The sequence below is a fragment of the Triticum urartu genome, chromosome 7A (genome assembly GCF_056163025.1).
Source record: "Triticum urartu cultivar PI428250 chromosome 7A, HENAU_Tu73, whole genome shotgun sequence".
Classification (NCBI taxonomy): domain Eukaryota; kingdom Viridiplantae; phylum Streptophyta; class Magnoliopsida; order Poales; family Poaceae; genus Triticum; species Triticum urartu.
Genome location: NC_141879.1, coordinates 250554325 through 250626413, shown reverse-complemented (window position 1 = coordinate 250626413; position 72089 = coordinate 250554325). Strand labels below are relative to the sequence as shown.

The window sequence follows — 72089 nt, the reverse complement described above, 5'->3', positions numbered from 1 at the left end:
ATCAGATCGTGTGGGAGAATACTTGAGTCACGAATTTGGCACACACCAAGAAAATGTGGAATAGTTTCACAACTCACGCCGCCTGGAACACCTCAGCGTAATGGTGTGTCCGAACGTCGTAATCGCACTCTATTAGATATGGTGCGATCTATGATGTCTCTTACCGATTTACCGCTGTCATTTTGGGGCTATGCTTTAGAGACTGCCGCATTCACTTTAAATAGGGCTCCGTCAAAATCCATTGAGACGACACCGTATGAATTATGGTTTGGGTAGAAACCTAAGCTGTCGTTTCTAAAAGTTTGGGGATGCGATGCTTATGTCAAGAAACTTCAACCTGAAAAGCTCGAACCCAAGTCGGAAAAATGCGTCTTCATAGGATACCCTAAAGAAACTGTTGGGTATACCTTCTACCTCAGATCCGAAGGCAAGATCTTTGTTGCCAAGAATGGGCCCTTTCTAGAGAAAGAGTTTCTCTCGAAAGAAGTAAGTGGGAGGAAAGTAGAACTTGATGAAGTATTACCTCTTGAACCGGAAAGTGGCGCAACTCAGGAAAATGTTCCCGAGGTGCCTGCACCGACTAGAGAGGAAGTTAATGATGATGATCATGAAACTTCAGATCAAGTTGCTACTGAACTTTGTAGGTCCACAAGGACACGTTCCGCACCAGAGTGGTACGGCAACCCTGTCTTGGAAATCATGTTGTTAGACAACGGTGAACCTTCGAACTATGAAGAAGCGATGGTGGGCCCGGATTCCGACAAATGGCTGGAAGCCATGAAATCCGAGATAGGATCCATGTATGAAAACGAAGTATGGACTTTGACTGACTTGCCCGATGATAGGCGAGCCATAGAAAATAAATGGATCTTTAAGAAGAAGACAGACGTGGATGGTAATGTGACCATCTATAAAGCTCGGCTTGTCGCTAAGGGTTATCGACAAGTTCAAGGGGTTGACTACGATGAGACTTTCTCACCTGTAGCGAAGCTGAAGTCCGTTCGAATCATGTTAGCAATTGCCGCATTCTATGATTATGAGATATGGCAAATGGATGTCAAAACGGCATTCCTTAATGGTTTCCTTAAGGAAGAATTATATATGATGCAGCCGGAAGGTTTTGTCGATCCTAAGAATGCTGACAAGGTGTGCAAACTCCAACGCTCGATTTATGGGCTGGTGCAAGCATCTCGGAGTTGGAACATTCGTTTTGATGAGATGATCAAAGCGTTTGGGTTTATGCAGACTTATGGAGAAGCCTGCATTTACAAGAAAGTGAGTGGGAGCTCTGTAGCATTTCTCATATTGTATGTGGATGACATACTGTTGATGGGAAATGATATAGAATTCTTGGAAAGCATAAAGGCCTACTTGAACAAGTGTTTTTCAATGAAGGACCTTGGAGAAGCTGCTTATATATTAGGCATCAAGATCTATAGAGATAGATCGAGACGCCTCATTGGTCTTTCACAGAGTACGTACCTTGACAAGATATTGAAGAAGTTCAAAATGGATCAGTCAAAGAAGGGGTTCTTGCCTGTATTGCAAGGTACGAGATTGAGCATGGCTCAATGCCCGACCACGGCAGAAGATAGAGAAAAGATGAGTGTCGTCCCCTATGCCTCGGCCATAGGGTCTATCATGTATGCTATGCTGTGTACCAGACCTGATGTAAACCTTGCTGTAAGTTTGGTAGGAAGGTACCAAAGTAATCCCGGCATGGAACACTGGACAGCGGTCAAGAATATCCTGAAGTACCTGAAAAGGACTAAGGAAATGTTTCTCGTTTATGGAGGTGACGAAGAGCTCGTCGTAAAGGGTTACGTCGATGCTAGCTTCGACACAGATCTGGATGACTCTAAGTCACAAACCGGATACGTGTATATTTTGAATGGTGGGGCAGTAAGCTGGTGCAGTTGCAAGCAAAGCGTTGTGGCGGGATATACATGTGAAGCGGAGTACATGGCAGCCTCGGAGGCAGCACAAGAAGTAGTCTGGGTGAAGGAGTTCATTACCGACCTAGGAGTCATACCCAATGCGTCGGGCCCGATGACTCTCTTCTGTGACAACACTGGAGATATTGCCCTTGCCAAGGAGCCCAGGTTTCACAGGAAGACCAGGCATATCAAGCGTCGCTTCAACTCCATTCGTGAAAGTGTTCAAAATGGAGACATAGAGATTTGTAAAGTACATACGGACCTGAATGTGGTAGATCCGTTGACTAAACCTCTCCCGAGAGCAAAACATGATCAACACCAGAACTGCATGGGTGTTATTCATCACAATGTAACTAGAATATTGACTCTAGTGCAAGTGGGAGACTGTTGGAAATATGCCCTAGAGGCAATAATAAAATGGTTATTATTATATTTCTTTGTTCATGATAATTGTCTATTGTTCATGCTATAATTGTGTTATCCGGAAATCGTAATACATGTGTGAATACATAGACCACAACACGTCCCTAGTGAGCCTCTAGTTGACTAGCTCGTTGATCAACAGATAGTCATGGTTTCCTGACTATGGACATTGGATGTCATTGATAACGGGATCACATCATTAGGAGAATGATGTGATGGACAAGACCCAATCCTAAGCATAGCTCAAAGATCGTGTAGTTCATTTGCTGTAGCTTTTCTGAATGTCAAGTATCATTTCCTTAGACCATGAGGTTGTGCAACTCCCGAACACCGTAGGATTGCCTTGGGTGTGCCAAACGTCACAACATAACTGGGTGACTATAAAGGTACATTACAGGTATCTCCAAAAGTGTCTGTTGGGTTGGCACGAATCGAGAATGGGATTTGTCACTCCGTATGACGGAGAGGTATCTCTGGGCCCACTCGGTAATGCATCATCATAATGAGCTCAATGTGATCAAGTGGTTGATCATGGGATCATGCATTACGGTACGAGTAAAGTGACTTGCCGGTAACGAGACTGAACAAGGTATTGGGATACCGACGATCGAGTCTCGGGCAAGTAACGTACCGATTGACAAAGGGAATTGTATACGGATTGATTGAATCCTCGACATCATGGTTCATCCAATGAGATCATCGTGGAGCATGTGGGAGCCAACATGGGTATCCAGATCCCGCTGTTGGTTATTGACCGGAGAGGTTTCTCGGTCATGTCTGCATGTCTCCCGAACCCGTAGGGTCTACACACTTAAGGTTCGGTGACGCTAGGGTTGTAGAGATATTAGCACACGGTAACCCGAAAGTTGTTCGGAGTCCCGGATGAGATCCTGGACGTCACGAGGAGTTCCGGAATGGTCCGGAGGTAAAGATTTATATATAGGAAGTACAGTTTCGGCCATCGGGAAAGTTTTGGGGGTAATCGGTATTGTACCGGGACCACCGGAAGGGTCCCGGGGGTCCACCGGGTGGGGCCACCTATCCCGGAGGGCCCCATGGGCTGAAGTGGGAGGGGAACCAGCCCCTAGTGGGCTGGTGCGCCCCCCTTGGGCCTCCCCCTGCGCCTAGGGTTGGAAACCCTAGGGGTGGGGGGCGCCACCCTTGCCTTGGGGGGCAAGGCACCCCCTTGGCCGCCGCCCCCCCTAGGAGATTGGATCTCCTAGGGTCGGCACCCCCCCTAGGCACCCTATATATAGTGGGGGGAGGGAGGGCAGACGCACCCAAGCCCCTGGCCTCTCCCTCTCCCTCCTGTGACACTCCTCCGTCTCCCTGCGCTTGGCGAAGCCCTGCTGAGATCACCGTTGCTTCCACCACCACGCCGTCGTGCTGCTGGATCTTCATCGACCTCTCCTTCCCCCTTGCTGGATCAAGTTGGAGGAGACGTCTTCCCAACTGTACGTGTGTTGAACGCGGAGGTGTTGTCCGTTCGGCACTTGGTCATCGGTGATTTGAATCACGTCGAGTACGACTCCATCAACCCCGTTCTTTTGAATGCTTCCGCGCGCGATCTACAAGGGTATGTAGATGCACTTCTCTCCCTCGTTGCTAGATGACTCCATAGATTGATCTTGGTGATGCGTAGAAAATTTTAAAATTCTGCTACGTTCCCCAACACTTTTGCCATGCTTGTTTGACCTGCTATTGTGTGATTTAGCCGTAGATCAGTGTTCATCTTTTGTCAAGCATCTTGAGTAGATCACTTCCATGTGCTTTGTTGCTATGTTAGAGTGCAGTAGCTTAGTTTCTTGTTGCATTTTAGATGACATCGTGCTGTTAATCGCAGAATTGTGCCATTCTTGTTTTGCTTGCCATTTGCAAACCGTGCATCCGATTCCGGTGATCTTTATATCGATTTCGACTGAAATCAACTCATCTTTCCAGCGGCGCACTTGGTTTGCCAAGTTGAGGCCTACTTCAATCTTTCCCTTCCGAAGCACGCATATGCATTGCTTATCACATCCCGCATATCATGCCATGTTTTGCATCATGTTGCTTGCGCATTGCACCGTGGTTGATTGTTCTTTCCTTTGCTTGTGTTCTTGCTTTGGTTAGATCCGGGAGACGAGTACGTGATCGAGGAACCCGTTGAGTACGCTTACGAGGATCAAGCTTACGTCAACTCGGAGAACTTTGCAGGCAAGATGACCATGCCCTAGAAATCACTTCTATCTTTGCTTGATAGTTGTTCGCTCGTTTGCTATTCCGCGATACCTACCACATTATTTATCATGCCTCCCATATTGCCATGACAAGCCTCTAACCCACCTTTCCTAGCAAACTGTTGTTTGGCTATGTTACCGTTTTGCTCAGCCCCTCTTATAGCGTTGCTAGTTGCAGGTGATGATGGAGTTTGTTCCTTGTTGGAACATGATTATTGTTAGGATATCATTATTATATCATGTTTACTTTAATGCATCTATATACTTGGTAAAGGGTGGAAGGCTCGGCCTTATGCCTGGTGTTTTGTTCCACTCTTGCCACCCTAGTTTCCGTCATACCGGTGTTATATTCCTTGATTTTGTGTTCCTTACGCGGTTGGGTTATAATGGAACCCCTTGACAGTTCGCCTTGAATAAAACTCCTCCAGCAAGGCCCAACCTTGGTTTTACCATTTGCCACCTAAGCCTTTTTCCCTTGGGTTCCGCAGACTCAAGGGTCATCTTTATTTTAAAACCCCCGGGCCAGTGCTCCTCTGAGTGCTGGTCCGAAATGACTAGATTGCGGGGCCACCTCGGGGCAACTTGAGATTTGGTTTTACTCATAGGATGTCTCATCCAGTGTGCCCTGAGAACGAGATATGTGCAGCTCCTATCGGGATTTGTCGGCACATTCGGGTGGCTTTGCTGGTCTTGTTTTACCATTGTCGAAATGTCTTGTAACCGGGATTCCGAGTCTGATCGGGTCGTCCTGGGAGAAGGAATATCCTTCGTTGACCGTGAGAGCTTGTGATGGGCTAAGTTGGGACACCCCTGCAGGGTTTTGAACTTTTGAAAGCCGTGCCCGCGGTTATGGGCAGATGGGATTTTTTTAATATCTGGTTGTAGAAAACCTGACATTTAACTTAATTAAAATGAATCAACCGCGTGTGTAGCCGTGATGGTCTCTTTTCGGCGGAGTCCGGGAAGAGGACACGGTCTCGTGTTATGCTTGAACGTAAGTAGTTTCAGGATCACTTCTTGATCTTTATAGCTTCTCGACCGAGCTTTGCTTCTCTTCTCGCTCTCATTTGCGTAAGTTAGCCACCATATATGCTAGTGCTTGCTGCAGATCCACCTCACTACCTTTTTCCGACCCATAAGCTTAAATAGTCTTGATCGCGAGGGTGTGAGATTGCTGAGTCCCCGTGACTCACAGTTTACTTCCAAAACCAGATGCAGGTGCCGATGATGCCAGTGCAGGGGACACGACCGAACTCAAGTGGGAGTTCGACGAGGATTTGGGACATTACTATGTTTCCTTTCCGGACGATCAGTAGTGGAGCCCAGTTGGGGCGATCGGGATCTATGCATTGGGGGTTGTCTTTCTTTATTTGGTTCCGTAGTCGGACCTTGATTGTATCTGGATGATGTAATGCTATATTTATGTTTTGTGTGAAGTGGCGATTGTAAGCCAGCTCTTTATCTCTTTCTTATTTAGTACATGGGATGCGTAAAGATTACCCCTCTTGCGATATACCTACTATGCGGTTATGCCTCTAAATCGTGCTCCGACACGTGGGAGATATAGCCGCATTGTGGGTGTTACAGTGAGTCGAAGAGAGACACTCGTGGAGTTTTTGCAATGGCAACGGAGGCCATGGCAACCGACTCACCATCTTCATCATCATCATCATCCTCATGGTACTCTTCTTGAACCACCAACGCCTTGTGAGGTGTCTTCTTGGTGAAGTTGCTCTTGTTGGGGAAAGACTTGGCTTTGTCCTTTCGGATGAGCTTGCCACCATTGTCTTCCCTCTTCTCATACGGGCACTCCGCAACAAAATGGCTCACATTGCCACAATTGTAGCAAGTCCTCACACGTTGCTTGCTCTTCGTGCCACTTGAGTTGTTCTTGTTGAAGTTTGTCCTTGAGTTCTTCTTGCTCCAAAATTGCCTTGAAGCAAGTGCCATGTGTTCATGATAGGCATACTTTGTATCTTCGGGGTTGCTTTCCTCTTCTTCCTCTTCTTCTTCAACACAAACCTTGGCCTTCAATGCAAGGTTGGGCTTCTTTTCCCTTTGAGAGTGAAGCACCGCATTGTCGGTGGTCTTGTCCAAGATGTTCATAGCCACAAACTCATACAACACTTCACTTAAGGTCAAAGTGTGGAAGTCCGGCCTTTGACGAATGACAGAGGACATGGCCTTGTGGTAAGGCATCATTGCCTTGAGGAATTTGTGCTTGATCCAATTGTCATCCGTGTCCTTTGTCCCATGATCTCGGAGTGAGACCGTGAGTTTGGTTACTCTCTGATAAAGCTCACGAAGTTCTTCATCTTCTTTCATTGCAAACTCATCGGCTTCATCTTGCACTACTTCATAGTTGGAGCGTTGAATGCTTGCGCTTCCCCGGTAGAGAGAGACAACACAAAGCCATGCATCTTTGGCCAAGGCGAAGGGCCAAGATGAGGTAGATCTTTGGGTGGAATTGCATCTTGGATGATGAAGAGAGCATTCTCATTGAATTGATTATCCGCGGCTTCTCGAGGAGTGAAGTTGCTTTGGTCATGCGGATAAAAACCTTCTTCAATGATTCTCCAAAGATTAGTATTCACATGATTTAAATGACGCTTAAAGCGATAAACCCAAGAATCAAAGTCCTCATTTTTCACAATCTTAGGGGGAGGACCGGCATGATTCAAATGAGTGGAAGGAATCGGCCCACCATAAACAAGTGGTGGTTCCACATGGGCAAAGATGTCGGTGCCATTTTTACCACTGGAAGAAGGAGCATTTTCACTACTAGCTTCCCCCTTGTCGGAGTTAGCATCCGTCACCTTGTCAGTGGGATCGCCCACTTTCAACGGTGCGGTGTATAGTTTAAGCCCTTCAATGAATTTAGTAAACATGCTTTCAACCTTGGTCGTCATGGATGTTTTCAATGTCTCCAAGGGTACATTGAATTCCTCACGAGAGACCGAGGTTCCCCCATCGCCCGTAGATGAGATCGGATTCACACCGGAGTGCTCCTCCACCCCGTCTACGGTGTCAACCATACTCTTCGGACAACAAAATCCTTAGTGAAGAGACGAGGCTCTGATACCAATTGAAAGGATCGATATGGTTGACTAGAGGGGGGTGAATAGGCAACTAACAATTTTTAGATTTTCTTTATCAAATTAAAGTTTGCATCAAAGTAGGTTGTCTAGATGTGCAACTAGGTGAGAAACCTATATGATGCAACAACAACAAGCACACAAGCAAGCACGGGAAGTAACACTAAAAAGCTTGCACAAGTAAAGGTGCGAGATAACCAAGAGTGGAGCCGGTGAAGACGAGGATGTGTTACCGAAGTTCCTTCCTTTTGAGGGGAAGTACGTCTCCGTTGGAGCGGTGTGGAGGCACAATGCTCCCTAAGAAGCTACTAGGTCCACCGTATTCTCCTCATGCCCTCACACAATGCGAGATGTCATGATTCCACTATTGGTTCCCTTGGAGGCGGCGACCGGACCTTTACAAACAAGGTTGGGGCAATCTCCACAACTTAATCGAAGGCTCCCAACAACACCATGAAGCTTCACCACAATGGACTATGGCTCCATGGTGACCTCAACCATCTAGGGTGCTTAAACACCCAAGAGTAACAAGATCCGCTAGGGATTGGTGGGGGAATCAAATTTCTCTTGGTGGAAGTGTAGATCGGGACCTTCTCAACCAACTCCGAGCAAATCAACAAGTTTGATTGGCTAGGGAGAGAGATCGGGCGAAAATGGAGCTTGGAGCATTAATGGAGCTTTTGGGGGAAGAGGTGAGTCAACGAAGAAGAAGAGGACCCCCTTTTATAGAAGGGGATCCCATCCAACCGTTACCTCCAAAACAGCCCCGCAGAGGGCGGTACTACCGCGCGGTACAGGAGCCGAGCCCAGTGCGGTACTGCCGTGGTGGTAGGGCGGTACTACCGCTTCTACTACCGCTGCAAGTACCGCACAATCCGACACGAGAGGCGACCCCCTCGAGTCGACGCGGAAGGATCCCGGTACCGCAGCGGTACTACGGCTGAGACCCACAAGCGGTACTACCGCTGGGTACCGCGGTACTACCGCTTGGACCCAAAACCACACACTGAAAGGGGAGAGAGCACTCCATTTGAAGCGGAACGGCTCAAAGGGTGAGGAAAGGATGTGTACATGTGATTCCACCCAAGCCTTACCAAAGCGGACCCCCTCTTGATAGTACGGTGACTCCTACGAAACTAGTCCACCAAACAAGAAACGAAAGAGCTACACCGTCTTGAATAACACTCCGAGGGGAAAGAAATCGTCTCGTGCCAAAGGATGAATCTCTGAAATGCTCAACGCACACGATTAGTCCGCAAACATGTTGTCATCAATCACCAAAACTACATTGAGAGAGATATGCCTTAACAGCTGGCTGGTAGGCTACCAAGGCTCCGGTACAGGTTGCTAGAGGGGCAAAGCCAGCTGGATCGGGCCAAGGCAGTGCGTGTGTGCGTACATGGTTGAGATGACACGGGATTTGTTTGGGAAAAAAGGGCTTGCTGAAACGTGTAGAAGGTAAATCATGGAAAGACAAGACGAAGGAATTGTGTAGAGAAGGGATCCAGCTTGATCAAGTCTTGCACGGATATTTTTTCTTTCTATCCAGTATGATGAGGGGCTTCGAGTATCTATGGCAAGGACTGGCGCATAAGGCTTGAAGAGGTATGAAGTGTGTCGTGGCAGGATCATGCATACATAGGGCGTCAAACAATGCACGGAGATGTGCGGCCGGAGACGACGCAGGGTGAAGCATGGTTGCAGACGGATATTTTCGGCTGGATCGGACTGGACAGTCTGATGGATTGACGGCGATGTTGGTCAAAGCCGAAGACGGTGGTGATATCGGCAACGACGACATAGGAGCGTGATGCTGATGGTGACCGACTTTTGGGGCATGGAAACACGTGGTGCAGGTCTGAGGGCTTGTGCAGCTTTGACAAGACTATGCGCAGGGTTGACTCAAGGCAGTGTACACATGAGAGAGCTTGAAGTCGACAGGGCGCAGGGTAGCACGGCCAGCTACATGGAGTCATGTTGAAGGTGGAGCTGGAGTCTGATGGATGACTACACTATGTGTTGATGGAGGGGCTACGGCGTAAATGCATGGAGAGTCGAAGCCTATTTTAGCGGGGAAAGCGAGAGACATGTGGATCAGACTGGGGCCCAGTGGCCTGATGGAGGCGTGATACTCGGCATCGGTCGGTGATATGATGATCGGTGGTTCTCTGCAGTAGGGGTTTGAGTGGTGTGGGTTCGCGACCCAGGAGACTCGACCGGGACAGCAGAGGCTCGACGCGGCTATAGCGGCGAGGCGTGCAGTAAGCACGGGACATAGCGACAGGCCAAGGCACTGATGGTCAGACTGTTGGAAATATGCCCTAGAGGCAATAATAAATTGATTATTATTATATTTCCTTGTTCATGATAATCGTTTATTATCCATGCTATAATTGTATTGATAGGAAACTCAGATACATGTGTGGATACATAGACAACACCATGTCCCTAGTGAGCCTCTAGTTGACTAGCTCGTTGATCAATAGATGGTTATGGTTTCCTAACCATGGACATTGGATGTCGTTGATAACGGGATCACATCATTAGGACAATGATGTGATGGACAAGACCCAATCCTAAGCATAGCACTAGATCGTGTAGTTCGTATGCTAAAGCTTTTCTAATGTCAAGTATCATTTCCTTAGACCATGAGATTGTGCAACTCCCGGATACCGTAGGAGTGCTTTGGGTGTATCAAACGTCACAACGTAACTGGGTGACTATAAAGGTGCACTACAGGTATCTCCGAAAGTGTCTGTTGGGTTGGCACGAATCGAGACTGGGATTTGTCACTCCGTGTGACGGAGAGGTATCTCTGGGCCCACTCGGTAGGACATCATCATAATGTGCACAATGTGATCAAGGAGTTGATCACGGGATGATGTGTTACGGAACGAGTAAAGAGACTTGCCGGTAACGAGATTGAACAAGGTATCGGGATACCGACGATCGAATCTCGGGCAAGTATCGTACCGCTAGACAAAGGGAATTGAATACGGGATTGATTAAGTCCTTGACATCATGGTTCATCCGATGAGATCATCGTGGAACATGTGGGAGCCAACATGGGTATCCAGATCCCGCTGTTGGTTATTGACCGGAGAACGTCTCGGTCATGTCTGCATGCTTCCCGAACCCGTAGGGTCTACATACTTAAGGTTCGGTGACGCTAGGGTTATAGAGATATTAGTATGCGGTAACCCGAAAGTTGTTCGGAGTCCCGGATGAGATCCCGGACGTCACGAGGAGTTCCGGAATGGTCCGGAGGTAAAGAATTATATATAGGAAGTGCTATTTCGGCCATCGGGACAAGTTTCGGGGTCACCGGTATTGTACCGGGACCACCGAAAGGGTCCCGGGGGTCCACCGGGTGGGGCCACCTGCCCCGGGGGGCCACATGGGCTGTAGGGGGTGTGCCTTGGCCTATATGGGCCAAGGGCACCAGCCCCAAGAGGCCCATGCGCCAAGAGAGAGAAAAAAGGGGAGAGTCCTAAAGGGGGAAGGCACCTCCGAGGTGCCTTGGGGAGGATGGACTCCTTCCCCCCCCCTTGGCCGCACCCTTCCTTGGAGGAAGGGGCAAGGGCTGCGCCTCCCCCCTCTCCCTTGGCCCTATATATAGTGGGGAAAAGGAGGAGCAACCATACCTAAGGCCTGGCGCCTCCCTCTCCCTCCCGTGACACATCTCCCTCCTCCCGCAGCGCTTAGCGAAGCCCTGTTGGAATCCCGCTACTTCCACCACGCCTTCGTGCTGCTGGATCTCCATCAACCTCTCCCTCCTCCTTGCTGGATCAAGGCGTGGGAGACGTCTCCGTTCCGTACGTGTGTTGAACGCGGAGGTGCCGTCCGTTCGGCGCTAGGATCATCGGTGATTTGAATCACGACGAGTACGACTCCATCAACCCCGTTCACTTGAACGCTTCCGCTTAGCGATCTACAAGGGTATGTAGATGCACTCTCCTTCCCCTCATTGCTAGTCTCTCCATAGATAGATCTTGGTGACACGTAGGAAAATTTTGAATTTCTGCTACGTTCCCCAACAGTGGCATCATGAGCTAGGTCTATTGCGTAGTTTCTATGCACGAGTAGAACACAAAGTAGTTGTGGGCGTTGATTTTGTTCAATATGCTTGCCGTTGCTAGTCTTATCTTGATTCGGCGGCATCGTGGGATGAAGCAGCCCGGACCGACCTTACACGTACTCTTACGTGAGACAGGTTCCACCGACTGACATGCACTAGTTGCATAAGGGGGCTAGCGGGTGTCTGTCTCTCCCACTTTAGTCGGATCGGATTCGATGAAAAGGGTCCTTATGAAGGGTAAATAGCAATTGGCATATCACGTTGTGGTCTTTGCGTAGGTAAGAAACGTTCTTGCTAGAAACCCATAGCAGCCACGTAAAACATGCAAACAACAATTAGAGGACGTCTAACTTGTTTTTGCAGGGTATGCTATGTGATGTGATATGGCCAAAGGATGTGATGAATGATATATGTGATGTATGAGATTGATCATGTTCTTGTAATAGGAATCACGACTTGCATGTCGATGAGTATGACAACCGGCAGGAGCCATAGGAGTTGTCTTTATTTACTTATGACCTGCGTGTCAACATAAACGTCATGTAATTACTTTACTTTATTGCTAACCGTTAGCTGTAGTAGTAGAAGTAATAGATGACGTGACAACTTCAAGAAGACACAATGATGGAGATCATGATGATGGAGATCATGATGATGGAGATCATGGTGTCATGCCGGTGACGATGATGATCATGGAGCCCCGAAGATGGAGATCAAAAGGAGCAATATGATATTGGCCATATCATGTCACTATTTGATTGCATGTGATGTTTATCATGTTTATACATCTTATTTGCTTAGAACGACGGTAGTAAATAAGATGATCCCTCATTAAAATTTCAAGAAGTGTTCTCCCCTAACTGTGCACCGTTGCTACAGTTCGTCGTTTCTAAGCACGCCATGATGATTGGGTGTGATGGATCCTTACGTTCACATACAACGGGTGTAAGACAGTTTTACACATGCAAAACACTTAGGGTTAACTTGACGAGCCTAGCATGTGTATAGACATGGCCTCGGAACACAGAAGACCGAAAGGTCGAGCATGAGTCGTATAGAAGATACGATCAACATGAAGATGTTCACCGACGTTGACTAGTTCGTCTCACGTGATGATCGGACATGGCCTAGTTGACTCGGATCATGTAATCGCTTAGATGACTAGAGGGATGTCTATCTGAGTGGGAGTTCATAAGATGAACTTAATTATTCTGAACATAGTCAAAAGGATTTTGCAAATTATGTCGTAGCTCACGCTATAGTTCTGCTGTTTAGATATGTTCCTAGAGAAAAATTAGTTGAAAGTTGATAGTAGCAATTATGAGGACTAGGTCCGTAAACTGAGGATTGTCCTCATTGCTTCATAGAAGGCTTATGTCCTTAATGCACCGCTCGGTGTGTTGAACCTCGAACGTCGTCTGTGGATGTTGCGAACATCTGACATACACGTTTTGATAACTACGGGATAGTTCAGTTAGATGGTTTAGAATTGAGGCACCAAAGATGTTTTGAAACGTCGCGAAACATATGAGATGTTTCGAGGGCTGAAATTGGGATTTCAGGCTCGTGCCCACGTCAAGAGGTATAAGACCTCCGACGATTTTCTTAGCCTGCAAACTAAGGGAGAAAAGCTCAATTGTTGAGCTTGTGCTCAGATTGTCTGAGTACAACAATCATTTGAATCGAGTGGGAGTTAATCTCCCAGATAAGATAGTGATGTTTCTCCGAAGTCATTACCACCAAGCTGCTAGAGCTTCGTGATGAACTATAATATATCAGGGACATATATGATGATCCTTGAGATATTCGCGATGTTTAAACACCGCGAAAGTAGAAATCAAGGAGCATCAATTGTTGATGGTTGGTGAAACCACTAGTTTCAAGAAGGGCAAGGGCACGAAGGGATACTTCATGAAACGGCAATTCAGCTGCTGCTCTAGTGAAGAAACCCAAGGTTAAACCCAAACCCGAGACTAAGTGCTTCTGTAATAAGGGGAACAGCCACTAGAGCAGAATTACCCTAGATACTTGGTAGATTAGAAGGCTGGCAAGGTCGATAGAAGTATATTGGATATACATTGTGTTGATGTGTACTTTACTAGTACTCCTAGTAGCACCAGGGTATTAGATACCGGTTCGGTTGCTAAGTGTTAGTAACTCGAAATAAAAGCTACGGAATAAACGGGGACTAGCTAAAGGTGAGCTGACGATATGTGTTGGAAGTGTTTCCAATGTTGATATGATCAAGCATCGCACGCTCCCTCTACCATCGAGATTGGTGTTTGCGTTGAGCATAGACGTGATTGGATTATGTCTACCGCAATACGGTTATTCATTTAAGGAGAATAATGGTTACTCTGTTTATTTGAATAATACCTTCAATGGTCTTGCACCTATAATGAATGGTTTATTGAATCTCGATCGTAGTGATACACATGTTCATGCCAAAAGATAGTAATGATAGTACCACCTACTTGTGGCACAGCCACGTAAGTCATATCGGTATAAAACGCATGAAGAAGCTCCATGTTGATGGATCTTTTGGACTCACTCATTTTTGAAAAGTTTGAGACATGCGAACCATGTCTATTGGTGTGTATGCATGAAGAAACTCCATGCAAATGGACCGTTTGGACACACTTGATTTTGAATCACTTGAGGCATGCAAATCATACCACATGGGCAAGATGACTGAAAGCCTCGGTTTCAGTAAAATGGAACTAGAAAGCAAATTGTTGGAAGTAATACATTTTGATGTGTGCAGTTCAATGAGTGCTGAGGCATGTAGTGGATATCGTTATGTTCTTTCTTCACAGATGATTTGAGTAGATGTTGAGTACATTTACTTGATGAATCACGAGTCTGAATTATTGAAAGGTTCAAATAATTTCAGTGTGAAGTTGAAAGATCGTCGTGACAAGAGGATAAAAGATCTATGATATGATCATAGAGATGAATATCTGAATTACGAGTTTGGCACAAAATTAAGACATTGTGGAAATCGTTTCACAACTAATACAGCCTGGAACACCATAGTGTGATGGTGTGTCCGAACATCATAACTGCACCCTATTGGATATGATGCATACCATGATGTCTCTTATCGAATTACCACGATAGTTTATGGGTTAGGCATTAGAGACAACCACATTCACTTTAATAGGGCACCACGTAATTCCGATGAGATGACACCGTATGAACTATGGTTTAGAGAAACCTAAGCTGTCATTTCTTAGAAGTTTGGGGCTGCGACGCTTATGTGAAAAAGTTTCAGGCTGATAAGCTCGAACCCAAAGCGGATAAATGCATCTTCATAGGACAACCCAAAAACAGTTGGGTATACCTCCCGTCTCAGATCCGAAAGCAATAAAGGATTGTTTCTAGAATCAGGTCCTTTCTCGAGGAAAAGTTTCTCTCGAAAGAATCGAGTGGGAGGATGGTGGAGACTTGATGAGGTTATTGAACCGTCACTTCAACTAGTGTATAGCAGGGCACAAAGAGTTGTTCCTGTGGCACCTACACCAATTGAAGTGGAAGCTTATGATATTGATCATGAGACTTCGGATCAAGTCACTCCCAAACCTCGTGGGATGACAAGGATGCGTACTACTTCAGAGTGGTACGTAATCTTGTCTTGGAAGTCATGTTGCTAGACAACAATGAACCTACGAGCTATGGAGAAGCGATGGTGGGCCTGGATTCCGATAAATGGCTTGAGGCCATATAATCCGAGAGAGGATCCATGTATGAAAACAAAGTGTAGACTTTGGAAGAACTACTTGATGGTCGTAAAGCTGTTGAGTGTAGATGGATTTTAAAAGGAAGACGGACAATGATGGTAAATGTCACCATTAAGAAAGCTCGACTTGTCGTTAAGATGTTTTCTGACAAGTTCAAGGAGTTGACTACGGTGAGATTTTCTCACTCGTAGCGATGCTAAGAGTCTGTTGGAATTATATTAGCAGTCACTGCATTATTTATGAAATCTTGCAGATAGGATGTCAAAACATTGTTTCCTCGACGATTTTCTTGAGGAAAGGTTGTATGTGATACAACCGAAAGGTTTTGTCAATCCTGAAAAGATGCTAATAAGGATGCAAAGCTCCAGCAATCCTTCTGAGGACTGGAGTGAGCATCTCGGAGTTGGAATGTACACTTTGATGAGATGATCAAAGATTTTGGGTTTATACAAAGTTTATGAGAAACTTGTATTTCCAAAGAAGTGAGTGGGAGCACTATAGAATTTCTGATGAGTATATGTTTTAACATATTGTTGATCGGAAATGACGTAGAATTTCTGGAAAGCATATAGGGTTATTTGGAAAGTGTTTTCAATGGAAAACCTGGATTAAGCTACTTGAGCATTGAGCATCAAGATCTATAAGGATAGATCAAAACGCTTAATGGTACTTTCAAATGAGCACATACCTTGACATGATCTTGAAGTTGTTCAAGATGGATCAGTCAAAGAAGGAGTTCTTGCCTGAGTTGTAAGGTATGAAGTTAAGACTTAAAGCTCGACCACGGCAGAATAGAGAGAAAGGACGAAGGTCGTCCCCTATGCTTAAGACATAGGCTCTACAGTATGCTATGCTGTGTACCGCACCTGAAGTGTGCCTTGCCATGAGTCAGTCAAGGGGTACGAGAGTGATCCATGAATGGATCACAGGACAGCGGTCAAAGTTATCCTTAGTAACTAGTGGACTAAGGAATTTTCTCGATTGTGGAGGTGGTTGAAGAGTTCGTCGTAAAGGGTTACGCCGATGCAAACTTTGACACTAATCCAGATTATTCTGAGTAGTAAACTGGATTCGTATAGTAGAACAGTTATTTGGAATAGCTCCAAATAGAACGTGGTAGCTGCATCTAGGAGATGACATAGAGATTTGTGAAGCACACACGGATCTGAAAGGTTCGGACCCGTTGACTAAAACCTCTCTCACAAGCAACATGATCAAACCCAGAACTCTTTGGGTGTTAGTCACATGGCAATGTGACCTGTGAGTGTTAATCACATGGCGATGTGAACTAGATTATTGACTCTAGTGCAAGTGGGAGACTGTTGGAAATATGCCCTAGAGGCAATAATAAATTGATTATTATTATATTTCCTTGTTCATGATAATCGTTTATTATCCATGCTATAATTGTATTGATAGGAAACTCAGATACATGTGTGGATACATAGACAACACCATGTCCCTAGTGAGCCTCTAGTTGACTAGCTCGTTGATCAATAGATGGTTATGGTTTCCTAACCATGGACATTGGATGTCGTTGATAACGGGATCACATCATTAGGACAATGATGTGATGGACAAGACCCAATCCTAAGCATAGCACTAGATCGTGTAGTTCGTATGCTAAAGCTTTTCTAATGTCAAGTATCATTTCCTTAGACCATGAGATTGTGCAACTCCCGGATACCGTAGGAGTGCTTTGGGTGTATCAAATGTCATAACGTAACTGGGTGACCATAAAGGTGCACTACAGGTATCTCCGAAAGTGTCTGTTGGGTTGGCACGAATCGAGACTGGGATTTGTCACTCCGTGTGACGGAGAGGTATCTCTGGGCCCACTCGGTAGGACATCATCATAATGTGCACAATGTGATCAAGGAGTTGATCACGGGATGATGTGTTACGGAATGAGTAAAGAGACTTGCCGGTAACGAGATTGAACAAGGTATCGGGATACCGACGATCGAATCTCGGGCAAGTATCGTACCGCTAGACAAAGAGAATTGATACGGGATTGATTAAGTCCTTGACATCGTGGTTCATCCGATGAGATCATCGTGGAACATGTGGGAGCCAACATGGGTATCCAGATCCCGCTGTTGGTTATTGACCGGAGAACGTCTCGGTCATGTCTGCATGCTTCCCGAACCCGTAGGGTCTACATACTTAAGGTTCGGTGACGCTAGGGTTATAGAGATATTAGTATGCGGTAACCCGAAAGTTGTTCGAAGTCCCGGATGAGATCCCGGACGTCACGAGGAGTTCCGGAATGGTCCGGAGGTAAAGAATTATATATAGGAAGTGCTATTTCGGCCATCGGGACAAGTTTCGGGGTCACCGGTATTGTACCGGGACCACCGAAAGGGTCCCGGGGGTCCACCGGGTGGGGCCACCTGCCCCGGGGGGGCACATGGGCTGTAGGGGGTGTGCCTTGGCCTATATGGGCCAAGGGCACCAGCCCCAAGAGGCCCATGCGCCAAGAGAGAGAAAAAAAGGGAGAGTCCTAAAGGGGGAAGGCACCTCTGAGGTGCCTTGGGGAGGATGGACTCCTCCCCCCCCCCTTGGCCGCACCCTTCCTTGGAGGAAGGGGCAAGGGCTGCGCCTCCCCCCTCTCCCTTGGCCCTATATATAGTGGGGAAAAGGAGGAGCAACCATACCTAAGGCATGGCGCCTCCCTCTCCCTCCCGTGACACATCTCCCTCCTCCCGCAGCGCTTAGCGAAGCCCTGTTGGAATCCCGCTACTTCCACCACGCCGTCGTGCTGCTGGATCTCCATCAACCTCTCCCTCCTCCTTGCTGGATCAAGGCGTGGGAGACGTCTCCGTTCCGTACGTGTGTTGAACGCGGAGGTGCCGTCCGTTCGGCGCTAGGATCATCGGTGATTTGAATCACGACGAGTACGACTCCATCAACCCCGTTCACTTGAACACTTCCGCTTAGCGATCTACAAGGGTATGTAGATGCACTCTCCTTCCCCTCGTTGCTAGTCTCTCCATAGATAGATCTTGGTGACACGTAGGAAAATTTTGAATTTCTGCTACGTTCCCCAACACAGACATGTGGTCAGACAAATTGTGTAGGGGGTGCTGAAGCAACGTTGACGAGTATCGGATTCAAGTTGATGACTGGGTCTATCGGTGCTGATTGATGGACAGGAGTTGACCATGGAGAATCTAAGAAAGTGGTGGAAAGTCTAAAATTGTCAAAACAGAGAGAGTACATGGCCGTATATTCTATGGTGCTCGGTGCACATGGCAAAGTGCGGATGACAAGACAGAAGGGGGCGGAGTGCTATAGCTATGGGACATGCTAGAGACTATCCGAAAAAGGGTGAGACAACTGTGAATTTGACTCAGGGTGACACAGGGCGACGGTGAAATTCCTTCAAGTTTTATACAAGCGGTCAAGAAAGAGCGATGACGTAGAGTTCGGCTAACTCTTATATGTGGCGTCCAATATGTGAGTTGTTGACTTCCATGCAGACAGTGGTCGGTGTGTGATGGCGTTGAACGGATTCTCCGGTAGTTGGAAGCACAAAGTAGGGAAATGAGGAACTTAATTTTGCTCAAGTGTTGACTGTAAAGAAGACGAGAAGGGACTACAGTTGCAGGTGGAGTCACATGAAGTCCGGGAGTAGCAACGATGCTCATGGCATATTTCAAGTCCAATGTACATGGAAATTCAACGCATGGATGAATCCAAGGTGATGAAGAATATTCGCCAAGGTGAAGTTTGTTAGAGTTGTGTCGAATATTATTGTATAAGGTAGGTTACAGTTGGACTTGGTTTTGGACTGTGTATAGACAGGATAGGAGTTGTGTCGTAATAGGATACTTATATCCTAGGCCTCTCATATATATCAGGGGTAGACACACGATGTAATATATGCCAACATAGTAGTACGTGCACGCGGGGGAGCTAGCGGCGTGTGCCGACGCCCGGGCGGCCAGGGTGCAGTATTGTGACGGTATCATGGGGAGGAGCGCCCATCGTCCCCGGGGATATAGCCATATCGGTGAATCTCGTTAACAAATCTCGGTGTCGTGCTCGTGTAATTGCTTGGTCCTTAATAAATCAACGGAGTGCCTCGGATTTATTCTAACAATTTTAACCTCAAATTGATGATTTTCTGTTCGTACATACTTATATTTCGTTGTCACTAAGAACCCATGTTGACCTATTGGTTCCTGCTCGTGTGTAGTGTAGTGTGTTTTCTATTCGTGCAGAAACAGCCAAAAGATGCTTGAGATCTCAATATGAAAAGCTTTGGTTTTACTCTGTTTGTGCAACAGAGGGCCTCCTATTTCTCAGAGAAAAATGTGCCATGTATTAGAAGCCAAGAGCAGAATATGAAGATTTCACTTGCATCCTCGCTGTCACAGCAACTCTTGCGTTTTCAGATTTGTCGTCTCTTTAGCTGTATGCAGAACTGCAATGGTCTCTGCTACACCTGTCTGATTAAATCTGTTTCCTCACACATGTTACTATCTATATTGCTCCTACTATAAGTAGTTAACCAATAATGAGACCTTCACTGGCAGGGTGCGCAATGAAGATGTATGTGCTCCATTCTCCTCTTGCATGCATTGCGTTCTCCCTTCATTCTCTTCAGTAGTCGAACGTAGCGCTTTCCAAGATTTGAGACTCTAGAAATGCCCTTCTCTTCAGGAATGCAGTGCATGCTCCTTCTGTAACCATAACAAACATTGTATCCTACTTTTACTTTGTGGTTATTCAGATTTAAATGCTAGTCAGAAGGTGTCTTCGCAGCAATACCTTACCTCGTGCTCTAGCACATCTCTGTAACTTTGCCCATGTGGCACTTTGAGTGATATATTTAGGCCTCTTTTAATTCATAGGATAGGATTATCGTAGTAATAGGAATTTTATAGAAAATGAGATGACATGTATTTTAAATCCTATGAGTAGAAATAGGAAACGAGATGTCATTTGGTCGACACCAAAGAAATTTTTCCATTGAGTCTAGGCTCATTTTTATTTTTCTATAAAATGTGGAGGATAGGAACCAATCCTATGCAGAAATAGGAATCCATTCCTATGAACCAAAGGGCTCAAAAGGAAAAAAATTCCTATAAAAATCCTATCCTCTAGAATTCCTATAAAATTCATTCAAACCAAAGAAGGCCTAGCTGGGATCCTCTCTCCCCCGATGATAGTTAAAAAAAATCGATCGCTCTTGTGTGCCGATTGACCATTGGTTGGCGTGTTGTCTTTTTAGTATTATGATACTTAGGCCTTCTTTGGTTTATAGGAATTTTGTGGGAATCTCATAAGATAGGATTTGTATAGGAAAAATTCCTTTAAAGACCTTTGGTTTATAGGAATGAAAGCCTATTCCTACGGAGGAATTCTTTCTATCCTTCACATTTCATAGGAAAATAAACATTAGTCTAGACTCAATGAAAAAAATCCTACGATGTGAACCAAAGGACATCTTCTTTCATATTCCTATTCATAGGATTTCAGATACATGTCATCTCATTTTCTATGACTTTCGGGCAGTGATCTGCGCCGGTGTGCCGGCCCAACAGTTGGGCCGGTCGAACCCAGGCCGTCCGATGCACTGCCTCCCAACCGTCAGATTGATCCCTTCCGCATCGTCGTCTACCTTCCGCGCTAGATCGAGCCACAGCAAGCGCCACGGGCCACCCCACACCAAGCCATGGGTGTCTACCTCGTCGTCATCCCCGTCGACGTTCGCCGCTCGCCCTCGCCGTCGCGGTCGCCGCTCGCCGCTCGCCCGCGCCGTCGCCGTCACCGTCGCCGTCGCCGCTCGCCGGTTGGAGCACAAGTGCCCCATGGCCCGCCCCCTCTTATGCAGCAAAAAAATGGACCCAGCAACAAAAATTGACCCTGCCGTTCCCTGGAGTTCGTCGCCGTTGCAACTCCGCCGGGAATCCACCGCAGTAGTTAGTTGCATCAAAAATGGTGAGTAGCCGATTCAAGCTTTTTGCTGCAGTCCTTTTCAGAAATAGGGTTGAAGCTTTTCATGTCAACAATTGCAACTTTTTCGTTGTGTACTCGTGTGGGTGAAGCTTTCTATACAGTTGGTTGAAGCTTTGTATAAAGCGGGTTGAAGCTTTTCAATTCACGGTTGAAGCTTTCCAAAACGACGGTTGTAGCTTTTTTCTTCTTTTGTAGTGTTCGCATGAAACTTATCTATTTGGTCGGTTGAAGCTTTTTCAAATACAATTTGAAGCTTTCACATGAACGATTGTAGCTTTTTCAGTTTGTATGGGTGGTCTGTTGAAACTTTTGCAAACTACAATCGAAGCTTTCGACCGTGCCAAATGAAGCTTTTTTCACGTAAGCTTGAAGCTTTTTTCACAAAAGGTTGCAGCTTTTTACTCTGCGGTTGCAACAAAAACACAAAGAGACGCCATGGTCGTCGTCGAGGAGGATTTCTCAATCTCTGTTTGAAGCTTTTTCATCTGCGGGTTGAAGCTTTTTGTCAAACGGTTGTAACTTTTCCTGTATTTCGTTGTCTGGTTGAAGCTTTTTTATCTACTGGATGTAGCTTTTTGTGTCCATGGTTGTAGCACAGGAAAATGCCGTTTGCAACTCTCCAAGTACCGTTGTTGCAGCTCCTCCCTGTGGCTATGGTTGTAGCACGGGCGCCTTGGTCCTCCCCGCGTTTGGCCTGTCGCCGGTTGCAGCAAAAAGGGAAGAGAGGAGGAGGAAAGGGAACAGAGGGAGAAGGGAGAAGGGTAGCTGTTGTTGCCGCGATCGAGGGAGGGTGGGCGGCAGCGGAGAAGTGGGCAAGGGCACTGAGGTTGGTGGTAGGGACCTGCACGGGATTGGGGCTGGCCGGCGGCGAGATCCGAAGGATGAAGACGAGGGCCAGCAGCGCGCTAGGCTGAGAGGGAAGGAGGGGATTGGGAGGAAGAAGAAAGTGGGAGAAGATAAGGTGGGCCAGGGCGATGCGGGAGGTGTACGATAGGGGGCTGATCGCGTGGCTCGCGAGCGTACCGGCCGAATCGTTCGGCACCGCGCCGGAACGTTCCCCTTTTCTATTCCTATAATTTTCCTATCTTATGAACCAAAGAAGGCCTTATGTGCTCTTGACGTGGTAATTGTGGTGGAGACTTGCATTATCTTCACACAGTAATAGCGTCCATTTCATAAGGAAGACACATGACATTTTTCACTTCCATGAACTCTTCTCAAGTAGCATAAACAAACACACGGCAACAACTGATTTATGCAAAAAAATTTCTCAAATACACGTAAGTGTGCGTATCATTCATTAACAACTTATTTATGCATCGCATCGTCGAATTTGAACACGGATACATGTTCATGCGAGTATGTAATTCAGCTCTGCAGTAGAAGACCTCTGTGGCCATCAAATTAAAGAGACGCAATCACACGTCAGAAGGTGAGACCAGAACCTCTCAGCTTCTCTTCAACGATGCAGTCCAGCTTCTTTGCCATCTCCTCAGTCAAGTGTGTCTTCCAGTCTCCCACCTTCCCAGCCCGGAAGTAGGACGAATTCTCCATGGGCAAGCCACCGATCCGATCGGACACTCCTGAGGAGTTGACCGGCAGGCTCTTCAGATTCTCGAAGCTACACAGGGCCACGACGTCCTCCACGGCCCCGCCGCTGACCTCCTCGTCAGTGAACGGGGCGCGGAGGAACTCGGCGAGCATCTTGAGGTGCTTACCTGCGTCGGCCATCATGTCGTCGTACTTGAGGAAGAGAACCCTGTCGGGCTCCGCCACGCTCTGCTCCCAGTACCCGCGGACGTGATCCCAGAGAGGGCCGTACAGGGAGAACCCCTCGCAGAAGAGCTCGAAGGTGGCGTCCATGTCGGGGGAGAAGTCGGCGCTCACCCTGTTCATGTAGTGCCAGCTGGAGACGAACACGTCCTTGGGCTCCCGGCACAGGTACACGACGCGGCAGCCGAGGGCCGAGATGCCCGGGGGCAGCAGCGACGGCGGCATGTGGGTGGAGAGGAGCCTCGGGGAGGGGAGCTTGTCGAGGCCGGCGACCGGGTGGACGTCGCGGTGGGGCACCTCGAGGGACGGCACGAGGTCCTGCGGGTGGGCGCCGGAGCCGGCGGGGTGTCGGGAGCGGTTGGCGACGGCGAAGGCGAGCGCCTTGAGCCAGGTGGTGCCGCACTTGGGGAAGGTGGCGAGGACGACGTCGTCGGGGCGCGGGGCGAACTGGGACTGCAGGAGCGTGATGCTCGTCACGGTCCGGGGTGTGAGCCAGCAGCCCTCGGTAGAGGAAGAATGGCTTCCACATCCCTTCCTTCTTCGGGAGCGTGGACAGGAGCTGCCCGTCTCCTTCCTCTGCGGCGTCATTGTTGATCTCGGCCATGGCGGATGGCGGATGGGGCACGCAGCTATCTAGAGTGGTCGAGCAGGTGCCACTTTGCTGGTATATATGGCAATGCAGTATGCATGTATGTGCGGAGGGAGAGTAATGATGCAGAGATAATGTATTGTTAGCACCTAATGTAGGTCCGTTAATTTGCATGTCCGGTGAGATGTCTCGTCCTCATGGTCATGGGTTACGTAGCACGTTCTCTTGCAACTAAGGGATTAGCCGAAGTCGAAGGGAACAAATAAGGTAACTCCAGCTGATGATCCCAATTCATCACAATAGAGTATTGTTGAGACTCTACCAATATCACGTTCTGAATTATTAGGAGAGTTGCTTTTGCAGCTATGCAATGTCGCAACGACAGGAGAAGGAATTCCAGCTATGGAACAGCCCTGAGTCATTAATCCTTGCAGCCACCGGAGCAGCCTTGGCCGCGGCGGCCAGGAGAGGCTTTTATGGAACTCAAGCATGAGACCAGCAGAAACCTACATCGGTTTCGTTTCAACTTGGGCTTGGTAGCATGCGTTTCAAATAGACAAGCACTTTTACAAACCCAGCAAAAGAACCCATCAGGTTCTCGCCGGAGCTGATCCACACAACCGGAACAACACCACTCACATTCAGCAGAAACACACAATGGCAAGCTCAGAAATACAGAAGTGGGAAATATAAAGGAAACCAGTACCACCGGACTTCCAATAGACCAAACGGCACTATAAGCTCCATAGGTCAATCATCTGCCGGGGCACCACCGGATGGTGCATGCCGCCCGGGATCGCCCTGGCCTCTGGAAGATCGAACTTCTGCAGTTAAACGACCTTCCTCGGTGGTTGCGGATCCACCATCCCCTCCAGCACAGATTTCTTCACCATCAACATCAAGTCAGGCCAAACAATATTGATTAATGGCCAAGAAATAAGGTTACTAGAAAGCATCACAAGGTTAGTATAAAAAAAGGTATCACAAAGAACAGAGGAAGCAACACGTAAAGGACAATCGTGCCAAAGCAACATTAATTTTGCACTGCATTCGACCATGTCTTCTCTCTCTAAAAGTTAACACCATGAAAGTACCTGCACTGCATTTTATTTCAAAATGGCAGCCAGCAAAAGATTAACAGTTACTTTCACCACTGAGCATTTTATATCAGCAACTCATATTAACCGGGACAAGCATAGCAACCATCGGAAGATCAAAACAGACACGCACTCAGTCTCTACACAAACTGAGCACAGGCATCATATCCCTACGTAGTAGAGGAAGCCATGATCAGATGACCAACCACAAACCAAATCCTAGAAATTGCATCGGCGTGATGGCCATGGGCACACAAAGCAACATAAGGGTGTGGAGGAAAAAAGAAAGCCAGTCAGGTCATACGGACAAAAATGCAATATGAAAGTCATTGTGTTCCAGAGTATTTTATTTTCTTTACCTATGCTCTCCTGTAGTTGTTGTCTCAACATAGCCGGTCCCAAGCCCGGGTAAAGGAGGAGGGTTGTGATAGGCTTGGCGAGCCAACGTAAAAACTCAGCCACTCTTATGGAGATGAAACCCAAAAGATTTTCGTTGGGGCGTAACCCTCTCAGCGACGCGCCACATCGGAACCCGGGTGTGGTGGAAAGTGGGCAAGGGCCGGGCCGTCACCCCCCAAGTGGCGCGCCGTATCTTGATCCGGATACGGTGGCAAGTGAGCGAGGATCGGGTCATCGCATCCTTAGTGGCGCGCTACATCGGCGCCCGGGTGTAGTGGAAAATGAGCAAGGGTCTTCGCATTTGACTCGACGGATGCGAAGGGTAAGGAAGCTAGCCGAGCCTAGGAGGATTCGCTTAGGTAGCTGGAATGTAGGGTCTCTGACAGGGAAGCTTCAGGAGCTAGTTGATGCAGCGGTGAGGAGAGGTGTTGATATCCTTTGCGTCCAAGAAACCAAATGGAGAGGACAGAAGGCGAAGGAGGTGGAGGATACCGGCTTCAAGTTGTGGTACACGGGGACGGCTGCAAACAGAAATGGCGTAGGCATCTTGATCAACAAGAGCCTCAAGTATGGAGTGGTAGACGTCAAGAGACGTGGGGACCGGATTATCTTGGTCAAGCTGGTAGTTGAGGACTTGGTTCTCAATGTTATCAGCGCGTATGCCCCGCAAGTAGGCCACAATGAGAACACCAAGAGGGAGTTCTGGGAAGGCCTGGAAGACATGGTTAGGAGTGTACCGATTGGTGAGAAGCTCTTCATAGGAGGAGACCTCAATGGCCACGTGGGTACATCTAACACAGGTTTTGAAGGGGCGCATGGGGGCTTTGGCCATGGCATCAGGAATCAAGAAGGAGAAGATGTCTTAAGCTTTGCTCTAGCCTACAACATGATTGTAGCTAACACCCTCTTTAGAAAGAGAGAATCACATCTGGTGACTTTTAGTAGTGGCCAACACTCTAGCCAGATTGATTTCATCCTCTCGAGAAGAGAAGATAGGCGTGCGTGCCTAGACTGTAAGGTGATACCTGGAGAGAGTGTTGTACCCCAGCATAAGCTGGTGGTTGCTGACTTCCGCTTTCGGATTCGTGTCCAGCGGGATAAGCGTGCCAAAGTCGCTAGAACGAAGTGGTGGAAGCTCAAGGGGGAGGTAGCTCAGGTGTTCAAGGAGAGGGTCATTAAGGAGGGCCCTTGGGAGGAAGGAGTGGATGCGGACAATGTGTGGATGAAGATGGCGACTTGCATTCGTAAGGTGGCCTCGGAGGAGTTTGGAGTGTCCAGGGGAAGGAGAAGCGAAGATAAGGATACCTGGTGGTGGAATGATGACGTCCAGAAGGCGATTAAAGAGAAGAAAGATTGCTTCAGACGCCTATACCTGGATAGGAGTGCAGACAACATAGAGAAGTACAAGATGGCGAAGAAGGCCGCAAAGCGAGCTGTTGGTGAAGCAAGGGGTCGGCCATATGAGGACCTCTACCAACGGTTAGGCACGAAGGAAGGTGAAAGGGACATCTCTAAGATGGCCAAGATCCGAGAGAGGAAGACGAGGGACATTGGCCAAGTCAAATGCATCAAGGACGGAGCAGGCCAACTCTTGGTGAAGGACGAGGAGATTAAGCATAGATGGCGGGAGTACTTCGACAAGCTGTTCAATGGGGAGAATGAGAGTTCTACCATTGAACTAGACGACTCCTTTGATGAGACCAGCATGCGTTTTGTGCGGCGAATCCAGGAGTCTGAGGTGAAGGAGGCTTTAAAAAGGATGAAAGGAGGCAAGGCGATGGGCCCTGATTGTATCCCCATTGAGGTGTGGAAAGGTCTCGGGGACATAGCAATAGTATGGCTAACCAAGCTTTTCAACCTCATTTTTCGGGCAAACAAGATGCCAGAAGAATGGAGACGGAGTATATTAGTACCAATCTTCAAGAACAAGGGGGATGTTCAGAGTTGTACTAATTACCGTGGAATTAAGCTGATGAGCCATACAATGAAGCTATGGGAGAGAGTCATTGAGCACCGCTTAAGAAGAATGACAAGCGTGACCAAAAATCAGTTTGGTTTCATGCCTGGGAGGTCGACCATGGAAGCCATTTTCTTGGTACGACAACTTATGGAGAGATATAGGGAGCAAAAGAAGGACTTGCATATGGTGTTCATTGACTTGGAGAAGGCCTATGATAAGATACCGCGGAATGTCATGTGGTGGGCCTTGGAGAAACACAAAGTCCCAGCAAAGTACATTACCCTCATCAAGGACATGTACGATAATGTTGTGACAAGTGTTCGAACAAGTGATGTCGACACCGATGACTTCCCGATTAAGATAGGACTGCATCAGGGGTCAGCTTTGAGCCCTTATCTTTTTGCATTGGTGATGGATGAGGTCACAAGGGATATACAAGGAGATATCCCATGGTGTATGCTCTTTGCGGATGATGTGGTGCTAGTTGACGATAGTCGGACGGGGGTAAATAGGAAGTTAGAGTTATGGAGACAAACCTTGGAATCGAAAGGGTTTAGGCTTAGTAGAACTAAAACCGAGTACATGATGTGCGGTTTCAGTACTACTAGGTGTGAGGAGGAGGAGGTTAGCCTTGATGGCCAGGTGGTACCTCGGAAGGACACCTTTCGGTATTTGGGGTCAATGTTGCAGGAGGATGGGGGTATTGATGAAGATGTGAACCATCAAATCAAAGCCGGATGGATGAAGTGGCGCCAAGCTTCTGGCATTCTCTGTGACAAGAGAGTGCCACAAAAGCTAAAAGGCAAGTTCTACAGGACGGCGGTTCGACCCGCAATGTTGTATGGCGCGGAGTGTTGGCCGACTAAAAGGCGACATGTTCAACAGTTAGGTGTGGCGGAGATGCGTATGTTGAGATGGATGTGTGGCCACACGAGGAAGAATCGAGTCCGGAATGATGATATACGAGATAGAGTTGGGGTAGCACCAATTGAGGAGAAGCTTGTCCAACATCGTCTGAGATGGTTTGGGCATATTCAGCGCAGGCCTCCAGAAGCTCCAGTGCATAGCGGACGGCTAAAGCGTGCGGAGAATGTCAAGAGAGGGCGGGGTAGACCGAATTTGACATGGGAGGAGTCCGTTAAGAGAGACCTGAAGGATTGGAGTATCACCAAAGAGCTAGCTATGGACAGGGGTGCGTGGAAGCTTGCTATCCATGTGCCAGAGCCATGAGTTGGTTGCGAGATCTTATGGGTTTCACCTCTAGCCTACCCCAACTTGTTTGGGACTAAAGGCTTTGTTGTTGTTGTTGTTATGCTCTCCTGTAATATTCAAACAGCCGAATCAGATCTCTCTAGTGAACAAAATGCAGAACAAAGGTGCTGACTAAATAAGTGGAAAAAGTCCATGGCTCTTTAGTCTTTAGATTATGTAACAGACTGACAAGGACCCGTGAGTTGCAGCTAACCAAAAATTTAAAAAAAATGTAGATAAATCAAGATTCAGTTGAACCATTGTGAATTTGCTATCAAGTAAACGAGACCTATAAACCATTGCCAGATTACAAACAAATACGGCTTTGCTAACACCAATAGCAGATTGCTCAAAGATAAATAAATGACACTTCATACAAGCAGACCAAGGTAACATAAGATTAATCAAATGGTGTCAATACAGGGTGACCGTCATAGAATGCAGAGTCTGAACACTGCGTGATAACTACATGAGCATCCCCAACAGCAGCCCTAAAAATGCAGCTGTGCCCAAAAAAATGCTTTTTAGGTCACTTGGGGTGGGGGTCAAATAAAACGCCTCCAACAGCAGCGCTACAGGTATATATGGTGCCCAAAAAAATTTAGGCCGTGCCCAAAAAATTGCTACAGGTGATGCAAATTACACATCACCACTAACAGCTGCCCGAAAACCAAAAGGGCTGCGGCGGGAACCCCAACACCCAAAGTGAAACTTCACCCCACAGCTGCCGTCGCGCCCAATTCCGGCCGCCCTACGCCAATGGAGTCATACGAAGCAAGCCTTACCCCTGCACAGTGCAATGCAGAGGGACTGTGTCGAACCCATGACCTCTTGGCACAAGTGGGCAGATCCTCCCCACTGCGCCAGACAGTCAAAAGATCATATAAACTCAATGGTCCCAAAAATATCCTAAATCAAAAGGGAAGCAGCAATATTAGAAATTTAACTAAGTGCACATTGTTCTATTTGACAACAGAGGTCTAATTGATAAAATGAATCAAAGCTATCAAATTATTCTTTCATGCCAAAAAAATTTGAGGCGGAAGAAATTGGCACATACTGCACGATGTTTGAAACTACCAGATATGCAATGAGATGACTGCACAGTATGGCCATAGCACGAAGGCTAGATCCCAGAACAGACAGAGGAGAAAGGAGAGACCAAGGACTCACCTAAGTAGTGGTAGCCGAGGAGGCAGTCGTGGGAGCCGACGCTGAGATTACGAGATTACGGGGTGACAACCCCATTGTCTCATCGGCACTGGAAGCAAGGTGGTGAACCACCGTCATCCGAGACCGTGACAACGACCACCAGGTCATGGAAACGAGAGCTGCAGGTCTGTGTGCACGTGACGCCATGACCAACCTGTTCACACGTCAAGATTAGTTGCTACCAAACATCCCGGACAACGGGAGAGATAAATAAGGAACATGTTCTTGATGGTTAGAACCTGAACCTAAACCATGCCGGGTTAGGGCAACTCCAACGCGGATCAACAAATCGCCACTAAATGTCCGGACTGGACTGTTAGGACTTTTTTTTTGCCATCCAACAAAGGTCACCAAATTTGTCCAGACCGGTCCGGATGTCCGAAATCCCACAAACTGGAACCAAACGTTGGGGAGGTTTACAGGCGTCCGGACGTTCGCCGCGTCAGACTCAGACACGCCCGACCGACCCAAGAACCCCATCCAAAGCACGCACATTTGGACATTCCCACCACTGTTTCCGCGGGAAAGCCCACCCTTTCCCACTGCCTCCAACCCCCCCCCCCCACACACACACACACGCACGCACGCACACCACCACCACCAACACCGTTCAGGCGCCACCGTGATGGAGCCAGAGGACCCCGACCGTGGTGGCCGCCCGCAAGGCCGCGTCTGCGGAGCGCAGCACCCGCCATCACAGGGCGAATAAGAAGGCGGGGGGTTCATCGGCGGCCGGTCAAAGTGCGCCGCCACCCTGGTGTCGCCCAGGCAATCGACGTTGTGGCCATCCCAGCTGAAGCCACTCTACTACTACGCCTCCCAGAACCTCATTCCACAGCAATCGCCGCAACAGTCCACGTCCTCCTCCACCTCCAGCCATCAAGTCTCACCGTCGACCTCAACACCGACTATGCCTTCACGGAGTCGCAGTCACGGGAGCTTGTCCGATCACGGATGGCGGCTGTGGACTGCTCGTCCGTCGATGCCCAATCAATGTTTGCCGGAATGCCCCATCCAAGCGAGACAGCGGTAGCCGACGAGGCGATGATGAACATTATCCACGACGAAAGCAGCTACGAAGACGAATAAGTGGATGACTCCTAGCCGTAGAAACAACCACAGTAGGACACCCAACAAACATGCACCCAGCAGTTGGACACCCAGCAGCCGCACATGGATCCGGATGAGCAGTGGGCGCCGGGCGTCGACCCAAAGAAGAAGCAGAGGGACTAAATTTCTCCCCAAAGGAGGATAAATTGTTGTGAGGCATTGGTTGGCCACTAGTAACAGAGCGTGGCATTTTAGCAAAGCATGCATATTTGGTTTCACGAGCAAAAGCACTACAATCCCTACCACAAGGAAGTGATCCATCAGCGCAATTCAAAGTCGCTCAACCATCAAATGTACAACATTCAAAGAGGGCATCAACAAGTTCTGCAGCTTTTACAATTAAGTGAAAACCTGATGGCCAAGTAGCGCGGCAATCCAAGATCTCATAAGTTGTGTGCCTTGTTGCTCTATGTGTTGGTCATTTCATTGATTTGCTCAATGTTGCAACTTGTTGACCATCCATTGTCTTCCTTTGCTAGGTCGTACGTGCATGCACATTATATCACAAGATGGAGAAGAAGCACTTCATCTATATGCATTGTTAGTTGAAGTTGAATGGGCAAAGCAAGTGGACCGCCTTGATTGCCAATTCCGTCAACGTCATGCTCAATGAAGACGAAGGTGGTGATCCAACCGTTCCAAGACAAGATGGACTTGCTTTGGCCAAGAAGGTGATTAGGAACCAGGGAAGGAAGTGGGAGGAGGGGAAAAAGAAGGGAGAAGGGGCGGCGGCCAAGATGACGAAGAAGTTCAAGGACATCATGACGAAGGAGGAGGCAAGTGTCGCACGCAATGAGGTGAAAGAGGGAAATAAGGGGGAGAGATTTGGCATCTTCATGGAGATGCAAGACAAGAAGCTCAAGCTCCAAGAGAAGAAGCTTGAGATCAAGGCCGCTTCGGAGGACTCCAAAATGTTGTTCGTGAAAACGTCGGACTTGGATTCCGATGCGGCGAAGATTGTCCAAGCCTAGCGTGTGAGCATATTGAAGCGCTTCGCGCAAAGGGAGGAGGCCGGAGAAGCCAAAGAGTGAGGTCTTTGCCACAGACAGCCGGAATGGGAGCCGATGAAGGTCTTTGACATGGACAGCCGGACTAGCAACTTTTGGAATCTGTAAAAACATATTGAAGATCCGGTGCATATGTTTGCAACTATTAAACGTATGCTTAAATTGGTATTGATCTAGATATGCATGTCAAATGGAGGAGGCTGGACCAGGGGCGGACATTTGGTGATTGTGGTTGGATGTCTCCACCCCTATCCCTGTCCATAGACATTTGGTGAGGGCTGTTCTGGTGATCCGCGTTGGAAATGCCCTTAGTGAGCCATTACCATATCTAAAAGCAGGAGTTTGAGTGTCCATCTAAGAGCATCAAATATATATGTAAATACCAAGAGAAGATAAGCTACTATCTAGTATTATATGAATCTATGAACTGCAATAAGGACTGCATAAGGATGTATATAGACATACTGTAGAGTGTAGATTCACTCATTTTGTTATGTATGTGTCCGCATTAGAATCTCTAAAAGACTTATATTTAGGAACGGAGGAAGTACATCTTTGCTAAAACCAATAGCAAGTTGCTCATAGATAAATCGCACTTCATACATGCAGACCAAGGTAAGCATAAAATCCTTCAAATGGCGTCTATACAGGGTGACTGTCATAGCATGCAGAGTGCCAGAGAGAGATTGAAGACTGCGTCATAACTACTTGAAATTACATGACTATGCATAGTTAGGAAGCTCATTCCCTTTCAGACATAAAGATAGTTTAACAGTTAACATACAATCTTGCAAGCGCGGCAACTGGAGGTGAAATAGATGTTTCCTTGTATATTACAGGAGACACATGTCAACCTGAATTGAATCTCCAATTTGAAACTTAAGTTTTCAAGGTGCAGCAAGTGCAGTAAAAGATTTGTTCCTTCCATATCAAGTTCTACACCCTAGGCAGTAGCACACCAAGATCCTAAATAAATATCAAACCATCACAAATAGCGTAAAATAGCACAAGGGCCTAATCACCACATGGGGCAATTCATCAACAAGATCATCACAATCACAAGACTGGTGGGCAGAAGACCACCACCACAGACAACATGACCACATAACCAAACCCTATGATTGGCTCGATAATCAGCCATGACTCAATGGCTGGATAATCTCAAGGCATAAGGGAGAGAGGGAGGAGACCAGGAACTCACCAGAACCAAGGAAGAGGCGACCACCGCTGTCATGAGGCTGTCATCACCCTGCAGTGCAGAAGCTGAAGTAGCTGAGGAGGTAGTCCACCGAAACTCATTGTTGTTGAACTCACCAAGAAAGACGAAAGCGGCCCAAATTCCTATAGGCAGCAGCAGAGCCTAGGCATTGGCCTACAATCAAGAGGAGGAGCTAATCAAATCAAAAATCTCAAAGAATGCCATTGTGGGATAAGGTTGGGTTTACATGCCTATAACAAAGAAATATAAAATACAGTTGTTTTTGCCATTCTGTGCAGCAGGCTATAATTAACATAGTGTGCTCTTACAAAAACCGCATGTTGTTTGCCTAGTGTTGTTCACAAGCCAAGATGTCCACTGTTCATGGGCCAAAATATCCACAACTTCTAAATTGCTAATACATGAGATACGTGGATCCAAAGTACGTACATGAATAAAACAAACAGGCTTCTAAACAGCAGCAAAACAAAAACTCGTTAAGATTACTCTTACAACCTAGATTCATATATTCACAAATACAGTGGAGATGTCAATTACAGTGAATAATCAGAAGACGCGGATAATAGCTTTAATGAACATCTATATAAAATACATGAGGTGCTCTCAGCTGTACGTGCTCAAGCACACACTAATCAATCAAAATTATCCAACCTAAGGAAAAGATAATTTGTAGCTCTCTTAACTAACTATGGGTAGCATAATGCCAAAAGAATGATATATGTCGTGAAAGGCAGAACAGAATCCTACATGATCATGCATATAGGCAGCACAACATAGTAGCCACAGAATCTTGCAAAGCACAAATATTGTGACATATTTCATCAGCAAAAAAGATTATCACAATAACAAGATTGTGGTGGCCGGAAGACCACCACCACAGATCCAAACACCGAATCATTGGCTGGGTGACCTGCTCTACACTCGGCCACGGCCTGATGGCTGGACCATCACATACGGCAAAATATAATTAATTAGTGCTTATACTGTACACATGCCATCCTCCTCAGAAACCTACAACTAAAATAAACACCAGCCATCGATAGCTTAATTAACAGTCTTAAATTAACCTTGGACTTTGAGTGGAGGTTTATACTGTTTGAGGGTTTGGGTAATGTGGTGGTATTTTTGCATCACAAATGTCTAGGCTACTGAACTATGTGTTACACAAAGCATGGCATATGCTTTTTGTTTAGATGATTGCTACTGTAGTTACACCTGTTATTTTCAAAATGAATCATGCGTCTTTCTGGGAAAATCCAAGTTATGCTAGTCAGCTAGTGTCACTTTCAAATTTCAGCTCATAATACATCTTTCTGAGAAAATCCAGGTTATTCTTGAACTGGAGGCAGCTGAAGCAGATCATGTGGAGTATCTCCGCTGCTCTGCGACATGGCTTGGGTGGTAGATGGACATGGGCAGCCTGATGAACCTGAAATGACCTTGATCCAGCGATGAGAAGGCAAACTTGTCAGACAAAAATGAAGATACAATCATTCTGAATCAGAATCTTAGATCAAAGATTGCAGAGCAAACATGGACTAAGGAACACAATCTATCTCTCAGTGAAGTGCTGCAAAACTGATTTTACCAAGAATATTTCTGACAGTGTACAATACTAAACTGAGCATTCAGCTATGACCATATCATATATTTTCATATCTAGCATTGTATATTTGGATCACAGACCATCACAACAGCCCAAAACACTAGAAATTGCAATTGCTTGATGACCATGGGCACATAGAGCATGAGAGAACAGAGCACAGCTATTCTAAATAATAATGCAGTAGCATCTGTGTCACAGAGAACAGGCACACAGTAAAACTATGATGGCAACATGGAGACACATAACAACATGAAGATTGAGGCAGGGCACTGTCATCTAATTACTTACACCTTGTTGAAGAGGTAGGCCTTGCCATGCTTGCAGTGGAACATCTGGCGAGGAAACAAGATGAATAAAAATGGAGAAGGGATGTAAATGGAGATGAGAGACATAGGAGGAGACCGAGACCTTGGAGACAATGCGCTGGGCATAGGCAAGGTTGGAGTCGCAGTGCTTGCAGCAGTAGATGGTGCCCGTTGGCGCAGGACCCCGTCGCTCACACGCCCTGACCGATTAGTCTCGTCTTCTTCTTCCTCCTCCTACTCTCTTTTCTCTGGCCGGCTAATTGATATCTGCTTGCTTGCCTCCTCCAGGCTAGCGACCATTGTGTCATCTTCATGCCAATGTCCCTCATCGACACCAAAAACTTTGATCGTGTGGCTAATGTTTTCAAGTAGTCATGTGATTATGAAATTTGGCTATTACCCAGTATCTAAAACTTTGATTGTATTGCTGTTGGCAGGATCAATAACTGTCTCAACAGGCACATGTCTAAACTTTGGGGATCTATTATTGCTCATAGTGTTGTACGTTATGAGCATTAAGAACTCGAGAAACATACATTTGTCAATATCAGCAACTCTACCCTGGAGGTCATCCTCCATCTCCTTGGAAGCCCAGTCAAGTATATTCATTGTAGCTTCATCAAAAGCAACAGAATCTTCTCTGAGCTTCTCAGCCCACAAAAGGGCTCGCCTTCCAAGACCTTGCTTACAGAAATGAGAAAAGAAAACATTAACTGTGATGGTGTTGGGTTGAAAAGCCATCTTAATCAGTTTACCAGTGAGAATCATAGCTCGATCAAGGACATCATTGCAAATGCCATCCATCAGTGTGTTGTATGTAACTGAATTAGGTGTGAAACCAACAGCAACAAGTTCATCCAGCACTCTCGCTGCTCGATTCATCGAATGGTTGTTGCAGAGGCTATGAATCCAAATATTATATGTGAAAATATCTGGATCACAGCCATCTGCAAGCATCTTGTTCATGAAAATCATGGCACCGTTCATATCCTGGGCCCGGCAATATGCATTAATAATTGTATTGTATGTCACTACATCAGGAGTTAAGCCACTACTGCGCATGTCCAAGAAACGGTTATTCACCATATCCAGCCTTCCTTGTCTGCAAAAACCATCAATCAGAATGTTGCTTGTGAAAACATCAGGAACAAGACCACTCTGCCTCATCTTCTGCTCTAGTTGCAGTGCTTCGGCCACATGGCCAACCCTAACAAACGCAGATATCAGAGAGTTGTAAGTAATATTGTTCGGAACAAGACCTCTTCTTGTCATCTCCACAAATGCCCGATAAGCCTCATTTACATGATCTAATCTGCAAAGGCCACTGATATATGCAGAGAAAGCGATAAAATCAGGCTGCCCACCAACTTTCAGCATATCATCCCAGCATTTCAAGGCACCTTCTACATTACCAGACCTGAAGCATGAATCCATGTAAACGGTAAATGAGGTACCAACAGAATATCCCTTACTAATCATATGTTCTAGCAAAAGCTGTGCATCATCTAGTCTTCCTTGATTGCATAGACCCAGTATCAAGTAATTGAAAGTGGAGGATAAGGGTGCAAGGCCTATCTCTTTCATAAGCTTATATAACTCAAGAGCTGCTTCTTCAAATCCCTCCTTGCTATATGCAGCAATCAAAGCATTAAAACCTGCAACACTCACTGGAGCACCCTGCTCGATTGCACAACACACAAGCTGCCGGGCATCATCCAATCGTCCATCCCAACAAAGCCTACAGATCGTCATATCTACATTGTCTGCTGATATCTGTGAACCAAACATTTCATACAGCTCCTGCTGCTCATGTGCTAAGTGCGCGGTCTTTCCAAACTTGTATGCTCCAGCAGAAAGAATGTTGAAGGTGCAGCAATCTGGCAGCAATCCCCTCTCCTTCATCTCTCTGTAGGCGGCATCAGCCTCATCCATCTGCCCAGTCTTTGCATACCCATCGATTAAAACATTGAAGGTGATTGTATTTGCTTCGACCCCCACCGCCACCATCTCATCGAACAGCCTCCTTGCCTCCACCATATTCCCATCACGGCACCGTACATTCACCAAAATGTTATACGTCACAACAGTCGGCTCGCACCCTGACTTGTGCATTTTTTCAAGCAGCTCAAAAGCATCCCCTGCCTGCCCAAACACACAATGTCCCTTGATCAGGATGTTATAGCTGCACGCATCAGGGGTAACATGGAACTTCCACATGACACCAAGCAATCCCGCAGCTACAGGGATGAGCCCCATGTGGCATAACCCTAGGATCATGGCGTTGAAGATGGGGAGGCTCGGCCGTGGCCCCATCGCTGTCATTTCCACGAACACCTTCCACGCGGCCTGGACGTTGCCCTCGCGGAACAGCAGGCGCAGCAGCGTCGCGAGCGCGGAGAGGCTGGGCGTTTTCCCAACGCTGCGGATGCGTGAGAGCACGACGAGCGCCTCAGCCGGCATGCCGGCGGCGAGAAAGGCGTGGAGCGCGAGGCGGAGGGCCGCGTACGGGGCGCCGCGGGGGGAGGCGCACCAGGCGAGGAGATGCGGGGAGGCGGCCGGTAGGAGGGCGGCGAGGAGGAGGGATGCGAAGGGGCGCAGCGCCGGGGACAAGATGGCGAGGCGGGAGGCGGCGGCGAAGCGGGCATGGAGCGGGGGGGTCTGGGAGGTGAGGGTGCGGAGAGCTAGGTGGCATTGCAGGGAGGACTTGAGGAAGCGCGCGAGGTCGAGGAGAGAGTCGCGGCGGAGGGAGGTGGGGAGGGAGAGGTGCCGGGGAGAGCCGGAGGGGAGAAACTGCGCCGCGGGGTCGTAGAAGGAGCAGAGATGGGAGGAATTGGTGCCGCTGGTGGTCGTGGTGGAGAGTTGGTGGTAGGGGGATAAGGAGAAGAAGAAATGCCGCCGCCGGGATGGTTTCGCCGCCGCGACGAGGTGGCGCATCGGGCGCCGGCGGCGGAGGAGAGTGGGAGAGGGAAAACTGAGGGCAGGCGGCAATGGCTTCCGCGCACTTGAGGTATACGGGTTGACTATGAACATGATGCCAACTCACTCACTATGTACCGTTGGATTCAAGATGGAGCGACCAGATCGAAGCGACTGGCCTTGCCGTGCGTCGCTTCAAGGTTTTTGTCGTTTCCAAACAAAATGCAATTTTGTTTTTTATGTAGGTTGGCACATTATGATTTTCCTAGAAACATAGAGCACGCCATAGTTTCAAAACTAAATGTTACTACGTCAAAACATCTTACATTTAAAAACAGAGGGTGTACAAGACATGTGTCTATAACCCCTAAAAAATTCAAGTCAAAATCGAAATGCACATGAAGACACCATTCACATATGGATTTGACATTTTTGTTTCTCAATGTTTATTTTGAGGAAATGCACAAGGAGACACTATTCACATATGGATTTGTCTTTTATTTTTATTTTTTTGAAACAAAAGGGGTTTCCTCCCACCCCAACTTTATAGAAAGCCAAGGCAAACATCAACCAAACATAGACTGTTAACAGCGCTCGGCGGCAACCGGAGAGTAGTTGCCACAGATAGGAAACAGGGTTTTAGACTGCCCTATTACAAGTTTTTAGGTAGTTCAAGCCAAGAGACATAGCCAGGGAGCAACATGCCAGCTTACTTAAGATCAAAGCTAAGAATTGTAAACTAGCATAACACAGTCCAGTGATGTCCTCGAAAATAGCATTTTATCTCCAAGCAATTCTAAGCAATTCCCCTCTTCGGTGGTCCAGTAGGCTTAAACATCGGAGAAGTAGCGCACCCTGAGCTTCTGAGCATAGTATTTTCCATTGCTTGATCGTTGCCCCCAACAGGTTCAAAACACATCGTATACTTTGCCATCTTCGCCCCTGGAAAACAAAGTCATTTCGAAAACGCCATAAGCTCCACAAGGTAGCAGCAGTAACGATGCTTAAAGCTTCAAGGTGTTTTCTTCTCTTCCAGAAGGAAGTCAGCAGAGCAAATGAATTAGGAACATCAACCTTAAAAATATCAGCAACTAGATTCCAGACATTTTTAGCAACAATGCAATCAAAGAATAGATGCTGGATAGTTTCAGGTTCGTTGCAGAAGACACAAGACATGTCATCTACATGCCTGCGTTTGGCCAAGTTATCTCTAGTTAGGCTCTTGTTATAGTATATTAACCAGAGAAAAACATGTATATTAGGTGGCACTTTGATCTTCCATATATCATCTTTAATGACAGAGATTTGTCTTTTATTCTCAATGTGTATTTGGAGTTTGGATCTAAATTTTTTACGGGTGGTAAACACATGTGTTGTAAACATTCATGACTTTTTAGATTTTTTTTAAATTGAGAAACAGTATAACTAAGAGACCTAGGAGCCTCCACAGCGTTTTACCTTCGCTGGCCGTCCGATTACGTCGATCGCATGATGTCTGGATGTCCTGATGTTTCTCTAGGGCTGCTGCTCCATGGAGCTATCTGGGCCAGCTGTGATTGATCGGGCTGCTGGGCTTGCTTTGGTCGATGAAGTGTAAAACGTGGTCATAGCACAAAAAAGTACTCTGAGTAGGTTGGTGCGTTCATCATCCCAGCGGCCATGACCAATCAATCACTCTAATTTGAACATCAACACTGAGTCAATTATCCTGCTGTTAAGTCTGGGCATAATTTCTCAAAAGAATTCTGAAGATAATTGCTCCCGTAAAAAAAAGGCTGGGCAGAATTGCTCTTACTTATATGTCCCGGGAAACAATTTTATATCCACCTATTGAGCTAAATTGTGAGATGCTTGATTATTGTGGTAATTTTTGGAGTCAAGTGCTTTTTCTAGCCTCGTGTGTGCTGCACATGCGGAGTTGCCCATCGCCTTTTGGGGTTAAGTCAGGTATGTGCAAAACTATCATTTTCATATGTATTCTCCAAAAGTGAAAACACATGTTTCGAAAGGGTATAGATGAACATTTCGCTATTCAAGTATTAGATATTTAGAAAACCTCCAAGGTTTTGAGCCCTGAAAAGGTGGATGTCAAGAAAAGTACACGGCTTAAGAGAGTTTTCTCTAGCATCCATTATGTAAACCATACCATAACCATATTAACTAACAGATATGAGGTGTAAAGAGGGATCTCGAACAACCATATTTTTTGTGAAAATTGTCACTCATTATTATGTCTAAAAAATTATTATTTAGAATTATTTTCTAAGCTTAAACATTTTATGTGTTATGTCACCAGAAAAATGTTACCCTCTATGAAAATTGTCACTTGTTGTGTCTGCCTATGAAAGAACAAAAATGGTGTTTTTGTAACAATAGCCACGTGTTTGTTTCCAGTCTATGATTTTTTCTAAAATAATTATGTCGGTGATCCTTTAAAGCTTGGGTAGGTAATTATATTTTATACAAGCATTATTAGTGTATGTGCCATTTGACCCGTCAATGCGATGTCGTGCAACGGGACAAGCCTAAAAGTTTTGCCCCTTAGCAGCAACATCATGTATATTTAGAAGAGAATTATTTACTACTATAGTCTATGTAAAATATTATATTCATATAATTGTCTAATATATGATAGTTTATGTTTTTAAATATTTATATAATTTTTTAATTTTTTAAATGAACGGGCGCAGCAACGCGGGCCATCATGATCTAGTTCTAAAATAAATGGTAGCATGGGAGTGTGTAAGGATTGGTATCACCGTGTGCTTCCCTATATGCAACCGCCATATGCACATATCTCAAAAGGTCAACTGGAGATTGGATTCGTTTTCCCCTCCAAAAAAAAAGAAGATTGGATTCGTTAAGCGTTTTTTAGATTAAATAGGATAATGTCTGTGCGTTGCAGTGGGATATAAATAGTAAGTTAGCTTGTGATTTACCTGCTCATATTAATGTGATTGTGTAAATAAATGTTTATCAGATCCTGCTCGTGATTCACCATGTATTTTCATGAGAAATTTGGTAAGTAAATTAAAGTGAAATTGGTTAACAGGTAAGTAATTAAGGTGATTGATTATTATATGGGAAAGATTGGACCAAGAGATGGTGGGAAAAAGTGAAACACGGGACATTACAGTCTTTTGAAGTACTCCTTCTGTTTCTTTATGATGTATTATTTTCGGCACGGTGACTGAGGAAGTCCTGGATTAGGGGGTCTCCGGACAGCCAGACTATCTTCATTGGTCGGACTGTTAGACTATGAAATACAAGATTGAAGACTTCGTCTCGTGTCCGGATGGGACTCTACTTGGCGTGGAAGGCAAACTAGGCAGTACGGATATGGATATCTCCTCCTTTGTAACCGACCTTGTGTGACCCTAACCCTCTCCGGTGTCTATATAAACCGAAGGATTTTAGTCCGTAGGACAACAACAACCATAACATACAATCATACCATAGGTTAGTTTCTAGGGCTTAGTCTTTCTGATCTCGTGGTAGATCTACTCTTGTACTATCCATATCATCAATATTAATCAAGCAGGACGTAGGGTTTTACCTCCATCAAGAGGGCCCAAACCTGGGTAAAACATCGTGTCCACTGCCTCTTGTTACCATCCGGCCTAGACGCACAGTTCGGGACCCCCTATCCGAGATCCGCCGGTTTTGACACCGACATTGGTGATTTCATTGAGAGTTCCTCTGTGCCGTCGCCGTTAGGCTTGATGGCTCCTACTATCATCGATAGCGATGTGGTCCGGGGTGAGACTTTTCTCCCCGGACAGATCTTCGTATTCGGCGGCTTTGCACTGGGGGCTAATTCGCTTGGCCATCTGGAGCAGATTGAAAGCTACACCCCTGGCCATCAGGTCAGATTTGGAAGTTTGAACTACACGGCCGACATCCGTGGAGACTTGATCTTCGACGGATTCGAGCCACAGCCGGGCGCGCCGCACTGTCGCGAGGGGTATGACCTAGCTCTACCGCCGAACAGTACCCCAGAGGCCACGCCCGCATCAGCTCCGACCCTTAGCTCGGAGCCAACTGCGCCAATCGAGGACGGGTGGCTAGACACCGCCTCAGGGGCTGCAGTCTCGACGGCGATCGAGCCAAACACCGGCATAATCCTCTATGCAGCCCGTGACTCCAAGGTGCCGGACTCTTTTCCGGACTCCGAACCATCCGCGCCCCTGCCAATCAAATCCGATTGGGCGCCGATCATGAAATTCACCGCCGCGGATATCTTTCAACACTCGCCCTTCGGCGACATTCTGAATTCACTAAGGTCTCTCTCTTTGTCAGGAGAGCCCTGGCCGGATTATGGCCAACAGGATTGGGATGCGGACGACGAAGAAATTCGACGCCCACCCACCACCCACTTCGTAGCCATTGTCGATGATTTAACCGACATGCTCGACTTCGACTCCGAAGACATCGACGGTATGGACGACGATGTAGGAGACGAACATGAATCAGCACCTATAGGGCACTGGAATGCCACCTCGTCATATGACATATACATGGTGGATACACCCAACGAAGGCAATGGCGGCGAGATAGCGGAGGATGACCCCTCCAAGAAGCAACCCAAGCGCCGACGTCAGCGGCGCCGCTCTAAGTCCCGCCAAAGCAAAAGTGGTGATACCGGCACAGGAGATAATAACACTCCGGATAGTGCCGAAGACAACAACAATCCCCTCCAGCAAGATTTAGAGCAGGAGGATGAAGGAGCCAGCTCTCCTGAGAGAGCGGCAGACGAAGAGGAGGAGGATGATCACATGCCCCCCTCCGAAGACGAGGCAAGCCTCGGCGACGATGAATTCGCCGTACCAGAGGATCCCGTCGAACAAGAGCGCTTCAAGCGCCGGCTTATGGCCACGGCAAATAGCCTGAAGAAAAAGCAGCAGTAGCTTCAAGCTGATCAAGATCTGCTAGCTGACAAATGGACTGAAGTCCTCGCAGTCGAGGAATATAAACTTGAACGCCCCTCCAAGAGTTACCCAAGGCGCAGGTTACTACCCCGACTGGAGGAAGAAGCGTATGATACGGCTGATCGGCCACCTCATGGCCGCGATAGAGAGGCATTCCAGCCAAAACCTCAGCCTCCACCCCAACGCCATTCAAATAAAAAGGCATGGGGAGATACGCCAGACCTGCGAGACATATTGGAGGACAAGGCAAAGCATTCAAGATAGATCTATGGATCACGAGGGAGCACCATTCTACGAGACGACAAATGTCACGCCAGATACAGTAAAAGCAAATCCGGCCGGGCCGAACACAGCAGGCAAGACCCATTCGAGCTGCGTCGCGATATAGCCCAATACAGAGGCGCCGCACACCCCTTATACTTCACAGACGAAGTAATGGAACATCAATTCCCAGAAGGTTTCAAACCTGTAAATATTTAATCATACAACGGCACAACAGATCCCGCGGTATGGATTGAGGACTTCCTCCTCCACATCCACATGGCCCGCGACGATGACTTACACACCATCAAATACCTCCCACTAAAGCTCAAGGGACCAGCGCGGCATTGGCTTAACAGCTTGCCAGCGGACTCCATTAGCTGTTGGGAAGATCTGGAAGCCGCATTCCTCGACAACTTTCAGGGCACTTATGTGCGACCACCAGACACCGATGACTTGAGCCACATAATTCAGCAGCCAGAAGAGTCGGCTAGGCAATTATGGACTTGGTTTCTTACAAAGAAAAATCAAATCGTCGACTGTCCGGATGCGGAGGCCTTAGCGGCTTTTAAGCACAACATCCGAGACGAGTGGCTAGCCCGGCACCTTGGTCAGGAAAAGCCAAAATCTATGGCAGCTCTCACGACGCTCATGACCCGCTTTTGTGCGGGAGAAGACAGCTGACTGGCTCGCAGTAATAACATATCAAAGAACCATGGTATCTCAGATACCAAGGACGGCAATAGCAGGTCACGTCGCAACAAGCATAAGCACCGCATTAACAGTGACAATACTGAGGATACGGCAGTCAATGCCGGATTCAAAGGCTCTAAACCCGGTCAGCGGAAAAAGCCATTCAAACAAAGTACGCCGGGTCCGTCCAGCTTGGACCGTATACTCGATCGCTCGTGTCAAATACACGGCACCCCAGACAAGCCAGTCAATCACACCAACATGGATTGTTGGGTGTTCAAGCAGGCCGGCAAGTTAATTGCCGAAAATAAGGACAAGGGGCCGCATAGCGATGACGAGGAGGAGCCCCGGCAGCCGCACACTGGAGGACAGAAGAGGTTTCCCCCACAAGTGCGGACGGTGAACATGATATACGCAACCCACATCCCCAAGAGGGGGTGGAAGCGTGCGCTCAGGGACGTATATGCGTTGGAGCCAGTCGCCCCAAAGTTCAACCCTTGGTCCTCCTGTCCGATCACCTTCGATCGCAGGGACCACCCCACTAGTATCCGTCATGGCGGATTCGCCGCACTGGTCCTAGACCCAATCATCGACGGATTTCACCTCACTCGAGTCCTTATGGACGGCGGCAGCAGTCTGAACCTGCTTTATCAGGACACAGTGTGCAAAATGGGTATAGACCCCTCAAGGATCAAATCCACAAAAACGACCTTTAAGGGCGTCATTCCAGGCGTAGAGGCCCATTGCACAGGCTCAATTAAACTGGAAGTGGTCTTTGGATCCCCGGATAACTTCCGAAGCGAAGAGTTAATCTTCGATATAGTCCCGTTCCGCAGTGGCTATCACGCGCTGCTCGGGCGAACCGCATTTGCTAGATTCAATGCGGTACCGCATTATGCATACCTCAAGCTCAAGATGCCAGGACCTCGCGGAGTTATTACAGTCAATGGAAACACAGAGCGCTCTCTCCGAACAGAGGAGCACACCGCAGCCCTCGCAGCAGAAGCGCAAAGCAGCCTCTCAAGGCAATCAACCAGTTCGGCGCTTCAAAGCCCGGACACCTTCAAGCGCGCTCGGGGCAATCGGCAAATAGACCGCCTGGCGCGATCTGAGCTCGCGTAGCAATACGGCGGCCACCCCAATCCCAACCCAACGGCGATATTCGTGTTGCGCGTACATAATTATGCATTAAAAATACCATGGGCACAGGTGGGGAGGGGGGCACAACTGCGGCACGCCCCAAAACGCGGCCTAAACTGCACTAGGGGCTTCCCGTTTGGTTATTTTTCTTTTTCTTTCAGGACCTTAATCTCTGGAAACACTGTCCGACAGCACTATTGCCGAACACTTGATGCAGCAACCAAGGAGGCAGACAGCTACGCCATACCACGGAATTCCCAGGTTGATTACAGTAACAAGTGAAATATTCAATTTAATATCATTCCTCAGCTTGCCCTTGGAAGGGACATAGTCCTACTCTTTGCTTATCGCACTATCTGTATCACTCTGCTTTAACGCAATTTTTTAATAAACAATGCATGACATTACGACTATTATTGCATTCTTGTTATATATATATATATATATATATATATGTGTGTGTGTGTGTGTGTGTTCATTAATGACGCCTTGCAACCGTACACCTTGGTACGGCTAATACACCAGGGGCTTACGTACCCCACAATGCGGTGTGAAAAGTCCGAACACTTTCACAAGTGCGGCACCCCGAACTTATAGCATTATATGCATCAGCTTCGAATCATGTCTTTGGTCAATTGTTGGGTTTGCCCGGCTCCTATGTTTTGGTACCTTGCGTTCCGCTCTATCGGCTAAGGTAGCGTTAGGAGAACTACTGCGATTGTGCCCCGGTTCTGCCGGGCTGAGCACCTCAGTAGAGAAAGCTAAAACTGACTGTCATGATAAGGCGAGAGACTGGTCGCTGTTCGGCGAGGTTTTTCGAGTCCCTAAAGACTTATGCCGCTTAGGGCGAGGGGCCGGCCCTGTCCGGCTTACAGGCATGTATCGCGCCCCGAATTCGGCCTTCCGAATATGGCTAAGTGAGAGTGATAAAGCATTATTAGTCCGGTTGCCTTGTTCGTTGTGCTGAGCACCTCCCTCGAAGGACCCAAATATGGGAACAAGAGTGCTCAGGTTTATTCCGAACACCCCAGCACTCGTGGCATGGGGGCAGAAGCCGAGGGCTAGCCATCTCTCAGATTGGATAAACAGCCAAACAGAAGGTAATATTTTAAATTCAAGCAAGCGTTGCATAGCGCATATGAAACAAGTTTTCATAAATATAGGATAAAACGAGCAAGTTTACTCAAACATTACATCTTTTAAACACTCATCCGCGATGAGACGGGCACCCGGCAGAACACCCTCGTAGTACATCTCGGGGTGGCGGTGCTCCTTGCCCTCCGGCGGCCCCTCCTTGATCAGCTTCATGGCGTCTAGCTTGACCCACTGCAATTTCACATGGGCGAAAGCCCGGCGTGCACCTTCAATGCAGACAGATCGCTTGACGACCTCCAGCCGCGGGCAGGCATCCACAAGCCGCCTCATCAGGCCGAAGAAGCTGTTCGGAAGGGCGTCGCCAGGCCACAACCGGACTATAAAGCTCTTGATGGCCTGATCGGCCGCCTTATGTAGCTCGACCATCTACTTCAGCTGGTCGCTCATTGGCACCGGATGTTCGGCCTCAGCATACTGAGACCAGAACAGCTTCTCCGTCGAGCTTCCGTCCTCGGCCTGGTAAAATTGTGCGGCATCGGACACACTGCGGGGCAAATCTGCGAATACTCCTGAAGAGCTCCGGATCCGGGTAAGTAATCGGTAATTTACTTTTACATGCTTGCTTTGCATATAGAAAGCCTTACCCGCCGTTATCTTCTTAATCGCGTCGATCTCTTGGAGGGCCTTTTGGGCTTCGGCCTTGGCACTTTTTACACTCTCGAGGGTCGCGGCAAGCTCAGACTCCCACGTCTTGAAGTCAAGCTCCAACGCCTCGTGCTTCGCCACAAGAGCCTAGAGCTCTTGCTGCACCTCGCCCACCCGAGCCTCGTGCTTCTCTCGCTCGGTGCGCTCCTTGGCCGCTGCATCTTCGGCCTTGGTTAGCGCTTGCTTCAGGGTCGCCACCTCGGTCGGGGCCCCTGGCAAACATACGATGATCATGTCATTTTGCAATCGCGTCCTCTTTTATACATATACATAAGACAGGGTATTACTTACCCTTGTTCTCCTCGAGCTGCCTCTTGGCAAGGCCGAGCTCTTTCCTGGACCCCTCGAGGTCCTACTTCAGTACGACGACCTCCGCAGTCGGTGCGGCGGACACCAGCAGCGAAGCCTGCATACGCATATTGACATACTTATATTAGACTCCTGCGATATTATTTGATCCTCTGTTCGGCTTTTCTTTGTGAACACCGAACAAAGCATCAGGGGCTACTATCTATGCGGTAATATTTCTACTACATTTTAAAACACTTACCTCAAAGCATGTTAGAAGGCTGGCACAGGCTTCAGTCAATCCGCTCTTGGCGGACTGAACCTTCTGGATCACCGCACTCATGATAGTGCGGTGCTCCTCGTCGATGGAAGCGCTGCGAAGCGCTTCTAGCAGATTGTCCAGTGCCTCTGGATGGACAGAGGTCACCGGCACAGGCGTCTTGCCCCTCTTAGAAGGAGGCCGCCTGCCCGAGCCCTGAACCGTTGGAGGGTCCGGTGCGGTGTTCGGCTAAGGGCCAAACTCGGAGCTCTCGGGGGCCCCGTCCCCGCAGCTCCCGAAGTCCGGAAGGTCACCTTGAGGCGCCTCCAGGACTGTCTCCCCTCGACCCGGTGCCTCTTGAGATAGCACCTCGGCGTCGTCAGCAGGATGAGGGGAGGTGGCGGTTGGGACTGGATCGCTATCCATGTCCGACAAGCCCAGGGAGCCGTCCGATGATACATCGATGCTGGTTCGCGGCGGCCTGCATAATCATGTTCGGCGTTAGGGAAAGTAGTGCGACAAAGGAATGCTATGAGTTACTCTGGTATCCACATGCTTACGATCTCCCTGGGGGCTTGGCCCGGGGCAACCACTCGCCTTCACCCTCGTCGGCGGCGGTGGAACTGTCCGGAAGGAGAGTCCTCCCCTTCTTGGACCCTTCGGCCTCCCCAGTTGGGGCGGCCTTCCTTTTCTTGTCTCCCCCGCCTAGAGGGGGAGCATCTTCTTCTTCCTCCTCATCTTCGGGGGAAGAGTGTGCCGCAGAGTTATCGGACGATGAGTCCGATAACACCTAGCGTCGGGAACTCTTTCGGGTTCCCTTGGCCTTCTTGGTCTTCTCCGGCACCTTGTAAGGAGCCGGAGCCAGCATCTCCATCAGTAGAGCGCTCGCAATGTCTTCGGGCAAAGGGGCCGGACAGTCGATCTACCCCAACGTCTCCACCCAGTCATGTCAAAGGCCTAGAGATTAGACCCCGCGCATAATTGAGCTAGGGAAGATAAATGTCTTATGGGACGTATTGAACTCACCGAACGCGCTAAGCGCTTTGCGCTTAGTCCGCGATCCTCGGCGAGAGAAGGAGGGACCTCGGCACCCTTGAACAGTACCTTCCAGACGTCCTCGTGCGTCGTATCAAAGAGCTCGCTCAGAGTCTGGTGCTGGGCCGGGTCGAACTCCCATAAGGTAAAATCCCGTTGTTGACACGGGAGGATCCGGCGGATGAGCATAACTTGGACTATGTTGACAAGCTTGAGCTTCTTGCTTGCCATACTCCGGATACACTTCTGGAGTCCGTCCAGCTCCACCGATGAACCCCACGACAGGCCCTTCTCCTTCCAGGAAGTGAGCCGTGTAGGGAATCCGAATCGAAACTCGAGGGCTGCCGCCCATTTGGCGTCGCGCGGCTCGGTGATGTAGAACCACGCCGACTGCCACCCCTTTATTGTCTCCACGAAGGAGCCTTCGAGCCATATGACGTTGGGCATCTTGCCCACCATGGCTCCGCCGCATTCTGCTTGTTGTCCTCGTACCACCTTCGGCTTGATATTGAAGGTCTTTAACCACATGCCGAAGTGGGGCCGGACGCGGAGGAAAGCCTCACACACGACGATGAACGCTGAAATGTTGAGGATGAAGTTCGGGGCCAGATCATGAAAGTCCAGGCCGTAGTAGAACATGAGACCACGGACGAATAGATGGAGGGGAAACCCTAGTCCGCGGAGGAAGTGGTGAAGGAAAACTACCCTCTCGTGAGGTTCCGGGGTAGGGACGATCTGCCCCGCGGTGGGCAGCCGATGCGCGATGTTCGCGGCTAGGTATCCGGCTCCACGCAGCTTCTTGATGTCTCCCTCCGTGACGGAGGAGACCATCCACTTGCCTCCCGCTTCGGACATGATTGGAGAAGGTCAAGGTGGGAAGTGCGGACTTGGGCGCTAGAGCTCGAGTGTGCGAAAACGGATGGGTAAGGGAGGAAGAAGGCGTGGATAGAAAGGTGAATCCTTACCCCTTTATATGGGCGGACGAAACTAAGCGTCCCCACTTGCCTGGTAAAACTCGCTTATCCCCCAAGCGCTGCAATTGATGGCGCGGTTGGGTTACCCACGCCCGTATTGATGAGAATCCCGTAATAAGGGGACACGATCTCTGCTTTGACAAGACGTGTCGAAAAACTGCCTCGCGTTATGTGCGGGGTTGGTTAAAAGAAACGGTTCGAATAATCACCGGGCCATGACGTAACGTCATGCTGTCAAAACAAGCCAGCAAATTAGATCTGCGAAAATGTTATTCTCTCTACGGTGGAATGTGGAACTTATTTTGCAGGGTCGGACACTATCCTCGTATTCAAATTCTTCTGTGATGTATTCGGAGAAGGAACCCGCCTTGCAATGCCGAAGACAATACTGCGCGCCGGACTCATCGTCATTGAAGCCTGGTTCAGGGGCTATTGAGGGAGTCCTGGATTAGGGGGTCTCCGGACAGCCGGACTATCTCCATTGGCCGGACTGTTAGACTATGAAGATACAAGATTGAAGACTTCGTCTCGTGTCTGGATGGGACTCTACTTGGCGTGGAAGGCAAGCTAGGCAGTACGGATATGGATATCTCCTCCTTTGTAACCGACCTTGTGTAACCCTAACCCTCTCCGGTGTCTATATAAACCGAAGGGTTTTAGTCCGTAGGACAACAACAACCATAACATACAATCATACCATAGGCTAGCTTCTAGGGTTTAGCCTCTCTGATCTCGTGGTAGATCTACTCTTGTACTATCCATATCATCAATATTAATCAAGTAGGACGTAGGGTTTTACCTCCATCAAGAGGGCCCGAACCTGGGTAAAACATCGTGTCCCCTGCCTCCTGTTACCATCCGGCCTAGACGCACAGTTCGGGACCCCCTACCCGAGATCCGCCGGTTTTGACACTGACAGTGACCAAGGCACATAATTATAGAGGTGTTAGGACAAAATTACCCTTAGGAAATTTGTTTGTTAGTGGCAAGTAAATCTGTGAGTTCAGAAAAGTAAGAGATACATGCAATCGAGAGAGAGAGATAGTTTCCTTCTTTTGATACAACGAGAGATACAGTCAATCAGATGAGAGATACTTTCCTCTTTTTGGAGTATAAAAAGGGAATTACGAGGATTTAGAAGAAATGCACTTTACATTGTGCAATTTTATCAAAAAACAAATACACCTTATATAAAAGAACGGAGGGAGTAGTATATAGAGAGTAGAGAAGACATTGATATATTTAGAACTAGCAATAATGCAAAAAAATGCCAATAGAAACTCTAACACCGAAAACGTAATGTTGCATACGAAATCCGTTTTCGAAGAACTTGAGCTTGTCATGAAGATGACCACTAGATCTAAAATCTCACATTGAGAAAAGCCAAACAAGAACCAAGAAAGATGATGTCGGGGATGCAATGGTTTGAGCTCTCTACGGATGTTACGATCAAGCTACTCACTCAAGAACCCCCTTGATACTACGGCAATCGATCCTATAACCCGGTCTCCCAACTAACATCATGAGACCGGTGAAAGAAAACTTATCAAGGACAAGCCTTTGCCTTGCGCATAGTTCACTTGAGCTAGATGAAGACGATCTTATCCTCCTCAAGTTGGACCACCTTTCTTGATTGCTCCCCATACTCCACTATGGGTGATCCACTGTCGGATTACGGGTTCTGGCAAACCCTTGTGAGGTTTGAACTCTGGGGTGCGCGCGAAGAGCACTGTCTTCCTCGCTCGCTCGCTCAATGATTCCATGGCTTAACTCGACGGACCCAAAGAAAAAGAGACACGAGCGTTTATACTGGTTCTGGCCACCTTGCGGTGTAATACCCTACTCCAGTTTGTGGGTGGATTGCCTCGAGGGGCTAAGGATGGACTAGTACAATGGATGAACAACCTCAGGAGGTTAGGCGTTCTTGAGCTAGATGAACTGGTGAGCTCGTTTGGGTGGAATGGATCCGATCTATCCCTTTCTCCCCCCTATGGTGGTGGCTAAGTCCTATTTATAGTGGCCTTGGTCTTCTTCCCAAATGTTTAGGTGGGAAGGGATCCCACAACGACCAAGTTTAAAGGGGGACAACTAGTACAAGCTATCCTGACAAAAGGCGGTCTTCACCTGCCAAAGGCTCTGGTGGTGATGCTGTTGTGGGCTCCGTGATGACCTCCGTCCTGCTGGTCTTGGTCTTGTTGCACCGATATGGAAACCTTTGTCTGATGCCTCGGTACCCCGCGTCTGCGCTTGCCTACTTAGCACCAAAGAGAAAACGGGTACACTGCGCCCGCTGGCGCTCGTCTGGCCTTGGTCATCATGGCTCACGTCATGTGGACCTCGCGAGGTGCCCCTTGCATAGATATCTCCGCTCCTCAGGAGCCAGCCTAGTGAGGCTGCCCCCAGGGAGGTCTTGGTGTCGTCCGCCTCGCGAGGCTTGGCCCCTCGCGAGGGGTCTTGTGTTGTTGCTGCTAAAGATGGCCGTACCATGCCGTTGGTGGAGCCACGCTCGCGGGTCACGGGCAGGCAAGTCTGGGCACCCCCAGTCCCAGAACGCCAACAACCACTCTTCGGCACATCTTCACAAGTCCATTGTCACCACAATGAACAACAACCTTCAAGCATGTGATCGCTTCATGATTGTCGGTGTTCTGGGAACGGGGGTCCCCAGACTTGCCTATCTGCGGCCCATGGCGTGGCTTTTCTGGCAGGCCTGTACGGCCCATCTTCATCAACAAGGAATCAAGACCCTCGCGAGGGGCCAAGCCTCGCGAGGCAGATGACACAAGACCTCCTCAGGAGCGGCCTCGCCAGGCTGGCTCGTGAGGGGCGGAGAGTTCAAGGTCGGGCAAACCTCGTGAGGTTCTCGTGACGTGAGCCATGACGATCGAGACCAGGAGGGCGCCAGCGCGCGCAACGTCCTTGTTTCCTCTTTAGTGCTAAGGGGGCAAGCGCAGGCGCGGAGTATGGAGGCATCAAGCAAAGGTTTCCATATTGGTGCAACGAGACCAAGACCAGAAGGACAGCAAGACGAAGGTCACCATGGAGCCCAGGACGGCGTCACCACCAGAACCTTTGGTAGGTGAAGACCACCTTTTGTCAGGATAGCTTGTACTAGCTGTCCCCTTTCAAAATTGGCCGTTGTTGGCTCCCTTCCCGCTCAATATTTGGGGAGAGGACCAGGGCCGCTATAAATAGGACTAGCCACCACCATAGGCAGGGAGACGAAGGATCGAGTTCATCCTCAGCCACACAAGTGCACCAAGCATAAGAATACCTCAACCTCAGGAGGCCGTTCTTCCCCTTGTACTATTCATCCTCAGCCCAAGAGGCAACCCACCACCGCCACACTGGAGTAGGGTATTACACCACAATGGTGGCCCGAACCAGTATAAATCTTGTGTCCTTTGTGTTGCGAGTTCGTCGAGTTAGTTCGTGAGAGCTAGGCTAAGTAGGACGTGGATCGATAGGGGGGAGATCTTCGCGCGCACCCTAGTGTTCGAACCTTAAGGGTTTTGCCGGAACCCGTGATCCGACAATGATGCTCCACTTGAACTTGCACAACGCAATCTTGAGGAAGATCACCACTTGATGCCATCCTCCATGGGTTATATGATATCTTCCTTTTGATGCATGCCCATGAAAACATACCTAGCCCCACCAAGAACTCTCATGTAGACCATGAGTTAGTACACGAAGCGTAAATGGGCAATGTTTACCATACCATGGGATCACTTGATCCCTCTCGATACATCTTGTACGCTTCATGTGTTGATCAACTTGATTCACTCTTTGACTTAGTCTTTGCCAACCTTGTATCATGCCTTATCTATGACCAAGCTTTGGATACTTCCTTGAGTAGCACCTTAGTCACCACAAAATCTCCTTGAAATCAACAAATGGACTTCAAGAAATGCCTATGGACAAACTCTTCAAATATAGCTCAAGGCAACCATTAGTCCATAGCGATTGTCATCAATTACCAAAATCACACATGGGGGCACCATGCTCTTTCAGCTGATCTTCACTCGATATGATATGAAACTTCAGAAAGACACCATGCATGATCACTACTACTACCTCTGAAGCTCTACATAAATTGTCCATCATGATGCACCTTACTTTTATCTAATTTAACATTTTAAAGTATCAATTTCAATGAACTGTTTTGTATTGTGCACATTTCGCCACTTTCACAGTCTGTCATGCATATAACCATGCAATCTTCTTAGTGCATCTAAAAAATGAAAATATATGTTTGTGTGTTACCAAATGTCCAACACCATGGATGCAAATGATTTTTGTGATGGTATGCAACATCTTCTATAGAATGATAACATACTTGGTATATAAGCATTCAAAATCCTAATATACATGTTATTGGACAGTTAGTTGAAGGAAATTTGATGATGGCGGGATCATGACTCCTTTTTGCGTGAAAACTTTTGATCTATTCATATTCAATCATGGACTCTTTTGCAGGTCATGTTGGAAGTAAAAGATAGGTGTTTTATTAAAGAGGTCATTTAGTAAGTTTGACAGGGTCCAAACCGGTCAAAAGTAGATATACAACCTGGTAATACTGATATCAATAAATTTGTTCTATTCGTTGCAATCTTATTTTTAATATTCATATTATTTGTAGAGCTTGAGGATAATAGAAAATAATAATAATTTTTATTATTATCTTGCACAGAATATTATTCCAACACATGATATTAAATGTGTAAGTGAGATCTTCTATCGTATATAATATATTAAAAAAAGATGTGTGTGCCACTCTATTAGTTTCTACAGTAAAACCTATGCAATATGTGATCAAATGATGTATAAAAAGAAACTATTTTAATTAAACTTGACATGATGCAATTTTTTAACAAAAAATGTGAATCCTGAACTATATATTTTTGGTCCAAGCGTCCAACACATATAATCGTCCTTGACCATACAAAACCTGATGTAATGCATGAATTTATCAGGCCCCCTCTTCCCCATGGAAAAAGAGATGTATGACTTGATGAGGTGGTATCGCCTACATGATATATTAATGAAAAAGTTGTAAGTTATAAGTACATGCATGACTTGCTGATACTACAAGATTTTGATCGAACGTCTTTCAATAATTGAGATGACGTGGAAACACACATGTGTAGAAAATCTTGTAATGATACCAACCAATGTCCTAATAAATTTCAATGCCCATCTGTCTTGGTTCTGGAAAGTAATATGCTTTGCCGCTGGACATATCTTGTAAAGAGGTAAATGGTGTCCTCGAGTTGGAAGGCAAAATACATAAAGTAAGATGAAGAAACAAACAATAACGGTCAACCTATGAATAGAGAAGTAAATGACATTTCAGTGAAATAACAACAAAAGAAGAGAAAGAAAATGGGACTTGGATTAACCGAGCTCGAGCTCATATGTGCCCAGGTGAACAGTAAAATCCGAGAAAATTGTAAAAAATCAAAACATTCTGGAGAAAAAATTGTGGCAAGACATAGTATGACATTCGTGGCAAAAAAAAAACACTCCAAAAATAACTTTTTGGTGCATCAATTTCTTTTTACCACAACTTCCATGTATGTCATTTCACGATGAAATTTTGTAAGCATTAAAAACATTTTTGTCAAAATAAAATTTAGATTCTTTTTTTGAATTTTACTGTTCACTCGAGCTCAAACGAGCTCTAGCTGAGAAGGGCGTTTTCAAAGAAAACAGTGAATTAACGACCAACGGATAGGCGGTAGAAGAAATAAAAATGGCGCAACAAGACGCTCCTATGCTTTGAGTTACATCCAAACGTGCCCTTGAGCAGGACTCTAAGCAGTCTAAGAGCAACTCTAGTAGACCTCGCAACCCGCCCCGACCCGTAAAATAACCGCCAAAATGCGGGTCAGGGCGAAAAAACCAGCCCGATTAGACCCTGCATCCCGTCCCGGCCTGCAAAAAAGTTTAGGGGCGCGGCAAAATCCCAACCCCAACCCGGGAAAACGCGGGTTTCGCCCCTGCCGCTGTGGTGCCCTGCATATAAGCGAATGAAGGAAATATGCCCTAGAGACAATAATAAAGTTATTATTTATTTCCTTATATCATGATAAATGTTTATTATTCATGCTAGAATTGTATTAACCGGAAACGTAATACTTGTGTGAATACATAGACAAACAAAGTGTCACTAGTATGCCTCTACTTGACTAGCTCGTTAATTGAAGATGGTTATGTTTCCTAACCATAGACATGAGTTGTCATTTGATTAACGGGATCACATCATTAGGAGAATGATGTGATTGACATGACCCATTCCGTTAGCTTAGCACCCGATCATTTAGTATGTTGCTATTGCTTTCTTCATGACTTATACATGTTCCTATGACTATGAGATTATGCAACTCCTGTTTACCGGAGGAACACTATGTGTGCTATCAAACGTCACAACGTAACTAGGTGATTATAAAGGTGCTCTACAGGTGTTTCCAAAGGTACATGTTGGGTTGGCGTATTTCGAGATTAGGATTTGTCGCTCCGATTGTCGGAGAGGTATCTCTGGGCCCTCTCGGTAATACACATCACTTAAGCCTTGCAAGCAATGCAACTAATAAGTTAGTTGCAAGATGATGTATTACAGAACGAGTAAAGAGACTTGCTGGTAACGAGATTGAACTAGGTATTGAGATACCGACGATCGAATCTCGGGCAAGTAACATACCGATGACAAAGGTAACAACGTATGTTGTTATGCGGTCTGACCGATAAAGATCTTCGTAGAATATGTAGGAGCCAATATGAGCATCCAGGTTCCGCTATTGGTTATTGACCAGAGACGTGTCTCGGTCATGTCTACATTGTTCTCGAACCCGTAGGGTCCGCACGCTTAACGTTACGATATCAGTTTCATTATGAGTTTATATATTTTGATGTATCGAAGGTTGTTCGGAGTCCTGGATGTGATCACGGACTTGACGAGGAGTCTCGAAATGGTCGAGACATAAAGATCGATATATTAGACGACTATATTTGGACACCGGAAAGGTTCCAGGTAAGATTGGGACAATATCGGATCACCGGGAGGTTATCGGAACCCCCCGGGAGGTATATGGGCCTTATTGGGCCTTAGTGGAAAGGAGGGGAAAGGAGCAAGGGAGGGCCCCCCCCCAAGCCCAATCCGAATTGGGAAGGGGTCCGGCCCCCCCTTTCCTTCCTCCCTCCTTCTTCTTCCTTCCCTCTCCTACTCCTAATAGGAAAAAGGGGAGTCCTACTCCCGGTGGGAGTTGGACTCCCCCCCTTGGGCGTGCCACCCTCCTTGGCCGGCCCCCTCCTCCACTCCTTTATATACGGGGGCAGGGGGCACCCCAGAGACACAACAATTGATCATTGATCTCTTAGCCGTGTGTGGTGCCCCCCTCAACCATAATCCTTGATAATATTGTAGCGGTGCTTAGGCGAAGCCCTGCGACGATAGAACATCAAGATCGTCACCACGCTGTCGTGCTGACGGAACTCATCCCCGACACTTTGCTGGATCGGAGTCCGGGGATCGTCATCGAGCTGAACGTGTGCAAAAACTCGGAGGTGTCGTAGTTTCGATGCTTGATCGGTCGGGCCGTGAAGACGTACGACTATATCAACCGCATTGTTATAACGCTTCCGCTTCCGGTCTACGAGGGTACGTAGACAACACTCTCCCCTCTCGTTGATGTGCTTCACCATGATCTTGCATGTGCGTAGGAATTTTTTTGAAATTACTACGTTCCCCAACAGTGGCATCCGAGCCTAGGTTTTATGTGTTGATGTTATATGCACGAGTAGAACACAAGTGAGTTGTGGGCGATATAAGTCATAGTGCTTACCAACATGTCATACTTTGGTTCGGCGGTATTGTTGGATGAAGCGGCCCGAACCGACATTACGCGTACGCTTACGCGAGACTGGTTCTACCGACGTGCTTTGCAATAGGTGGCTGGCGGGTGTCAGTTTCTCCAACTTTAGTTGAACCGGGTGTGGCTACGCCCGGTCCTTGCGAAGGTTAAAATAGCACCAACTTGACAAACTATCGTTGTGGTTTTTGATGCGTAGGTAAGATTGGTTCTTGCTAAGCCCGTAGCAGCCACGTAAAACTTGCAACAAACAAAGTAGAGGACGTCTAACTTGTTTTTGCAGGGCATGTTGTGATGTGATATGGTCAAGGCATGATGCTAAATTTTATTGTATGAGATGATCATGTTTTGTAACCAAGTTATCGGCAACTAGCAGGAGCCATATGGTTGTCGCTTTATTGTATGCAATGCAATCGCCCTGTAATGATTTACTTTATCACTAAGCGGTAGCGATAGTCGTAGAAGCATAAGATTGGCGAGACGACAACGATGCTACGATGGAGATCAAGGTGTCGCGCCGGTGATAATGGTGATCATGACGATGCTTCGGAGATGGAGATCACAAACACAAGATGATGATGGCCATATCATATCACTTATATTGATTGCATGTGATGTTTATCTTTTATGCATCTTATCTTGCTTTGACTGACGGTAGCATTATAAGAAGATCTCTCACTAAATTTCAAGACAAAAGTGTTCTCCCTGAATATGCACCATTGCCAAAGTTCGTCGTGCCCAGACACCACGTGATGATCGGGTGTGATAAGCTCTACGTCCATCTACAATGGGTGCAAGCCAGTTTTGCACACGCAGAATACTCAGGTTAAACTTGATGAGCCTAGCATATGCAGATATGGCCTCGGAACACTGAGACCGAAAGGTCGAGCGTGAATCATATAGTAGATATGATCAACATAGTGATGTTCACCATTCAAAACCACTCCATTTCACGTGATGATCGGTTATGGTTTAGTTGATTTGGATCACGTGATCACTTAGAATATTAGAGGGATGTCTTTCTAAGTGGGAGTTCTTAAATAATATGATTAATTGAACTTAAATTTATCATGAACTTAGTACCTGATAGTATCTTGCTTGTTTATGTTTGATTGTAGATAGATGGCCCGTGTTGTTGTTCCGTTGAATTTTAATGCGTTCCTTGAGAAAGCAAAGTTGAAAGATGATGGTAGCAATTATACGGACTGGGTCCGTAACTTGAGGATTATCCTCATTGTTGCACAGAAGAATTACGTCCTGGAAGCACCGCTGGGTGCCAGGCCTGCTACTGATGCAACTGACGACATTAAGAACGTCTGGCAGAGCAAAGCTGATGACTACTCGATAGTTCAATGTGCCATGCTTTACGGCTTAGAACCGGGTCTTCAACGACGTTTTGAAGGTCATGGAGCATATGAGATGTTCTAGGAGTTGAAGTTAATATTTCAAGCAAATGCCTGGATTGAGAGATATGAAGTCTCCAATAAGTTCTATAGCTGCAAGATGGAGGAGAACAGTTCTGTCAGTGAGCATATACTCAAAATGTCTGGGTATAATAATCACTTGATTCAACTAGGAGTTAATCTTCCGGATGATTACGTCATTGACAGAATTCTCCAATCACTTCCACCTAGCTACAAGAGCTTCATGATGAACTATAATATGCAAGGGATGGATAAGACAATTCCTGAGCTCTTCGCAATGCTAAAAGCTGCGGAGGTAGAAATCAAGAAGGAGCATCAAGTGTTGATGGTCAACAAGACCACTAGTTTCAAGAAAAAGGGCAAGGGGAAGAAGAAGGGGAACTTCAAGAAGAACAGCAAGCAAGTTGCTGCTTAGGAGAAGAAACCCAAGTCTGGACCTAAGCCTAAAACTAAGTGCTTCTACTGCAAGCAGACTGGTCACTGGAAGCGGAACTGCCCCAAGTATTTGGCGGATAAGAAGGATAGCAAGGTGAACAAAGGTATATGTGATATACATGTTATTGATGTGTACCTTACTAGAGCTCGCAGTAGCACCTGGGTATTTGATACTGGTTCTGTTGCTAATATTTGCAACTCGAAACAGGGACTACGGATTAAGCGAGCACTGGCGAAGAACGAGGTGACGATGCGCATGGGAAATGGTTCCAAAGTCGATGTGATTGCGGTCGGCATGCTACCTCTACATCTACCATCGGGATTAGTATTAGACCTAAATAATTGTTATTTGGTGCCAGCGTTGAGCATGAACATTATATCTGGATCTTGTTTGATGCGAGACGGTTATTCATTTAAATCAGAGAATAATGGTTGTTCTATTTATATGAGTAATATCTTTTATGGTCATGCACCCTTGAAGAGTGGTCTATTTTTGACGAATCTCGATAGTAGTGATACACATATTCATAATGTTGAAACCAAAAGATGCAGAGTTGATAATGATAGTGCAACTTATTTATGGCACTGCCGTTTAGGTCATATCGGTGTAAAGCGCATGAAGAAACTCCATACTGATGGACTTTTGGAACCACTTGATTATGAATCACTTGGTACTTGCGGACCGTGCCTCATGGGCAAGATGACTAAAACGCCGTTCTCCGGTACTATGGAGAGAGCAACAGATTTGTTGGAAATCATACATACAGATGTATGTGGTCAAATGAATGTTGAAGCTTGTGGCGGATATCGTTATTTTCTCACCTTCACAGATGATTTAAGCAGATATGGGTATATCTACTTAATGAAACATAAGTCTGAAACATTTGAAAAGTTCAAAGAATTTCAGAGTGAAGTTGAAAATCATCGTAACAAGAAAATAAAGTTTCTACGATCTGATCGTGGAGGAGAATATTTGAGTTACGAGTTTGGTTTACATTTGAAACAATGCGGAATAGTTTTGCAACTCACGCCACCCGGAACACCACAGCGTAATGGTGTGTCCGAACGACGTAATCGTACTTTACTTGATATGGTGTGATCTATGATGTCTCTTACAGATTTACCGCTATCGTTTTGGGGTTATGTTTTAGAGACGACCGCATTCACGTTAAATAGGGCACCATCAAAATCCGTTGAGACGACACCTTATGAACTACGGTTTGGCAAGAAACCAAAGTTGTCGTTTCTGAAAGTTTGGGGCTGCGATGCTTATGTGAAAAAAACTTCAACCTGATAAGCTTGAACCCAAATCAGAGAAATGTGTCTTCCTAGGATACCCGAAGGAGACTATTGGGTACACCTTCTATCACAGATCCGAAGGCAAGACATTTGTTGCTTAGAATGGATCATTTCTAGAGAAGGAGTTTCTCTCGAAAGAAGTGAGTGGGAGGAAAGTAGAACTTGATGAGGTAACTGTACCTGCTCCCTTATTGGAAAGTAGTACATCACAGAAACCGGTTTCTGTGACACCTACACCAATTAGTGAGGAAGCTAATGATGATGATCATGAAACTTCAGAACAAGTTACTACTGAACCTCGTAGATCAACCAGAGTAAGATCCGCACCAGAGTGGTACGGTAATCCTGTTCTAGAAGTCATGCTGCTAGATCATGATGAACCTACGAACTATGAAGAAGCAATGGTGAGCCCAGATTCCGCAAAATGGCTTGAAGCCATGAAATCTGAGATGGGATCCATGTATGAGAACAAAGTATGGACTTTGGTTGACTTGCCCAATGATCGGCAAGCAAATTGAAAATAAATGGATCTTCAAGAAGAAGACTGACGCTGACAGTAATGTTACTGTCTACAAAGCTCGACTTGTCGCAAAAGGTTTTCGACAAGTTCAAGGAATTGACTACGATGAGACCTTCTCACCCGTAGCGATGCTTAAGTCTGTCCAAATCATGTTAGCAATTGTTGCATTTTATGATTATGAAATTTGGCAGATGGATGTCAAAACTGCATTCCTGAATGGATTTCTGGAAGAAGAGTTGTATATGATGCAGCCGGAAGGTTTTGTCGATCCAAAAGGAGCTAACAAAGTGTGCAAGCTCCAGCGATCCATTTATGGACTGGTGCAAGCATCTCGGAGTTGGAATAAACGCTTGATAGTGTGATCAAAGCATTTGGTTTTGTACAGACTTTTGGAGAAGCCTGTATTTACAAGAAAGTGAATGGGAGCTCTGTAGCATTTATGATATTATATGTGGATGACATATTGCTAATCGGAAATGATATAGAATTTCTGGATAGCATAAAGGGATACTTGAATAAGAGTTTTTCAATGAAAGACCTCGGTGAAGCTGCTTACATATTGGGCATTAAGATCTATAGAGATAGATCAAGACACTTAATTGGACTTTCACAAAGCACATACCTTGACAAAGTTTTGAAGAAGTTCAAAATGGATCAAGCAAAGAAAGGATTCTTGCCTGTGTTACAAGGTGTGAAGTTGAGTAAGACTCAATGCCCGACCACTGCAGAAGATAGAGAGAAAATGAAAGATGTTCCCTATGCTTCAGCCATAGGCTCTATCATGTATGCAATGCTGTGTACCAGACCTGATGTGTGCCTTGCTATAAGTCTAGCAGGAAGGTACCAAATTAATCCAGGAGTGGATCATTGGACAGCGGTCAAGAACATCCTGAAATACCTGAAAAGGACTAAGGATATGTTTCTCGTATATGGGGGTGACAAAGAGATCATCGTAAATGGTTACGTTGATGCAAGTTTTGACACTGATCCGGACGATTCTAAATCGCAAACCGGATACGTATTTACATTAAATGGTGGAGCTGTCAGTTGGTGCAGTTCTAAACAAAGTGTCGTGGAGGGATCTACATGTGAAGCGGAGTACATAGATGCTTTGGAAGCAGCAAACGAAGGAGTCTGGATGAAGGAGTTCATATCCGATCTAGGTGTCATACCTAGTGCATCGGATCCAATGAAAATCTTTTGTGACAATACTGGTGCAATTGCCTTAGCAAAGGAATCCAGATTTCACAAGAGAACCAAGCACATCAAGAGACGCTTCAATTCCATCCGGGATCTAGTCCAGGTGGGAGACATAGAGATTTGCAAGATACATACGGATCTGAATGTAGCAGACCCATTGACTAAGCCTCTTCCACGAGCAAAACATTATCAGCACCAAGGCTCCATGGGTGTTAGAATCATTATTGTGTAATCTAGATTATTGACTCTAGTGCAAGTGGGAGACTGAAGGAAATATGCCCTAGAGGCAATAATAAAGTTATTATTTATTTCCTTATATCATGATAAATGTTTATTATTCATGCTAGAATTGTATTAACCGGAAACGTAATACTTGTGTGAATACATAGACAAACAAAGTGTCACTAGTATGCCTCTACTTGACTAGCTCGTTAATCGAAGATGGTTATGTTTCCTAACCATAGACATGAGTTGTCATTTGATTAACGGTATCACATCATTAGGAGAATGATGTGATTGACATGACTCATTCCATTAGCTTAGCACCCGATCGTTTAGTATGTTGCTATTGCTTTCTTCATGACTTATACATGTTCCTATGACTATGAGATTATGCAACTCCCGTTTACCGGAGGAACACTTTGTGTGCTACCAAACGTCACAGCGTAACTAGGTGATTATAAAGGTGCTCTACAGGTGTCTCCAAAGGTACATGTTGGGTTGGCGTATTTCGAGATTAGGATTTGTCGCTCCGATTGTCGGAGAGGTATCTCTGGGCCCTCTCGGTAATACACATCACTTAAGCCTTGCAAGCAATGCAACTAATAAGTTAGTTGCAAGATGATGCATTACGGAACGAGTAAAGAGACTTGCCGGTAACGAGATTGAACTAGGTATTGAGATACGGACGATCGAATCTCGGGCAAGTAACATACCGATGACAAAGGGAACAACGTATGTTGTTATGTGGTCTGACCGATAAAGATCTTCGTAGAATATGTAGGAGCCAATATGAGCATCCAGGTTCCGCTATTGGTTATTGACCGGAGACGTGTCTCGGTCATGTCTACATTGTTCTCGAACCCGTATGGTCCGCACGCTTAACGTTACGATATCAGTTTCATTATGAGTTTATATATTTTGATGTACCGAAGGTTGTTCGGAGTCCCAGATATGATCACGGACTTGACGAGGAGTCTTGAAATGGTCGAGACATAAAGATCGATATATTGGACGACTATATTTGGACACCGGAAAGGTTCCGGGTAAGATTGGGACAATAGCGGATCACCGGGAGGTTATCGGACCCCCCCGGGAGGTATATGGGCCTTATTGGGCCTTAGTGGAAAGGAGGGGAAAGGAGCAAGGGAGGGGGCGCCCCCCAAGCCCAATCCGAATTGGGAAGGGGGCCGGCCCTCCCTTTCCTTCCTCCCTCCTTCCTCTTCCTTCCCTCTCCTACTCCTAATAGGAAAAAGGGGAGTCCTACTCCCGGTGAGAGTTGGACTCCCCCCTTGGGCGCGCCGCCCTCCTTGGTCGGCCCCCTCATCCACTCCTTTATATACGGGGGCAGGGGGCACCCCAGAGACACAACAATTGATCATTGATCTCTTAGCCGTGTGCGGTGCCCCCCTCCACCATAATCCTCGATAATATTGTAGCGGTGCTTAGGCGAAGCCCTGCGACGGTAGAACATCAAGATCGTCACCAGCCGTCGTGCTGACGGAACTCATCCTCGACACTTTGCTGGATCGGAGTCCGGGGATCGTCATCGAGCTGAACGTGTGCAAAAACTCGGAGGTGCCGTAGTTTCGGTGCTTGATCGGTCGGGCCGTGAAGACGTACGACTATATCAACCGCGTTGTTATAACGCTTCCGCTTCCGGTCTACGAGGGTACGTAGACAACACTCTCCCGTCTCGTTGCTGTGCATCACCATGATCTTGCGTGTGTGTAGGAATTTTTTTTGAAATTACTACGTTCCCCAACAGCGAAAGCGGTTGGTGGGAGGACATTTCATCCCGCGCTTTCTCCCAACCACCTCTCCTCCCCCCCTCGCGCCGCCGCCGGCCGCCGCCCAAGATTCAGGCGAACGCAGCCGGCAGGAGCACGCCGGAAGGCCGCCACGCACACGAGGCCTCCCCTCCCCCCCCTACGTCGGCGGGCCGCCGGATTTGCAGATCTACGACAGTTCATCCCGGGCCATCGGATTTGGTTTTTTCCGGCCGCCGGTTGCGACCTCAAGCGATGGAGTGGTCAGGGAGCCTCTCCCGCAGCCCAGGCAAGGGCACATCGCTGCATGCAGGTATGGGTTCGTCCGCCCGCCGCCGCCGAAGGTTTGCGGGCATGGACTTGTCCGGCCGTCCACCGGGCTCGGCGCTCGCGCAACGCCTTTGTGGCTTGCTGATGCCGCTCATAGAGTGTGACAACTGCACGAGGAAAGTGTTGCCGCTCACTTCGAGCACGCTGAAGCAACCCGGATGGGTGTTCTTCAAATGCGAAGACGACGGGGTACGTGCACTTGCGGTAGCTCGTTTCGTTGTTCATTCTCTAGTTCAATTGCGGTAGCTCACTTCGAGCTTACTCATTCTTTTGTGTAGGATGATGGATACTCATTTTGGTTTTGGGAAGGCCAATACATTGATTTGTTGATAGAAAGAAACTTAATAAATGTTAGTGTACTCCTTAGTACAATCGAAGGCAATGATGTGGCTGCATGTGCAACTAGAGGGGAAGCAACATCTACTTCTTCTGAACCAAAGATGAAGAAAGAAGAATGCAAAATCAAGAATCCACAGATCCACAACGGAAGAAGATATTAGTCCAACTAGTGGGAGCAGTTATGGAAGTTGGAAATCTTCTAAAATGCAAACTTGTAGTTCTCGTTTTCTTTGATCTTGCTATTCTAGCAAAGATTTGGTGATATCTTTTGTATCAAATGTTGTTAAATAAGAAAAGTAATGCAATATGCAAGATCAAATTAAGTTGTAAATTTAAGTTTTACGGGCCGGAAGTGTTGGAAATATGCCCTAGAGGCAATAATAAATTGATTATTATTATATTTCCTTGTTCATGATAATCGTTTATTATCCATGCTAGAATTGTATTGATAGGAAACTCACATACATGTGTGGATACATAGACAACACCATGTCCCTAGTAAGCCTCTAGTTGACTAGCTCGTTGATCAATACATGGTTATGGTTTCCTGACCATGGACATTGGACGTCGTTGATAATGGGATCACATCATCAGGAGAATGATGTGATGGACAAGACCCAATCCTAAGCTTAGCTCAAAGATCGTGTAGTTCGTATGCTAAAGCTTTTCTAATGTCAAGTATCATTTCCTTAGACCATGAGATTGTGCAACTCCCGGATACCGTAGGAGTGCTTTGGGTGTGCCAAATGTCACAACGTAACTTGGTGGCAATAAAGGTACACTACAGGTATCTCCGAAAGTGTCTGTTGGGTTGGCATGAATCGAGACTGGGATTTGTCACTCCGTGTGACGGAGAGGTATCTCTGGGCCCACTCGGTAGGACATCATCATAATGTGCACAATGTGATCAAGGAGTTGATCACGGGATGATGTGTCACGAAACGAGTAAAGAGACTTGCCGGTAACGAGATTGAACAAGGTATCGGGATACCGACGATCGAATCTCGGGCAAGTATCGTACCGCTAGACAAAGGGAATTGTATACGGGATTGATTAAGTCCTTGACATCGTGGTTCATCCAATGAGATCATCGTGGAACATGTGGGAGCCAACATGGGTATCCAGATCCCGCTATTGGTTATTGACCGGAGAACATCTCAGTCATGTCTGCATGTCTCCCGAACCCGTAGGGTCTACACACTTAAGGTTCGGTGACGCTAGGGTTATAGAGATATTAGTATGCGGTAACCCGAAAGTTGTTCGGAGTCCCGGATGAGATCCCGTACGTCACGAGGAGTTCCGGAATGGTCCAGAGGTAAAGAATTATATATCGGAAGTGCTATTTCGGCCATCGGGACAAGTTTCGGGGTCACCGGTATTGTACCGGGACCACCGGAAGGGTCCCGGGGGTCCACCGGGTGGGGCCACCTGCCCCGGGGGGGCACATGGGCTGTAGGGGGTGCGCCTTGGCCTATATGGGCCAAGGGAACCAGCCCCAAGAGGCCCATGCGCCAAGAGAGGAGGGGAGAGTCCTAAAGGGGGAAGGCACCTCCGAGGTGCCTTGGGGAGGATGGACTCCTCCCCCCTTGGCCGCACCCTTCCTTGGAGGAAAGGGCAAGGCTGTGCCCTCCCCCTCTCCCTTGGCCCTATATATAGTGGGGGGATGGGAGGGCAAACATACCGAATGTTGGAAATATGCCCTAGAGGCAATAATAAATTAGTTATTATTATATTTCCTTGTTCATGATAATCGTTTATTATCCATGCTATAATTGTATTGATAGGAAACTCAGATACATGTGTGGATACATAGACAACACCATGTCCCTAGTAAGCCTCTAGTTGACTAGCTCGTTGATCAATAGATGGTTACGGTTTCCTGACCATGGACATTGGATGTCATTGATAACGGGATCACATCATTAGGAGAATGATGTGATGGACAAGACCCAATCCTAAGCCTAGCACAAAGATCATGTAGTTCGTATGCTAAAGCTTTTCTAATGTCAAGTATCATTTCCTTAGACCATGAGATTGTGCAACTCCCGGATACCGTAGGAGTGCTTTGGGTGTGCCAAACGTCACAACGTAACTGGGTGGCTATAAAGGTACACTACGGGTATCTCCGAAAGTGTCTGTTGGGTTGGCACGAATCGAGACTGGGATTTGTCACTCCGTGTAAACGGAGAGGTATCTCTGGGCCCACTCGGTAGGACATCATCATAATGTGCACAATGTGATCAAGGAGTTGATCATGGGATGATGTGTTACGGAATGAGTAAAGAGACTTGCCGGTAACGATATTGAACAAGGTATCGGGATACCGACGATCGAATCTCGGGCAAGTATCGTACTGCTAGACAAAGGGAATTGTATACGGGATTGATTAAGTCCTTGACATCGTGGTTCATCCGATGAGATCATCGTGGAACATGTGGGAGCCAACATGGGTATCCAGACCCCGCTGTTGGTTATTGACCGGAGAGTCATCTCGGTCATGTCTGCATGTCTCCCGAACCCGTAGGGTCTACACACTTAAGGTTCAGTGACGCTAGGGTTATAGAGATATTAGTATGCGGTAACCCGAAAGTTGTTCGGAGTCCCGGATGAGATCCCGGACGTCACGAGGAGTTCCGGAATGGTCCGGAGGTAAAGAATTGTATATAGGAAGTGCTATTTCGGCCATCGGGACAAGTTTTGGGGTCACCGGTATTGTACCGGGACCACCGGAAGGGTCCCGGGGGTCCACCAGGTGGGGCCACCTGCCCCGGGGGCCACATGGGCTTAAGGGGGTGTGCCTTGGCCTATATGGGCCAAGGGCACCAGCCCCAAGAGGCCCATGCGCCAAGAGGAGAGGAAAAGGGGAGAGTCCTAAAGGGGGAAGGCACCTCCGAGGTGCCTTGGGGAGGATGGACTCCTCCCCCCCTTGGCCGCACCCTTCCTTGGAGGAAGGGGCAAGGGCTGCGCCTCCCCCCTCTCCCTTGGCCCTATATATAGTGGGGAAAAGGAGGAGCAACCATACCTAAGCCCTGGCGCCTCCCTCTCCCTCCCGTGACACATCTCCCTCCTCCCGCAGCGCTTAGCGAAGCCCTGTTGGAATCCCGCTACTTCCACCACCACGCCGTCGTGCTGTTGGATCTCCATCAACCTCTCCTCCCCCCTTGCTGGATCAAGAAGGAGGAGACGTCGCTGCTCCGTACGTGTGTTGAACGCGGAGGTGTCGTCCGTTCGGCGCTAGGATCATCGGTGATTTGGATCACGACGAGTACGACTCCATCAACCCCGTTCTCTTGAACGCTTCCGCGCGCGATCTACAAGGGTATGTAGATCCACTCCTCCCTCGTTGCTAGACGACTCCATAGATAGATCTTGGTGACACGTAGGAAAATTTTGAATTTCTGCTACGTTCCCCAACAGTGGCATCATGAGCTAGGTTTATGCGTAGTTTCTATGCACGAGTAGAACACAAAGTAGTTGTGGGCGTTGATTTTGTTCAGTATGCTTGCCGTTACTAGTCTTATCGTGATTCGGAGGCATCGTGGGATGAAGCGGCCCGGACCGACCTTACACGTACTCTTACGTGAGACAGGTTCCACCGACTGACATGCACTAGTTGCATAAGGTGGCTAGCGGGTGTCTGTCTCTCCTACTTTAGTCGGATCGGATTCGATGAAAAGGGTCCTTATGAAGGGTAAATATCAATTGGCATATCACGTTGTGGTTTTGCGTAGGTAAGAAACGTTCTTGCTAGAAACCCATAGCAGCCACGTAAAACATGCAAACAACAATTAGAGGACGTCTAACTTGTTTTTGCAGGGTATGCTATGTGATGTGATATGGCCAAAAGGATGTGATGAATGATATATGTGATGTATGAGATTGATCATGTTCTTGTAATAGATGATCATGGAGCCCCAAGATGGAGATCAAAGGAGCTATATGATATTGGCCATATCATGTCACTATTATTTGATTGCATGTGATGTTTATCATGTTTATACATCTTATTTGCTTAGAACGACGTTAGTAAATAAGATGATCCCTCATTACAATTTCAAGAATGTGTTCTCCCCTAACTGTGCACCGTTGCTAAAGTTCGTCGTTTCGAAGCACCACGTGATGATCGGGTGTGATAGATCCTTACGTTCACATACAACGGGTGTAAGACAGTTTTACACATGCAAAACACTTAGGGTTGACTTGACGAGCCTAGCATGTGCATAGACATGGCCTCGGAACACAGAAGACCGAAAGGTCGAGCATGAGTCGTATAGAAGATACGATCAACATGAAGATGTTCACCGATGTTGACTAGTCCGTCTCACGTGATGATCGGACACGGCCTAGTTGACTCGGATCATGTAATCGCTTAGATGACTAGAGGGATGTCTATCTGAGTGGGAGTTCATAAGATGAACTTAATTATCCTGAACATAGTCAAAAGGTCTTCGCAATTTAAGTCGTAGCTCGCGCTTCAGTTCTACTGTTTAGATATGTTCCTAGAGAAAAATTAGTTGAAAGTTGATAGTAGCAATTATGCGGACTAGGTCCGTAAACTGAGGATTGTCCTCATTGCTTCATAGAAGGCTTATGTCCTTAATGCACCGCTCAGTGTGCTGAACCTCGAACGTCGTCTGTGGATGTTGCGAACATCTGACATACACATTTTGATAACTACGTGATAGTTCAGTTAAACGGCTTAGAGTTGAGGCACCGAAGACGGTTTTTTGAAACGTCGCGAAACATATGAGATGTTTCGAGGGCTGAAATTGGGATTTCAGGCTCGTGCCCATGTCAATAGGTATAAGACCTCCGACGATTTTCTTAGCCTGCAAACTAGGGAGAAAATCTCAATTATTGAACTTGTGCTCAGATTGTCTGAGTACAACAATCGCTTGAATCGAGTAGGAGTTGATCTTCTAGATGAAATAGTGATGGTTCTCCGAAGTCATTACCACCAAGCTGCTAGAGCTTCGTGATGAACTATAATATATCAGGGACATATATGATGATCCTTGAGATATTCGCGATGTTTGACACCACGAAAGTAGAAATCAAGAAGGAGCATCAATTGTTGATGGTTGGTGAAACCACTAGTTTCAAGAAGGGCAAGGGAACAAAGGGATACTTCATGAAACGGCAATTCAGCTGCTGCTCTAGTGAAGAAACCCAAGGTTGAACCCAAACCTGAGACTAAGTGCTTCTGTAATAAGGGGAACAGCCACTGGAGCAGAATTACCCTAGATACTTGGTAGATGAGAAGGCTGGCAAAGTCGATAGAAGTATATTGGATATACATTGTGTTAATGTGTACTTTACTAGTACTCCTAGTAGCACCACGGTATTAGATACCGGTTCGGTTGCTAAGTGTTAGTAACTCAAAATAAAAGCTACGGAATAAATGGAGACTAGCTAAAGGTGAGCTGACGATATGTGTTGGAAGTGTTTCCAATGTTGATATGATCAAGCATCGCACGCTCCCTCTACCATCGAGATTGTCGTTAAACCTAAATAATGGTTATTTGGTGTTTGCGTTGAGCATAGACATGATTGGATTATGCCTATCGCAATACGGTTATTCATTTAAGGAGAATAATCGTTACTCTGTTTATTTGAATAATACCTTCAATGGTCTTACGCCTAAAATGAACGGTTTATTGAATCTCGATTGTAGTGATACACATGTTCATGCCAAAAGATAGTAATGATAGTACCACCTACTTGTGGCACTGCCACGTAAGTCATATCGGTATAAAACGCGTGAAAGAAGCTCCATGTTGATGGATCTTTGGGCTCACTCGTTTTTGAAAAGTTTGAGGCATGCGAACCATGTCTATTGGTGTATATGCATGAAGAAACTCCATGCAAATGGACCGTTTGGACTCACTTGATTTTGAATCGCTTGAGACATGCAAATCATACCACATGGGCAAGATGACTGAAAGCCTCGTTTTCAGTAAGATGGAACAAGATAGCAACTTGTTGGAAGTAATACATTTTGATGTGTGCAATCCAATGAGTGCTGAGGCATGTAGTGGATATCGTTATGTTCTTACTTCACAGATGATTTGAGTATATTTACTTGATGAATCACGTGTCTGAATTATTGAAAGGTTCAAGTAATTTCAGGGTGAAGTTGAAAGATCGTCGTGACAAGAGGATAAAATATCTATGATATGATCATAAGGGATGAATATCTGAATTACGAGTTTGGCACAGAATTAAGACATTGTGGAAATTGTTTCACAACTAATACAGCCTGGAACACCATAGTGTGATGGTGTGTCCGAACATCATAACTGCACCCTATTGGATATGATGCATACCATGATGTCTCTTATCGAATTACCACGATAGTTTATGGGTTAGGCATTAGAGACAACCACATTCACTTTAAATAGGGCACCACGTAATTCCGATGATATGACACCGTATGAACTATGGTTTAGGGAAACCTAAGCTGTCATTTCTTAAAAGTTTGGGGCTGCTTATGTGAAAAAGTTTCAGGATGATAAGCTCGAACCCAAAGCGGATAAATGCATCTTCATAGGACACCCAAAACAGTTGGGTATACCTCCTGTCTCAGATCCGAAAGCAATAAGGGATTGTTTCTAGAATCAGGTCCTTTCTCGAGGAAAAGTTTCTCTCGAAAGAATTGAGTGGGAGGATGGTGGAGACTTGATGAGGTTATTAAACCGTCTCTTCAACTAGTGTGTGGCAGGGCACAGGAAGTTGTTCCTGTGGCACCTACACCAATTGAAGTGGAAGCTTATGATAGTGATCATGAAACTTCGGATCAAGTCACTACCAAACCTCGTGGGATGACAAGGATGCGTACTACTTCAGAGTGGTGCGTAATCCTGTCTTGGAAGTCATGTTGCTAGACAACAATGAACCTACGAGCTATGGAGAAGCGATGGTGGGCCCGGATTCCGATAAATGGCTCGAGGCCATAAAATCCGAGAGAGGATCCATGTATGAAAACAAAGTGTAGACTTTGGTAGAACAGCTCGATGGTCGTAAGGCTGTTGAGTGCAGATGGATTTTAAAAGGAAGACAGACAATGATGGTAAATGTCACCATTAAGAAAGCTCGACTTGTCGTTAAGATGTTTTCCGACAAGTTCAAGGAGTTGACTACGATGAGACTTTCTCACTCGTAGCGATGCTAAGAGTCTGTTGGAATTATATTAGCGATTACTGCATTATTTATGAAATCTTGCAGATAGGATGTCAAAACATTGTTTCCTCGATGATTTTCTTGAGGAAAGGTTGTATGTGATACAACCGGAAGGTTTTGTCAATCCTGAAAGATGCTAATAAGTATGCAAAGCTCCAGCAATCCTTCTAAGGACTGGAGTAAGCATCTCGGAGTTGGAATGTATGCTTTGATGAGATGATCA

At 46.9% G+C, this 72089-nt stretch overlaps 2 protein-coding genes and 1 pseudogene across 6 annotated transcripts; 1 reads left to right on the top strand and 2 right to left on the bottom strand.

Annotated features, from left to right (window-relative positions):
- Nucleotides 1-22666: 22666 nt before the first annotated feature.
- LOC125524275 (cytosolic sulfotransferase 5 pseudogene) lies at nucleotides 22667-24250 on the bottom strand (annotated as a pseudogene).
- A 63-nt stretch (nucleotides 24251-24313) lies between these two features.
- LOC125520303 (uncharacterized) lies at nucleotides 24314-37989 on the bottom strand. Of its 5 annotated transcripts, XM_087537466.1 has the most exons (7): nucleotides 35091-37989; nucleotides 34971-35014; nucleotides 34292-34515; nucleotides 33172-33229; nucleotides 33059-33106; nucleotides 29702-29894; nucleotides 24314-24705 (listed from the first exon to the last, which is right to left on the bottom strand). In XM_087537466.1, the coding sequence occupies exon 1, from the start codon at nucleotides 37919-37921 to the stop codon at nucleotides 35384-35386; it is 2538 nt and encodes an 845-aa protein (XP_087393592.1). In that variant the 5' UTR covers nucleotides 37922-37989; the 3' UTR covers nucleotides 24314-24705; nucleotides 29702-29894; nucleotides 33059-33106; nucleotides 33172-33229; nucleotides 34292-34515; nucleotides 34971-35014; nucleotides 35091-35383. The 5 variants fall into 5 exon arrangements, with proteins under 5 accessions (XP_087393592.1, XP_048541153.1, XP_087393590.1 ...); XM_048685196.2 differs by having other exon boundaries at nucleotides 33059-33229; XM_087537464.1 differs by lacking the exon at nucleotides 24314-24705 and adding an exon at nucleotides 28907-29437 and having other exon boundaries at nucleotides 33059-34515.
- Nucleotides 25100-30829, top strand: LOC147959209 (uncharacterized). The gene is made up of 2 exons (XM_087532556.1): nucleotides 25100-26813; nucleotides 30579-30829. Exons 1-2 carry the CDS (start codon nucleotides 25385-25387, stop codon nucleotides 30827-30829), a joined length of 1680 nt encoding a protein of 559 aa, XP_087388682.1. The 5' UTR covers nucleotides 25100-25384.
- Nucleotides 37990-72089: the final 34100 nt, after the last annotated feature.

Bases quoted from the DNA above. Each gene is read 5' to 3' on its own strand.
- LOC147959209 (XM_087532556.1), top strand. From the start codon at position 25,385: ATGGAGATGAAACCCAAAAGATTTTCGTTGGGGCGTAACCCTCTCAGC. The intron at 26,814-30,578 runs GTGAAAGGGACA...CTCATTCCACAG, and splicing joins ACGGTTAGGCACGAAGGAAG to CAATCGCCGCAACAGTCCAC.
- LOC125520303 (XM_048685196.2), bottom strand. From the start codon at position 37,921: ATGCGCCACCTCGTCGCGGCGGCGAAACCATCCCGGCGGCGGCATTTC.